The sequence below is a fragment of the Molothrus aeneus genome, chromosome 8 (genome assembly GCF_037042795.1).
Source record: "Molothrus aeneus isolate 106 chromosome 8, BPBGC_Maene_1.0, whole genome shotgun sequence".
NCBI classification, from domain to species: domain Eukaryota; kingdom Metazoa; phylum Chordata; class Aves; order Passeriformes; family Icteridae; genus Molothrus; species Molothrus aeneus.
In genome coordinates, this window is record NC_089653.1 from 32,346,846 (window position 1) to 32,418,934 (window position 72,089).

A 72,089-nucleotide genomic window follows, 5' to 3' on the forward strand; every position below is an offset into this window, starting at 1 on the left:
GTTTGTTCACTGCCTTGGCTTCCAGTGTTTGCCTTGACCTGGCAGAGGGCTGGAGATGAGCCAGGCACCAGGAGACCCCCAGCCCTCCCAGGAGCCAGCCTGGAGAGCAGCCTGTGCCAGCCATGGCAGGTTTCATTACAGCTCACCTGGGAATGAATATTTTCTTTAGGGCTCCTTCAGCTGAACTTGTTTAAGGTGTAAAAGTCTCAACTTTCTTTTAAAAAGAGGTTCATTTCTAGCCTATGTGGCTGGGAAGGCAAGCATGAAAATGAAGTAGGAAGCGGGGAAATGCAAGTTTCAGAAAAAGCACTAATGTTTTATTTTAATTAATCTCATATTTCGTGGGTTTGGAGTTTGCATTTTTCAGTACATGGCATTAGCAGCAGTTCACATGTTTTATACAATATTTTTTCATTTAATTAATCTGTAATTATCTGAAAATATAGAATTTCTTATGTGACCAAATGGTTTTTAGAGATCTTTTGCTTTGTAGACACACCATGGTCCAAGAACCTTGTGTAGAAATGCTCAGTAAAACTGACATTTTCCAGTACTGTACAGAATGAATGTCCTAGAGATGCTTTGGCTGAATCCCATCCTCTGTAGAATGATGCAGAGCTCAGCCCATGTCAGACCAGAGCTGGTGATGAATGAGACAAAGAAAGAGGAGAGCCCTGGCAGGCAGGGACTGAGTCTTTGTCCTCAGCTGTGGTAAATTCACACATGGCCTGAAGGAGTTGCCCTCTCTGATGGGCCACAGCTGACCCAGCTGCACTGATGTGGCATCAGCTGAATCCCCTTGGAAGGTGCCAAAGGCTCCTGAAGTGTCTGACCCACAGCATTCCATCATCCAGTTGCATCTCCCTGCCCCAGGGGAGGTACCTGGGTGTTCCCATTAAAACTGGGTGATATGAAGCCAACAGATGCTCCTGGGGCTTTCTGCCTCCTGCTTCTTTGGGATTTCTCCCACCACCCCATGGATCCAGACTGCAGCTGTGGCTTTGACCAACACTCATCAAAATTACTACAAGTCTCATCACAAGGCTTACAGGTGGTGAGATCTGTCTCTTCTCATCCCTTCCTTCTTCTACATTTTCTCAAGTGATGTTTTTATGCTTTTATATTGCCATATTCCCATGGATAACAGCAACCCCAACAGCTCCAGGCCTGTTTTCCTGTGCAACCCAATTTTCTACAGTAAACTCTCCATGTGTATATTTACAAACACTGATTGTTCAGTGTCATTTCACTCTAATCCACCCCAAGGGCTCCATTAACAGCAGCCTGGGTTATTTTTGTCTTCTGGGGTGGGGTAGCCACCCTGCAGTTGATAAATCCTCTCTACCAGTCTGTGTTAGCCCAACAAGCAGCTCTGCAAGGCCATGAGAAGCAGAGGATTCTGAATAATTTCAAGTATATTTGGGAAGGATGGAAAATAATGCATAGGAATAAATGCAGTGTTTGAGGCACTCTAGAGTACTTTAGCAGCCCAAATCTCTCTTTTCTTAAAAGCTTGTAATATTCTTAAAAATTTTGGAAGATTACATTTTTTTAATGGAATCACAGAATGGTTTGGGTTGTGAGGGAACAGCAAGGCTCATGTTGTTCCAACCCCCTGCCATGGGCAGGCAAACCACCACTAGATCAGGTGTTCAGGACCCCATCCAACCTGGCCTGGGACATTCCAGGGATGGGGCAGTGTATAACTGGACTTTCTGTATGGATAGACTGAAAAAAAACCTCACTACCAGCAGTAATTTTTGTCTATTTCTCTTGTAAAGAAAAAAATGTTTTTTTTCACTAGGGAGGTGGTTGATGAGTACAAAGAGATCAAACCTTCTTTTACATTATTATGGCAAATTAAAATCTTCTCTTTATTATGTAAGAGCTTCATCCTGGCAATTAAAAAGAGCCCCAGAACAGCAAACGTTTCTTTCACTAATTTTATTAAATAAGAAGTTAGAAAAGACCACTTGGGTCATCAACTCCCATCCCATGGAATGCAGGGTTGCCATATCAGTTTAGGAGGTCCCTAAAACCCTATCTGAGGTGACCTATCCCCACACCCTGCACCCCTTATCCCAGAAAGACATTCAGGAGCTCAGCTCAAAGGTGAAATACCCCAGGGAGAAAGGAGGAGTGATGTAGGAAATTCCCAGTTACTTTTATTTCCTGCAAGAGCAACAGTATTGCTGTTTGGAAAAACTCCCAAATGTGTATATAAATGTTCATAAATTTTGAGTAAATGCTTGATTTTTTTTTTTATTTTTTCTTTTTTAATCTACTTTTCATTTTTCCTCTGGACCAGCAATTTGTGATATTCCAGTCTTTACTTATTTATGCATCTGGAAAGGCCTTGTTGATGAAACACCAAGATCCCAAGGCTGTATAAAATTTTGATGAGACATTTTCTTCCAGGGATGAGAAGATTGAACATTTCACCCCAAAAGTGCCTCTTTTACCAGAACTAGGCCACTCCAGCCTCCTGACTCACACAGCCAGGACAGCAGCCCGCGCCTGGAGCTTGGATTTGCTGGTCAGAACAAACTCCTGGTGCGAGGAATGCTCCTCCAGCAGTGGCCAAGCTCCTCCCCAGCCTCCAGCTGGGTCCCAGCAGGTGTGTTGGATGCACTCCTGTTTGCCCAGGACCTGCTGAGCTCTGACCTGCCCTGGGTGGAACAAACTCCGGAGAAAACAGCTGGGACTGGCTGCTCCCGCAAAGCAGGATTAGTGGAGAAGAAAGGAAGTGTCTTTTCACCACAAGAAGCACCCAGAGGAGGCCCAGGGCTTTGGAGAACTTGTGTTGTGCTCTCCACGGGTGACTTTGGCACCGTCCCTCCCTCTCCAGCTGTCCCCCGTTCCCTGCAGTGCACACCTGGGTGTCTGCAGGAGGGATGGATGTCCCTGCTGATGAGAATGTGGTGGCACCATCTCCTGTCCAACACCCAGGCTTCTGCTCTGCTGTGCAAGGGTGAGTCTCGTCTCATTTCATTTCATTTTCACACTGGAGCAAGGGAAGGCAATTCTTTTCCCAAATACATTCAATAAAATACAAAAACAAAATTGTAGATGCTGGGAACTACTGCTGCTGCCCCTTACAGTCACATTCAAATTGACTTTAAACACGTAAAATGATTTCTAAACTGCAATGAACAGCACTGCATGCACATTTTGGGCATCTGTATTTCCTATTGTGACTCACCTAGAGATGCTTTTCTGGAATAATATTCTCAGGGCTTTGCATGTCAATGTGTGCATTTTCCATATCCTTAATGTGGAGTAACTTTGAGAGATTGTAGTTCAGAGAAAAAAAAAAATTTATACTTTAATATTCTTCCTGATGGGTTTTAAAATGCATGTGTTACATGGGCAGCATCCCTGATGGTGGTGGGGGATTGGAACTTGGTGGTTTTTGAGGTCTCTTCCACTTTTTGTGATTCCATGAAAAAACTTTGGCATTCTGCAAGTGTTTGCATCTCCCTGACCTGCAGGCCTGAGCCCTTTGTGTTGCCTCTGCTCATTGAACCTGGGCTGGTGTGGAAATGCTTCAAGGACAGCCAGGAACCAGCCCAGCTTATTCTGGGAAATGGGTTCAATGGCAAAGCAGAAAATCTGCAGCATGTGTGTGGAGATTGGTTGCTCCAGGGAAAATCAGGATAAATATGTTAGGAAAGCCAGGCCTGGATGGAGCTAAATAACAATGTGCATTTTTAACAATGTGCATGTTTCAAAGTATATAAAATATTTTTATAAAAAATAAAATTCAGTATTTTAGTGGTTCTTGGACTTAATGACAACCAGTTTTTGGCTACCCTCACAAAGCTTTGTGAACAGCTCCGTGTACCAAAACAATCTCAGGATATTGTTCAAGCTCCTCATTCTAATCAGTTGCATTCCACACATCCCCTCTTGCCTTGTCCTTTTAAATCAACCAGAAAGCAAACACTGGGCTGGTTCCTTGCAGCAGGGGAATTTCTCCCCATGCCTGGATGGGCAAACTCTCCACTGTCCTTCAGTCTCACCTGGAGCCATGTGTGAGTAGCTTGGATTACCTAGGTTACCTTCTTTATTTTTTTTCCCAGTTTATCTCATAAGACCAGGAACTTTTGGTGCTATTTTAGTCCCAGTTTAGGTGTAAAGCCAAGCCAGCATGGCTGGTTTGCCTCCTGAGGTTTGAGGGGAAGGCAAGGTGAGCCCAGGGCTGTTGTTAGAGGTTTCCTTGAGGTTTTGGGAGGAAATGGGGATGACAAGGTCCTTAAGGTCTTCTGAATCCCAAGGAAGCAGGGGATAACTGAAGATCATAATTTCCTTCAGGTTTTGTCACTACAACCATGAGCTGGATTTATTGTTGTCTGTGGGAAAATCCTTGATGGAGCATTCCTGGAAGTAAAGAAAATACAGGAGACATGAAAAATGAAGAAAACTTGGATCTTAAAAAAAGTAGTCCTTGGAGCAGTAGCAGATTTTTGAACACCCACAGGTGAAGGCCCTTCAGATTTTAAAGATTTGCAGTCTAAAATGTCTGAGATACCTGCCAAGCCAGCAGTGAGCAAACATCTCTTGTGCTGGTTCTCTCTGCAGCTGAAGGACCAAACCTGGCACGTGCCTCAGTTTCCCTAAAATGAATCAGCTCACCCTCACCAGGGCTGCACCTGGAGCCTTTCACCCCTCTGTGCCCTGAGTTCTTCAGCTCCCCACATCAGTTCCTCAACACAAGTGTTCAGATTCCCAATTTGCTGCCTCTGGCAGCTGTTAACTTGAGCAAGCCCTGCCTCCTGCAGTGCTGGCCACCTACAGCTCCTGCCTCCTGAGGTTTTAGCGTGCTCACAACCATTCACTGCTGCTCCTCCAAGTGCTTTGAGCCTCCTGCCTTCAGAAGCTCAGGGCTTTGATTTCTTGCTGAATTGTTCTGTTTCAAAGCTCCTGCTGTGCTGCCTTTGCCCCCCAGCCTGTAATTCCAGAGCAAGAGGTACCTACTGGGGTGTTCATTAGGAAATATTCACTTCTGTACAGAGGAAAGGGAAACTATTGAGAGCAGCCCAATGAAAATGTATAAATTCAGCTCTTCTCAAATGCAGCAGCACAAAAGCTCAGGCATGGTTAGAAGGACAGGACTGCTCTGCAGCACCACCTGCTGAAGTGAAATCTTTTTAAATCCAGTTTTAGGAAGGCACATATTAACCATTGGGATAGGCCAGACTTCCTGCTCATTTGGCTTTGGACTGGGAGCAAATGTTCCAGATTCACCCAGGGCTGTATGACACAGCACTGCCAAGGACTGACTCACATTTGCCAGTTTGGTAGGTGCTATTTAATATTTTTTTTTCAGTCCAAGAAACTTTCTTTCATGGATTAATAGTACTACTGAAGGAAAAATACTCCAGCAGTGCTTGGTTTGGTAATATCACTGTGAGGCACCAGAGCACATAGGAAATGCTGTTAAGGATTCCATGAATGCTGAGCTGGCTGCTGAGTGTGCCAGTGGGAATCAATTGTTCATGGCTCCTTTTCCTGACATATCCTGATAGAGGATAACTGAATATCCCACTGAAATTATAAACTCAGAGGTGTTGGGTTTATGTTTGCCACTCACAGCAAGGAATTGGGATTTTTATTTGGCACCTTCAAAATGCATTGAGGTTTGAGGAAGGGTTAGGGTTAGGCAGTGTGGATCAGAGTGAGTCTAAGTTCCCCCAGTTCTGGTTGGCTCATGCAGGAGAGAGAAGTGGGATTATGATGCCACTGGCTCTGTGTGAGGAGCATTGTCACAGACACCTTTTATGAAAAATCCTTTCCTTAGGATTTTTCCTCCTGAGAAGCTGAGAGGCCTCAGGAACAAAATGTAACCAATGATTATCTGCTGCTGTGGAATGCAACAGGTGCAGCTGGGATTGGGCTCATGTGGTTGTTTCTAATTAATGGCCAATCACAGCCCAGCTGATTCAGACTCTCTGGTCAGTCACACGCCTTTGCTATCATTCCTTTTCTATTCTTAGCCAGCCTGCTGATGAAACCCTTTCTTCTATTCTTTTAGTATAGTTTTAATGTAATATATGTCATAAAATAATAAATCAGCCTTCTGAAACATGGAGTCAAGATTCTCATCTCTTCTCTCGTTCTGGGACCCCTGTGAACACCACCACAGAGTATCAATGCCATCAGGGGGGATTTGATGACCTTAAAGGTTTTTTCCAACACAAACAATTCCATGATTCTATACTGTGAGTAAATTACACTGCTGAGAGTGTTTCAGCCCTTCTGTGTAACTCTCCCAGCTATGTTTTGCATAAGTTATATACAAGTTATCTTGTGTGATCATGTTCCATAGCATGAGAACCAATTTCTCTCCGCCACTTGCTGCAATTCTGGTGAAATCTCTGAGGTTTTTGCCCACGAGACACTCACTAGCAGTCCCTCCTTCCCCCCCTTTTCCCACCTTCCAGGTGTCCTGTGATGCAGGACAAGGAGCTGGCTCTGGTTGTGGCACTGGATTTCCAGCTGCAGCTGAATTTCCAGCTATGCCCTGCCCTCTCGTGGTGTGCTGCTGGCCCAGTCATGCTTATTTCTTGCTGCTTTTACATCACTGGCAAATAAAAAATTGTCTGGTGACCACTCAGGGCTGCAGCTGGAGGGCTGGGATGGCAAAGTGCTGCACCTCACCTGTCTCTGTCAGCAGCAGCGCACCCCAGCACCTGAAATCAGTGAGTTTTTCCCCAGACAGAGCCCAAAATAAAAGGAATGTTGTATTTTTGCCACCTGTTATCCATCCTGCTCTTTTATGGGTCCTCTCATCTAAAGCCTGCACTCAGGGACAGATGATACCTGAGACATCTCTAATGCCAATCCTTTCCTCTTTTTTAGCCAGAAATGCAGCTTTTAGCCTCTCCTTCAGACTCTTAATCCAGCCAAGCACCTCTTGTTCTTTTCAGACCTTCCCCTCCATAATTGTTCTATTCCCTTTCAATGTTTGTTCCTTCCCAAGCTTAAATGGGGCGTTTGAGTCTTGTACAAGGCAGGCAGAGGAAGTGAGGAACCCCCATTTTTATGGATCCCATCCCTGATGCTGAATTTAAACCTCTCAGTGCAATAAACAACAAAAGCAAAGTCTGCAGTGGGCTCAGCTGATGCCTTTCCAGGCAGGCCAACACACTTTCCCAGGTGATAAGATTATTTTCCTTTCCTAAGCCTTTTCAGCTGGTAAAAATAATTCCACCTTTTCATCTTACAGCCACACATCCCTTTCTATTTATTTCTCTGTCTTATTTCTTCTGGGTGTTTTTTTGGCTGCCTTGCTTGGCTTTACTTTTTTTCATGCAATTTTGTTGTCATGAATTTGTTCTCAGCATTCCGGGATCTCACTAGACACAGCTGCAGGATTTCTTTCTAATTTTTTCCCATTTCTCCATTCCTTTCTGTAGCTGTTCTACCACAGCCTTTGCCTCCTTGCCCTGTGGGAGTGCCCAGCTTGTATTGATGGACAGAAGTTTTCATTGCTTTCTATCTCTAATTTCAACAATCTGGAGGAGGAAATAATGTGTGTTGACCCAATTAACCACCCATACAGTGCAGCAGCAGCCCCAAATCTTTGGTCTTTGAGACACCCAATGTGTCCAACAATCAGGATGTGCTGTTTTTAGCTTCTTTAAAAGCTAAAATCCAAGTTATTTGCAAGTCATCTACGGCTTAGGCCTCTGTAGCTTAAAATTAAATGAAGTTTTGGGAGCTGCTCTGAAGTTGTCCATCGACTGCAGTGTTCTGAGTAGCAGCAGAGCCTTTCCCTTTCCTCATTAATAGAGGAAGAAATAATTTTCTAAGTGTGTGGGACATTCCCAGCCTGAGGAAAGAACTGGAAATCTTCCCCATTTCCCTCAAGGAAGGTGCCCTGTGCAGCTGCCCTGCTGTTCAGTGTCACACAGCAACTGCTCCTTCAGAGACTAAACTGCAATTTTCAACCACTTGAGTTGTATTTTTAGCATTTTTTCAGTAGATCTTTCACCCCTGCCAGCCCCGCTGAGGCACCATCACATCAGCTCCTGCTGGCAGTTTTTCACCCAGCAAAGGCAAGTTCAGAGATGATGGGAGTGAGGGAAAGTGACTTTCCTCTGAGCTGGGATGCAGTGATTACTATTTGTGTCTCTTTCAGACCTTATTTTCTGCTAACTGTGCCTTAATACCGACACAGCAGGCCTCTAATTTTAATGGCAGCTTCCAGCCTGGTGGCCCATTAGGCCCCTGCCATGCTGGCAATCATTGTGAGGGTCTCTCCATTGACTGAGGCACTGCAGGGCTTTTTCCACAGGAGCTGTGGCTCAAGAACATCTGTCCCCAGCAGGACAGGGATGAATTCAGCAGAGGGGAGCAGCTCCTGGTGACATCTTCCCCTGGATGAGGTGGGGTCAGTCTCTTTTCCCAGCAAGGGACAGGACAAGGAAAGGCCACAGCTTCCAGCAGGGGAGGTTAAATTGGATTTTAGGGGGAAATTCTACATGGAAAAGGCTGTCCAGCACTGGTGGAGTCCCCATCCCTGGAGGGATTTTAAAGCTGTGTGGATGTGGCACTTGGGGCCATGGGGCAGTGGTGGCCTTGGCAGGGCTGGGGTCTCTGTCTCAATGATCTCACAGGTCTTTCCCATCCTAAATGATTCTGTGATTCCACAGTGCTGAGGCTGTGCCAAGCCAGCTCTTCACACGCTCACCAGCTCCTGAGCTGCACTGGAAATTGTATTCCTGAGCATCTGAAAAGAAGTAGAAATTATTTTTTTTCCTTTTGCACCTGGCTCTTCTTTTTCCCGAGCAGGAAAAACCCGTGTTCATGGCACAAAGCAGTGCTGGGGTTGGCCACGAGATGGTACTGCAAGACAAGAATTCCTGTTGGCAACACACTGCACATGGAATTAAGGTTGGAAAAGACCTCTGAGATCTCAATCCATCCCCCAGCACTGCCAAGGCCACCACTAACCCATGTCCCCACATCCACAGGTCCCCTAAATCCCTCTACAGGTGGTGACTTCACTGCCCTGCACAGCCTCTTCCATGCTTGGCAGCCCGTTCAGTGAAGAAATTTCTCCTAAAACCCAACCTAAACCTCCCCTGGTGCAGATTTAGGCGGTGTCCTCTGATCCTATTGAATGTGCCCTCACCTGTGTGAGGGGCATCAAGCAGGAATGACTCTTTATGACACTCTTGTGCCTTGTCTTTAACAAAAGAACGTTTGGCCTAGCTGGAAAAGGGATTAATTTCTTGGCAGAGAGATACATTCAGAATGGCAACAACTTCACCATTTATCCCCGGTTTTCCAAGCTGAAGCTCAAGGTCTGTGGCTTGGACTCAGCAGATAACAACACATCCTTTTCCATGTCAAGCAGTGCCTGTTTTCCTTTGTTTTTATTGTCCCTCTTCCAGACAGCCAAGGTGCTTGGCCCAAATGCTCAAGGTCTCACAGAAAACACATTTCACATTCCTCTGCAGTAGCAGCGAGAACATTTGGAAACAACCCTTTCCTCAGCGCCTCTGCACTCAGGAAAGCTGCATCTTTGTCTGATTAGTTTTGTTCAGCAGAGATAAGAGCAAAAGCACAGCATGAGACACGGAGTTTCTGAGGTCTTTGCAAGGAGCCACTGCTGTGCTTTGGCACAAGACACCAAAAATGAAAACGTGTTGTCTTGACATTAATTCCAACTTCTTGGCAAATTGCTCTTTTGGGGAGGTGGGTCACCTCAGTGCTACAGTGACTAATAACAATAAAATTGATTTTTTTTTCACTGCTGGAATTGTCAGCAGAAAGGTAAAAGGAACTGGAAGAACTTGGGGGAGCCTTGTCCTGTGACAGATTTGCTGTGAAGCCACTGGCTGGCTGTGGCTGAAGAAGAAGGGCTCTGACACCCAGCACTGCCACATCACATGAGGAAACGCTGGTTTATTTCATTCTGAGTCACCAGATCAATTTTATTTTTACAGCCTGAGCTACAGAGTGATATCCTTACCTCCAAAACAACTTCTTGAACAATACTTGCTGCTGTTTGATTCTCAGTCATGCCACAACCCAACACACTACAATGTGTTAAAATCAGGAGATCCTATTTTGGAGCTCATGAAGGAGATGGAGACATAAAATCAGCCTCAATGAAGACTTTCAGAAGGACCACAGGCACAAATCAGTGTGTGAGCTCAAGTTAATGAAAAGGACAGATGTATTAATTAGCTTCTAGGGCTGGTAAAATAATATCATTAGATCATGGCTGTAGTTGACAACTAAATGGAAATATTTGACTGTGGCAGGCCAGGTTAGGAAACATCTGTATGGAGTTATCCTGACCACACAGTGTTGGTTCCAAATCAAAGCACAGCTGGGTGAACTCTTTGGTGTAAATAAGTTGTTGATTAAATTTTTTACATCTACAAATGGTGGCAACTTATTCTGATTTTCTGTTTCACAGTCCCATGATACCTTTTATTTTTACTTATTAAAGGAGTCCATTCTCAGCTCTCCAACCATTTTTGGTCTCTGAGAATTTTTGAACTAGAACTAATCTGTTCTGGTTGTCTAGAATACTTCATTAAATCACTTATTTTAGGCTTTTCAAACCCCAGATTGAATCCTTTTTTAAACAGCACATTACCAGTTGGCAAAGAACCTAGGAACAGTCTTCTGTTGCAAAACATCTCACATGTCAGCAATCATATCCCCGTGTGAAATGTGCAGGATCCATCAAGTTTTCACATTAATTCTCAGTTTAGAAACACATGAAATGAATTAATATGTCCCCATGGAGGGGGATAGGGAGAAGTTACCTGTAATATTTGTAAATGTACTTGTGAGTCTGTCAATAAAACTGCGTTGTGGTTGAAAGGACACGTGAAGCCGATCAGGGAGGATTCTCTGGGGGTTTGATGGCTGCAGCAGGGCAGGAGCTTCCTCTGACCCACTCAAGACACACTCAGGAGCAAACAGGTTAGCCCACGAGAGGAAATGATCAACAGGTAGCATTTAGATTTGTTTCTTAAAAAATCCCTTACTTAGGTGGGACTTCCACCTGAGGAAGGCTGCAGATTACAGCTGACAGTGACATAACTGGCTGTGTTTGAAATCAAAGACTGAATTGTTGCACATCCATGGAAAAAACTTATCTTTTTTGTCAAATAAAACTTTCAGGTGGTCCAAAGTTTCTCCATAACTTTCAAAATGTTGGGTTTTTTTCATCAAGTCTGCATATATCAGCTTCTTTAACTAAATATAGACCTTTTTCCTGAAGAAGGGAACACATAACCTAATTCCTCAGGTAACACATCATTTCTGTAAGGTACTGAGAATCCTTCTCAGTTTTGATTTTAATAGCAAAATTTCCTATGGCTTTTAAAATGTGTATTCCTTCACAATGGAGAAGAGTAATCCTGCAGAATTTTAGCAGGAATATCCATAAAAGCTCTTCATGGCCAGGAATAGACTTTTATTTAAAAGTGTTTTCCTGGGAAAATGTGTGAGTGACATGAATAAATTATACATATTCATACTTACACGAACAAAATATGGAAGGCAATGAATTTGTTATGCTAAGCACCAAATTGGCCTGTTTAGGTTTCAGCCATCCATTCTCACCTGGATTACAAAATTTTCTTTTACAAGAACTGTGGCTAGGAAAGTCCATTTATCTTGAAGATATAAATGAGACTTGGAAATTTATGTGAATGCACTTCATCTTTCTTTCAGAGTTAATGAAACACGCTCAAGTGTTAGTGTAGACCATTTTTAAACAGACAAAAAGAAACAGAACTTTAGGTTGAATTCAATTAAAAATTTTAATGACTAAATGACATTGATTGCTTGAAAAAAAAAGAGTGAATAACATATATTGAAAATGAGAGATTATAAGTGTAATTGTAGGAAACTGATGCTGACTCTGTGTTGCAGCATCTCAGAGAAGGTTCCACTTCAACACCCCTGTGGAAGAGTGTAAGACATCATTGTCCTGATGCTTGTCCACTCCTTTGCTGGGGTGAGAGAAGCTGCAATAAACTGATTAAAGCAAGATGCTTTCCATTCTCCCAAGGAAAATGTGGTAGAGCTGTTGAGATGTGTGCTGGCTGAAGATGAGACTCTCATCCATCGGCTGCTCTTTGGAATGGGAAAAAAAAAAAACGTAAAATATCCACGCACAAAAATAGAATTTAAAAAAATAAAAACTCCTTTGAGCGCTGTAGTCGTGGCAAGAAATTTACACGTTATGTCCTCTTCCATAAAAAAGCATCATCAAAAAGAACTTGTGCCAGTTTTGTATTAAAAGGCCTATAGAAATCTCTTAAAATTGCCTTGGTGGTTGGCAGCATGGGGCCCAGGCTTCTGTCTTCAGGTCTTCGGGTGTTGGATGCAGGACTCTTGGTAATCAGAGCTTCTTGTTTCTCACTCAGAGGCCCTGTGGAAAAAGAGAACATTATCATAAAATATTTCCCCCAAAATGCCCACCCTAAAGAAATCTAATGACTGAATCAGAAGGTTTGCCATGGGGAGAAAAATGTAATTTTTGTTAGCAGCCACAATGTTTCAGAATATTGAACACAGGCTTAGATCAGTAAAGTAAATCACTACTGGTAAATATGGAAATAATACATGTTCCTCTCCTATTAATTAATCCTCTCTATAAAAAGCAGCATAAATCACTCTTGGAGGAAAATAGCTATTTTCAGAAAAAACTCAAGTGATTGAAAGCAACTTCCCCTCCACTCTGGAGCTGCAGGTATTTTATGCTGCTTTTTCATTTCATGGTGTGAGCTGACTAATACCCCACAAAAACCCCACAAGCTTCCCTCAGCACTCAGGAAAGGCCTGGTTTGTTTATTTTGGAGGCTGGCAGTGGGATCAAAGTGGACACAGGTGCAGTGACACCCCAGTTTGGGAATAAATGTGCATCAGCAAGATAAAAACCTAGGGAGTTTTCCAGCACAAACCACACTCAGGAAGCAGATGCCAAGCTTTTCATCTGTTCAGCCTGCTCCATCCAAACTTTCCCATCATCTAGACCAAGCCTTGGACCAGACAGACGATTTTTCAGCCACATTTTCATTCTCTTGCTACTGTCAAATCAACATTGGGCAACGTTTTGTCTGCCGGCGTTTCTTCCCAGGATTAGCAACAGATGTCTCAATCAGCACAGCAAAAACACAATTTCTCCCTTCTCCTCGGCTACAAACACAACCTTTCATCATGCTCAGATTTAGGTTCTGGGCTGGTAGCACTTCAGTTTGTTAAAATTGTGAGGGATAACTTTGTATCTCCGTAACCCTGTGGCAAACAAGCCCTGAGTGCCTTCAGAAGCAGGGCTGGCTTCTGTGTGGGAAGATAAATCCCTGCATTCTGAGTGGTCTGGATTTTTTTTTTCCCTTTATATACTCTTACTAAGATCTTCTAACACCAGGCATTTGAGAATTAAATTTTGCTTGGCTCCAGGCAATGAGAGTAATGCATTCTTCAAGCCAGATTCCTCTGCTTCTCTTTTTGTCCCTTAATAAAGCAAAACCAACCTAAAAGAAAGAGGATAATAATGATTTTGCACACTTAAACCAGCCAGCAAGCACCTACCCAGATCCAGGAACTGGAACACCATGTGCATGGTGTACCTCATGTTTGATGCATGGTCCTCCAGGCGAAGAACAAGGATCTGATCTTTGTTAAAAACTGTCAGCCAGTCCAGGAGATACACAACATAGAGCCCTACCTGTAACCTCACCTGGAAGTACAAAAAAAACCCAAATTAGTTCACCTTACAACACAAAACAACACTCAACTCCGTCATCTGGGCAAAAAAAAAAAATCCCCCAAAATGTGCTTTTAAGGAATGACAGAAAGAATGAATGTGAATATTTTTAAATCTTCCTCTCATTTTCAGAACAGCTTAAAGAAATCTTTGCAAACAGCTTTTCTGCTGGTGAGAGATGTCATCTTAGCAAGCTGCACTTGCTGCACCAGCCACAGGTGTGTGTGTGTGTAAAAGTGCTGCACAGACACAATTACCTGGAGAAGGATGCTCAGCCACCTCACAGCCAAGCTCTCTGTGCTTGGAGCCTTCATGGAAACACTGAGGGCTCTCAGCCCCAGGATGAACAGTGATTCAAGGGCAGGTGCTGAGTTCTGCCCCTTCTCCAGTCCCCAAGGCTGCTTATTTCAGCTTGATTTCACCTTGGGGAAGTAATTTAGGGGTGGGCTTAGCAGTGCTGCATCAACACTTGGACTCAGTGACCTTACAGGTCCTTTCCAACCTAAATGATTCCATTCCAGGTCACACTGCCACGAGCAGGACAAATATTCTGCCTCGCTGCCAGCTGTTAGATTTGGGTGCATTTTGCTGCATCCTCTGATTGCAGTAATTAGCTTGAGATCTCAGCTGCAGCAGCATTGATGGTGCCTTGTCTGAGTACCCAGAGAGTCAGACCAGAGAGGGGAAAAGGCAGATTTTCAGCCTCTCCTGCCCTTATCTCTATGTTTTTTCCCTCCTCAATTTTACATAACAAGTTGAAACATAAAAAGAGTAGCCTTGGTGTTCTTAAAAAGTCCAGCCTCCAACTGTGCTTATAAATATTTTTCTAAATCCCTTCAGGCTCAGAGGAGAGGAACATGAATCCCCAGTCTTAAGCATCTTTCATAAAAGAGACTTAACATCTTCAGTTTGCCTTACCACAGAGCCCATCAAGTCAGACAACAGCTCCTTTCACTCCTGACATTGCCCCATGACATACACTGATACCCAAATGCCCCTAAAAATACCTTATTTTGAATTATTGCTGAATTATTATTATCCTGTGCGATTCTGATGTGTGTCTTTGGCTCTTTGTAACATAAGTCTCCACATTTAGCAGATTTCTTTATAGATGTGCTACACCAGAACCTGGAACCTCTCATTTGATGAAGACACCAGGCTAAGATGGGATAATTCAAAATAATTAAAAATAATTCTGGCAGGGCAGTGTGGTGGTGTTTGCAGGAGTCCCAGGACAAGGGAAGAGATGAGAATCTTGACTCCATGTTTCAGAAGGCTGATTTATTATTTTATGATATCTATTATATTAAAAGAAAATTATATACTAAAACTATACTAAAATAATGGAAGAAAGGATTTCATCAGAAGGCTTGAAAGGAATAGAAAGGAATGGAATGATAACAAAGGCTTGTGACTGACCAGAGAGTCTGAGCCAGCTGACTGTGACTGGCCATTAATTAAAAACAACCACATGAGCCCAATCACAGATGCACCTGTTGCATTCCACAGCAGCAGATAATCATTTTCATTTCCTCTGAGGCCTCTCAGCTTCTCAGGAGAAAAAATCCTAAGGAAAGGGTTTTTCATAAAACATCTCCATGACAGGGCAGCACCTCAGCCCTCAGTCAGCGCCTCATTCCACTCAGCACTGGGGCAAACTTGGGGTTTAATGTTTTCTTTTCTCACTCCAGGCTCTTGTAAATAGTTTCTCCATCTTCCTTGTGCACTCCTTCGGGTGCTGGCAGGCTGGGATCACCCTGGTCACTGTGCCTTTCTCTGGGTAACGTTCTCGCCTCTGATTCCAGTGCCAAACATCCCTTTCCTCCCCCTCAGCATCCATCAGCAGCCAGGACGCCCAGGACACCTCTCTGGTTTCAGAAACACATTAACAAGTAGCAAACCCCTTCTTTTCCTGGCACAGCCACAGAATCAGCAACCTAATGAGCTCACCAGGGACAGCGATCCTCACTCCTTCAGTGCACAGCAAACCACGAGCACAACAGATTTAGCAACTTGGCTGAAGAAGAAGCTAAAAAAGGCCACTGAGGAGCACAGCTGGCATGTGGGTTTTATTACAAGCACCTGCTTGTGGCTCTATGGAAGAAAAGAGGCCTCCTCTGCTCGTTTCCAAAAGCATCTTCTTCAAGAGGGCTGCTGAAGACAACAAATGGAGACGGGTTCTGCACCCTGAGGATGAACATAAGAGGAAAATCTTTCCTTCTGGTTCTCTCTCTGCCTTTCTCTGCCACACTGGAAGGAATACATTTGTGCAAGCAGATGGCTGGAAAATTCTGTGATGCTGCCCAGCAGCAACTGGTGTGTGAGGGAGTCCTGGGGGGCTGCAGTCAGGGCTGAGCAGCTCCAGCCTACCTGGTAAGGGAGAGCAGTGTTCTGTTTGCTCTGCTGCTGCAGGGCCCCAGCCCATGGAATGCACTCTTGTACTGTTATTTTATCCAGTGGAAGAGGCAATAACTTCACCCCAGAGGCAAAGGAGGGAACTATTCCCTCAGAATCCTTTACAGCCTGAGCAAATAAAAGAGGATTGAATGGCAAACTGGCCAGATGAGATACTTCCAGTCCATCTATCCCATATTATTCTCTGCCCTCGAGCAAAATCTGAAGTCACTTCTATGCTAAAACTGTGAATTTTGGAATTGTAAGCCTGTAATACTTATCCATTTCCCTGCCAGCAGTTTCTGTGTTTTCTTGTATAATTTTCTGGCATGGACAATTAAAAAAAAAATTTATCTAGTTATTGGTAGCCTTTTCTTACAAAAGAACACATAATTTATTCTGATTTTGAGGCAATTTGGTACTGCAAAGATCTTTGCCAGAGCTACTTTTTTGGAGACATCTGCAAAAAGCTTGCACATTAAATTGTAATCTTCACTAAATGTGCTCTCCGTGTACTTGCACAATAGGAAAGCTGTGTTATCCCTGTTGGCATTCAGCAGGGAACAGGCTGAGGAGACAGCTGGGCCCCCACACCATCTTTTGCATGTCTACATATATATTTATACCCTCCACTTTACAAATGAAGAGGGAGAAAGGTTTGATTTCTCTCTGCTTCCTTGCACAGGATTTTGGTGTTTTAACAACCTTTCCACCAGGCTGCCCAGGCACAAAGGGACCTGGGGGCTCTGGTGGACAGACAGCTGGACAGGAGCCAGCAGAGAGCCCTGGGGGCCAAGAAGGCCAAAGGCTCCTGGCCTGGGTCAGGAATGGTGTGGCCAGAGGAGCAGGGAGGTCACTCTGCCCTGCCCTGGGCACTGCTGGGGTCACACCTCGAGTGCTGTGCCCAGCTCTGGCCCCTCAGCTTGGGAAGGACCTTGGGACACTGAGCACATCCAGAGGGGCTGGGAACACAAACCCTGTGAGGAGCCCCTGAGGGAGCTGGGGGTGCTCAGCCTGGAGGAAAGGAGACTCAGGGCTGCCCTCATCGCTCTCACAGCTCCTGAAAGGTGCCTGTGCTCAGCTGGGGCTGGGCTCTTTCTCCAGCAGCACTGACACAACCAGAGCACACAGCCTCAAGGGAAATACAGGTTGGATAGCAGGAAAAAGTTTTTCACAGAAAGGGTGATAAAGTTCTGGAATGGCTGCCCAGGGAGGTGCTGGAGTCCCCATCCCTGGGTGTGTTTGACAAAGCCTGGAGGTGGCACTGGGTGCCAGGGTTGAGTTGAGCTGTTGGGGCTGGGCTGCACTCGATGATCTTGAAGGTCTCTCCCAACCTGGTCACTCTGTGAACTGTGTGAGAAGAGCAAGGAGCCCCAGGTGGCAGGGATACGTACGGGCATGGCGTTGTTGAGGGTGTTGTTGTAGACACAGGCTCGCAGGGAGAAGTCCAGCACACAGCCCTCAAACAGCTGCAGGGACTCCGCCACCTTCTCGTGGAAATCCTCTGCGGATTTGTTGGCGCTGGCGAAGTACAGATAATCAGAGTACAGCCTGTGAGGGGAAAACGTGCCAGTGAGGGGCTGAGGGAACAGAAGAACGTTCATTTACACCACAGATTTGGCAATTCCAATCAGCTGCAAGAATCCTGGGAAAGGGGACGTGTGGGGAACAGCGTCCCACCCACAGCCTGTCACCCCGTGACATTTCTTCATTCATTTCATTTCATTCACAGCAAAACCCTCTCCAGGGGATTTTGAACAGCATCCCCACTTTCAAGGTCTGCATCCCTGGAGACCTGACCCTAGAAATCGTGTGAGCCAATGTTTTCTCCTGAAGGCAAAATTTAGACTTTAAATTCATGTTCTCTGCGAACAGAAATGGTCTCAGCTGATGTTGCTGCCCCTCTACACCTGGTGTTCCATGGCCAGGAACAGTCCTTGTCTCTTAAGATTAAAGCTGATTTTAGAAACTTTAACTTTAGGTGGGTTAGAAAGAGTAGTTCTTACATTACTACCAAGCTGGCTACAGTCATGAGTTAGAAAGAGTCCAGATTTCCCATTCCTTTCACAGGAAGCTTCACCTCCAATCTTATGTTGACTTTCCATCAAAAAACTTCCAATTTACAGCAGTCTACCTGTTGATTTTCTGTAGTTTTTTAAGATGAAGCAGGAGTTTCTCTAAGCTACAAAGCATTATCCCTCATTGCTCACTTTTAGCATAATTACTTAAAATCACTTTAAAAAAGATAATGTAAATTCAAATTCCTTTGGGGGTGATGCAGTGATAAAACCCAAAACCTACAGGCAAGGAAAATATAAATTTTAGCATTAAGCCCTGAAGCCTTGATTAGGCTTTTGCAAGATAAACATGTTTTAAACAGGCAAAGGAAATGCTCAGACATGACACAAATATTAGATCTGCTGAACATGACATTTTAACTTCCATTCATAATTAGGCTTAGAATGACCAGAACCACAACAATTACACAGGATTCTGAAGACAATTTTGTATCACTCAGGGAGTCACTTCCCCAAGTGTGTTTGCAGCACAGATCTGATGCCTCCACAATACCCTTCTCTTGATAAAATTCCAGAAATCCTACATATTTTTCACCCTCTTTCAAAAAACCACAGGTGTTTAAGAAATAAAATCACCAATCTATTTAGGTCTCACTTATTACTGCAGTAACCTTTTGTATTGCACTTAGTTTATTTATCCTTTAACTTCCCTATATTTCCGTGGGTACTTAAAAAAACACCTCATTTGGAAAGTTTAGGCCTAAATCCAGCAAAGCACTTAAGGACAGGAACAGCCCCTCTGCACTCATTATTTATGTCAGTGTTTTGCAAGAATAGAATTTTAATTCCCATGTGAAACAAATGAAGACTCTCTGTTCATTTTAAAAGAAAGAAGAAAGGGAAAAGCTGAAGGACCAGGCCAGCTGAGTTCACCTAAATTAGACACTCAACAGCATCTCCTGCTTGCAGGAAATGTGGATATGAGGACCCAGCCGGTCCCAGGGATGGTGGGACTGAGTGGTGAAAGGCTTCTTCCTGGGAAAAATCAGCCAGCAGGCAGCAGGTACAGCATGAGCCCGGCTGAGGGGTCATTACAAAGGTTTAATATCACTGCTTGGTGCTTCTAACCATCCATCAAAAGAAATGCATCATTCTTCAGACTCGTTGGCATCTTATGAAAAACTACATTCTTGAGGACAAGTGCTCCCTCTGCAGGGCAGTTGAGATTTCCTTTCCATTTTTCTTTTTCTTTATTTCCCCATCTGTTTTTAATTCTGAGGACATCTGCCTTTGCTGATTAGGATTTCAGCTGTTCTAGCTACTTGAATTCCTTCCCTTCCACCTCTGTCCATTCCAATGAAATAATGACACCAGTTGACAACAACCATCTCAAAAAAAAAGATGTTATTCAAATATTCCCAGCTGGGGATACCCAGACTTTGTGCAGGTCAGATCAGAGCCCATCTCAGCCCCCTGCCCTCCTGGCTGCTCCAAGGAACCTGTCCCACCAATGGATGCCTGGGCTGTCCCTTCTGCCTTTGCTCCTGCAGCTCAGATGAGCCATCAGGCATGCAGGGAATAGCAAACAAAGAGGAGCCAATTTGTCATAAACACAGTCAAGGAGATGGAGCTGACTTTTTCTGTGACCCCTGCTAAAGCTGGCAAAGAGCTACACCTCCATTACAGAGGGTGGTTAAGGCAATCAGGGAGTTTGTCACTAATTTACATGAGGAAGCCACTCCAGCCACTCTCTTGCATAAAATTACCATCTGTTAACTCCTGGGGTCAGGAGATGCCGTTGATGTGGAGAGCTGCATTTCCTGACACAGGAGCTGGGAAGCATCTCCCAGCCCTGCTCCCACCACAGCCACGTCCTGCCAGCAGGGCAGCTCCTTGGGGAGCACCACCCCAGCTCTGGAAGCTGCTGGGCAGTGGCTGCAGGCTGCCTGCACACACAGCAAAGGTCTGCTTTTCTGCCAGAGCCACCAGAGCCTGCTCCTCACCATCATCTGCATCCCCACCATCACCAGCATCCGCACCATCACCTGCGTCATCACCATCACCTTCATCCCTCAGCATCACCTGCCTCCTCCATCATCACCTGCATCCCCACCACCACCAGCATCTGCACCATCACCTGCATCATCACCATCATCTTCATCCCTCAGCATCACCTGCCTCCTCCATCATCACCTGCATCCCCACCACCACCAGCATCCGCACCATCACCTGCATCATCACCATCATCTTCATCCCTCAGCATCACCTGCCTCCTCCATCATCACCTGCATCCCCACCACCACCAGCATCTGCACCATCACCATCATCTTCATCCCTCACCATCACCTGCCTCCTCCATCATCACCAGCATCCGCACCATCACCTGCATCATCACCATCATCTTCATCCTTCAGCATCACCTGCCTCCTCCATCATCACCAGCATCTGCACCATCACCTGCATCCCTCACCATCACCTGCATCCCTCACCATCATCTTCATCCCCACCATCACCTGCATCCCCACCATCACCTGCATCCCCCACCATCACCTGCCTCTTCCATCATCACCTGCATCCTCACCGTCACCTGCATCCCCACCATCATCTTCATCCTCACCATCACCTGCATCCCCACCATCACCTTCATCTCCTTCCTTCCTTCCCTGAGTTTTTCTGGTGCTTTGCCCCTGAGCACTGACCCTGCCACAAGTATTCTGAGTATCCCTATGGACCTACAGTGAGAAGGAATTCGTTCATACCCCCTCAGTCTGATCCTTGTGGACTCTGCCTCCATCCCCTCCAGTCTCCCCATCACCCTCATCATGGTTATCCTGCTTCAGAGGACACAGTGGGAAGGAATGAGCCAGAAATCTGGAGGAAGACTAGAGAGAAAAAGTGAAATACAAGTGGAAAGCTGGACAATCCTGACTCTCCACAGACATTTAAAACAGCCCATACCTTGGGAAAAGCCAAGCCCTTTCCCTGCAATCTCAGGAAGATCAAGGATGAACTCCTGTAGCCGTTGGTTGTTCAAGCTACAAACCCCCAGTGAAACTTTACGTGACTGTCTCACCAAGAACTTGAAAGAGTTTTAAAAAATTGTATCATTTGCTGACTCTGGAGCTACTTAATCATTCTTAATCATTATTATTTAATCAGTTTGAACTGCAAACCCCATGAAAACATAGATTTTACTACTTAAATGAAATGAAACATTTCCCAGGACTACTTCTGCTGAGATCTGGAGACACAGTGCCCTCCTAGTCTAAAGAGCCCTGCTGAGAACCAGGGCATATTAGCTCAAGTAATGGCATTTGACTGCATTTCGAAACCTAAAAATTCTTTTTTTCAGAGTAGCTCAGGCACTCATGGCATTCACACTCACATGCTTCTCTTTAAAACATTATCACTGTTACCTGTGCCAAAATACACAGAATAAAACCCCTCTTGTCACAGCCAAGTAGCTCTCAAACACCACGTGAATATTTACTGAATATTGACTTGCATGCAACAGAGTGAGAGCTGAAAATATTATTATAACAAGGAAATTTTCTTGCTCACCTTTCAACAGGGTCCCTCAGCATGATGATAAGTTTTGCATTTGGTTGGAAGGCATGGATAAAATCCTGGATTAGGAAGGGAGGTTCTCCTTCAGTGCTGTTGTCATAGAAGAAAATCCAAGCATTGTTGTCCCACATTGTCGAGGCACTGGCCTCCCCTGGAAATGAAAAGCATCTCTGCTGGTAACTCATTCCATTCTTCATGCTGGAGTGGAAACTGGCTGAATTTTTAAGTGCTATAAGGCAGATCAAAATTGACTCAAAATGAATTCCAGCACACCCTAGTTGTTGTAGACTGCTCTGGCTGAAGCTCCCAGAGCTGCAGCAATCCCACTGCTCTGTGCCTTTGGGAATGCAGGGATGCTTGAGGCAGGTTTTATGCAATTCCACCTGAAATGTTGCTTTCCACAGCCACACTGCTTCCTGCTGGTGGCTAACACATGCAAATAGATTTAATTTGGGCTGGAATGGACTGCTCAGGGGTTTAGCACCTTCTCCAGTGAGGAATTACGGAATCACAGAACGATCTAAGCTAGAAGGGACCTCAAAGATCATCTTGTTCACATCCCTTCCACTAGGCCATGTGGCTCCAAACTTCATCCAACCCACCCCTGAGGAGGTAGGAGTTTGTCCCTGCTGAAGCCTTGCAATGCTCCTTGTAGCACCCACAGGTTGGCCTTAATGCTCCCAGTCTCAGAGAAGCAGCTTGCTAACAAACTGTAAAATTTCCCACAGAAAAATGTGGAAACCACCACCCCTGCTGATCGACAGTGTGGGAAACATAATCAGGAGAATCAGTGAGCATATGAGAAATATTTAAAAAGCAGCTGAGATGCATCATTAAGGTTTGAAAGGTTATTTTTTATATAATTATTCATGTAGAACAAGTCAACTATTTATAAATAGATAAAGGGTTTATAGAATAAATAGCACACTTTGGTAAAATACCAGATTCTGGTATCTTTAGTGGCTGAAGAAGCTCACTTGAAATGCAATGCTACAGGGAGAAATATATTCAGTAAAAATCTCTGCCAGAGTGAGATATATGATGGTTCAGCTGCTAAATAAATGATCTGATATGTTGTTTTGAATTTTGTAACCTTCTCTGTCTTTTTAAGTAATCCTGGCATTTATGTGGCACAGTACTGTTCAATAAAACATGTACAGAAGCTTTTTGGGGACTTACACTCTGACAATCTAATGAAAGCTAACTCTTGCTTATGAGGTTTTTCAAATCAAAGGGAAGGAGATTACAAAAATAATAATGTTGTAGGCTTATGGACTTGTACATTACTTCCCTGGTTTTTAATTCCTTCCTCTGCTGGGAAAGCCCAATAAAGATTTAAAAAGATGGACAAAACACAACATGAGAAAGCTACTGGCTCCAAACTTGGCCTGAACATAATGTGATTCATTAATAAAGTCTGGGACTTGTTAGAAAACACATTAATCTTCTGTCACGTTCATTTTGCCTCTTTTCAGGAGGAAGAGATCAGCTCCATTGGCTGTAGCTGGGTGTCCACAACAGCTCCGCTCTCCCATTCTAAATTAATTAGCCAAAGCACTGCCTAATCACCAGCAGGCTTCCCCTTGTCAATTAAAACTCAATTAGCCCAGCTCCCACGCTGGGTGAGGCAGAAACACAAAGGATTAACCAGAGGCCAGGAGCTGAGACAGCCCTGCCACAGAAAGCCCTGCTGACCACCAGGACGTGGGGAAACACAGAGGGAAGGAGCCCCTGCAGGCAGGGATTTGCTGGGGAGGGCACTCCAGGCATGGGGGTGACCTTGGGAAGTCCCTGCTCCATCCCCTGGCAGGCACAGCCTCCCACAGCTCCCTCAGAAATGTTTTGCCTCAATCATGGCAAGGAAATTAAAATCTGTGAGCCACCTACTCCTCTCTGGACTAGATCTGATCATCCCTCACGGCTCTCTGCTCTGTTCCCTGATCACCTTGGGTGTTCTGCTGGATTTATCCCAATCGGCATGGCCAAACCTGCAAACACCTCCCTACACTGCTGCACTGTGAGCTACAGAAAAACCCCAGTGCATTTACACATAGATGGGAGATTCTCCTAACATCAGAGCCCGCCTTCCACAGACACTGTGAATTCCACCACCCCCAATCTGCAGGCAGGACACAAGGCAGGGACACAAATCCCATAACCATAAGGGTTGGAGAAGACCTCCAAGGTTGTCAAGTCCAACCCAAGATCACAGGCACAAAACCAAATCATGCTAAAGCATTAACAGGGCTCAAACTGCTGCTCCAAGCCAGCAAAACCTGGGCTCAAGAGGCTAAATCTTCCCACAAGATGACTGTAATGAATTTAATGAGGGGAAAAAAAATATATAAAAAAATATAATAATCATTCTGGTCCCTGCTGACTTTTATAATTTTAATTTCCTGAAGCAGGTAAACAAAAATTTTTCTGACAATTTGACAGTGTTTGGTTTTGGTTTAATATAATATAATTATATATTATATATTATATATTATATATTATATATTATATATTATATATTATATATTATATATTATATATTATATATATAAAATATCTATTATTATATATTTTATATAGAATATATATTATTTTCTATATATGCTATAGAACAGTATATATTTTATATATTTTATATGTAATATATATTACATCTATATAATTATAATTATATATAATTATAATATAATACAGGTTTAATACCTGCAAAGAGAACAAGCCATACTAAACATGAGATAAATTAATCACCAACAATTATTTGTGTTTAATTACGCTGGTGCAACTGAATTGGTTTATTTTCTTATGGACCTAAAGATCATATGAATTATTAAATTGCCTAAAGAATGGTGCATAACCTCCTCATTCAGTCATTAATGGATTAACATCATATTGTGTTTTCACAAGTATTTCCTCTGAATTTATCTTATTAATGATTCCACATAAACAAATCCTGTTCAGAACGCCTTGGGCTGGATCAGCCCTGTCCTCTGGGGTTCATCTCTAAAAAGATAATGGGGTTTTTTTTGGAAAATGCAGTTATTACCCACTAGGTTTAATATCCAAAGAAGCCTAACTTTTCAAAATAATATAACATGATAAACTACTGAAATATTTACAGTTTTAATTTGATTTTTCTTTACAGTCATCTGAAATAAGAAAAGGAAGATTATGAGAAAACCTGATGTTCATACAGATTCATTTCAGGCTAGATGGCTTTGTTTTGTTTTTTACCAAGGTCATAAAAGACTGCCTTAATGAGTATAATCATTCAAGACTTTTCCTGTAAACTTAATAAGAAAACCCAGCAGAACCTTAATGAAACAAGAAATGAGACCACAGGAAAAAGAAACACAAAGTGAACCCTACAAAAAGCTGCAACAGGAGGTGGGTAATCAAAGATGCACGTTGCCAATTAGATTAGTGAATTTAATTAGTACAAGCACTTCACCCATCAAAGAACAGGAGATATTATTGTAAGTAGCAGGAAAATCTGCAGATGTCCTTGATGGCAGCATTTTTTAAGAACCCCATCTTGCATGAGTTGCTCAGTGTTGCAATGTTTAATAAAGTGAATGATGGATTCAAAGGGAGGCTGGCAAAGTATTGAAGAAATGTGACTCAGACAGGGCTCTGGTTTAACCAACCTAAGGCATCGTCACCATCTCATCCAGCCAGCAATAGGTTAAAATTTTAGCATATAATGAGACCAAACCCCCAGTAATTCTGAGGGCAGGCAGTAAAATCTTGTCTCTATTTTCTGTAGAATTGTGACTTCAAGCCTACTTGAAAAGTCTCTTTTTGACAGGGAACTGTCACTTGCACAACTACTTTTTGCAAGGAACGTGTCTGCTTTCCCTGTGAAATAAGACTGGTAAAATTCCCATCCCCTCAGTTTTCTGGTTTTAGCAGACAGCAAAAGCAGAATTTAGAAGTTTATGTTCCTCATGGGCACTGTAAACCAGTACACCATGGGCCAGAGTGGATGAGCCCAGTGGATGTCATGGAAAGCAATCCAGGGATCCCTCCCTAGAGCCCCGTGCTCGCCATGGACTTCCACAAAGTACAATAAAACAGCACTTCTAGACCATTCTTAGTGCTAATTAGGTCATTTAACACCAACTAATTATATCTATTTCTTCTGTTGGAGCTTAAGAGCCACCGGGAGCTTTTGCTACCACATCTCCAAGCAGCTCCAGGATTTCTGCAGCACCCAGTGTGTGTCATACCACCAGAGTTACTGATTTATCCCAGACATTGCTCCAGCATTTGGAAGTGAAGCCACAATTCCCAGCACTACAGGCAACCCCCTCATAACTGTGCTTAAAGTGGATGTGGCACTTGGGGACATGAGTTAGTGGTGACTTTGGAAGTGCTGGGGGAATGGATGGGAGTGATGACCTTAGAGGGCTTCTCCAACCTAAATGGTTCTGTGAAAACAAAACGGAAACTGTGTTTGAACGAGTCACCAAGGTCATTCTCATTCTTGGGAAAAAACTCAAAAAACATATTAATTAAATGCTGATGCTCATCAGACATACAGCATTTGCTGAGGAATTTTCTGAAGATAATCACAGCTTCTTAACAAAGAAAGAAGGAAAAGAAAGCCAAGAGCTTCCAGGCAGGGAAGAGCAACACCAGGGGCTCAGTGCTGAGAACCAGCCACAAAATCCCTCTCTGGTGCCTCAGCTCTGAGCATTGCCAGTGTGGATGGAGCTACAGAGAATTTGGGGGCTGTTTTTGCCCTACCAATGATGATGTTGCTCCTCTTGCCATGCTCCTTCACTGCATCACTCTGCAGCACACTCTGGATCTGATGCGCTGCCAGGTCAAACAGGTCCAGGTAATCTTCCACCGGGTAGCGGTCATGAAATCCATCCCTCAGCCGGATGATTCCTGAGGAAAAACAGCCAAAAAGAGAGAACTAAAATCAGCAATTATGACAGCAACAGGGCAAGGCTAACCACTGGTGCAAACCAAGGTGGCTGGCCTCAAGCCAGCCAACATCAGCACGAGATCAGATCGACCAAGTGCAACCCTCAGATAAAAGTGCCAATAATGAAGTGGCTGAGATCTGAGATACTGAATGATTACACCATAAATTCGCAGTGATAGGAAATATTTTAAGTGCTCTGTTTTGTAGTCCCTGCATGAATGAGCTTGGATTTATCTTCTTCTAAATTTAGCTTTTGGAAGGAATATAGAAGATAAGATTCTACTTCCATTTGCACCCATGTAAATTGCAATAATATTGGACTCCCACTAGATTTACTGTTTTGAGATTGAGCACAGGCTCTGATGCCAAATATGCAAATGAACACACACTGGGAAATCATTCATGGGTTTTTTCCTTTCACAGGTATGCAAATAAAGCTCCACGGTAGTATCTTGTTTTTCTCCTCTCCTTCCTTACACTCCAGGGTGAGTTCAGTATCACCTTCCCCCTGCGTTTCTCAGCATCCTCAGCTGCATCCTGTGATTTTTATACTCCTTCTCCTGCTCCTGTTTCCAAATCTAGTCTCACTTCTCCATTTGCTGCACATGCTCCCCACACAGGATTTCTCAGCTCTCCCTTTCTTGTTCCCACAAGGCCAATAATTATCAATTATGTGAGAGGAAAACTCAGCAAGGGAGTTCTTTTGTCCATTGCCTCTGATTTTCCCCTTTAGGAAAGTGGGATTTAATGAGGGTAGGAGAAAGTTCAACAGCATATTTTGACTTGTTCTGAGGGGGGAAAAAAGTGCAAGAGTGGTGCTACAGACAGCCTTGGTTTGTTGCCACCCCACTCCTGGGAACAGAAACAGTGGCAAGGAGCCAGCAGAGAGACAGAGTCTAGCTGAGACAAAGTCCTGTGGAGCATCAACCATCCCAGCAGAAGGGGAAAGGAGTGATTTGTGAAATGGGGCCTCCCCAGAGGGCTGTTTAACCTCAGCTGAAATTAGTCAGTCTCATAAAAATCTACTGAATCAGAGGATGCCATTGAACAAAGAGACTTTGTTGTCCAGCTTAAGTGTTAGAAACCAAACCAAGTTAATAGCCAGGAGCATAGGAGTCATAGCCACTTGCTGGCTGTCTCAGTTTCACTTGTGAGAGTGTTTGTCATATCCTCTGTTTTTCTTTTCTTAATTTTTAAATAGTAACCATTAGGTAATGTACTTTAAAGGCAGAATTAAAGGACTGAGCCACCAGGAATAAACTTGATCTTTCATTCTCAGTGGCAGACAGCTGAGATGATTAGAAGGTCATCCCTACAGATCCCTCTCCCATGAGACCACGAGCTCTGCAATGTTTCTTCATTCTCCAGCTTTACAAAACAACTTCAAAAAAACTGAATTATGCAAAGAATGTTCTCTTCAAGGATCAGCACTTGGTCCCCAGTGGCTGACCACAAGACTGCAAGTGGAAGGCTTGTGGACAGAGATAGGAATTCACCCTTGTTCTCAAGTTAGATGCACTCCAGCCTGATTTTTTACATTCTTCTGCCTGTTTGGTAGGTCAGGTTCAGAGCTTTAGTGAGCCCAGTCTTGCTGAAGTGAGACTGGGTGCATTACCTCCTCCAAAATTCATTCCAGACATTTATGCTGAGGTTAATGTAAGTGGAGGTGTAAAACATTTTAGTTTAAGGTATCAGTTGGGTTCAGCCTTTCCTGCCAGCACTACCATGGAACACAAAATCCTCCACAGTTTTTGTTGACAGTCCCTTGTTTCCATCACTTTATCTGAACATGAGGAAAAGCTGTGGCTGCCCCTGGATCCCTGAGCGTGCCCAAGGCCAGGTTGGTTGGGGCTTGGAGCAACCTGGGATAGTGGAAGGTGTCCCTGCCATGGCAGGGGGTGGAACTGGAGGGGCTTAAAGGTCCCTTCCAACCCAAACTATTCCATAATTCCCATGTTTTGTCTTCAGTCAGCTGCTGACTGATGAAAAAGTCCCTTCTCATGGGTCTTCATGGAGCACCATGATGCTTCTCTTTGCTTGACTTGGTTTCACTCCTCAATTCACACAGGGGCCTACAGTGTTTTTTCAAACAGGACTAAGTTATCTCAAAAGCAAAGCTGCATTTTCATCACATGGCTTTACATCTTAGTTTACAAAAAAAAGTATTTAGAAAATGTCCAAAATATTTCGTTCGGCAACTTTCTTTCTTCAACTTTCCCTTGCAAAGGGAGAAAACTAAAAATTTAACAGCAAAATCCCGTCTCTGTGGCTGAGAGCTCCTCACCAAGAAGCAAGGAACAAAACCCTGTCTGCAGGATCTCAAAGGTTCTTCTGGGATCCAGGGCACAAGGAAACGAGATGGAAATAACAAAACCACATGCAGGAGAAATAAAGAATTTGAAGCATCACTGCCAGTGTCCCAATGCCTCAGAAAGTGTCCTTTCTTGCCTTTAGCCACAGAAATTCATCATTTTCCCATTCCAAGGAAGCTTAGAAAAGCACCAAAAGAAAGCAGTGATCAAAGTTCTCATCTACACTCCAGTGCCAGTTTTTCCTGATCCAAACTCTGTGTCTGCCATAAAGCAACAGCAAATGAGAAACAGAAATTAAGATGTCACCAAAATAAGCAGAATCTTCCTCTTGGAAACAGTAAAATCACTGAAAAGTCTTTGATACCAAAGTCATACAAAGTGAGGGCACACCAGCACTTAACAGCCAGATTCAAGAAGAGGAAAATCCAGTGCCTGGGTGGAATACAGAGGGCACAACACTCATCCACATCTAGAAGGGAGCAGTTAGGAAACTCAAACAGGTCTTCTGCAGCTCATCTAATCTCTAACGACAAGACTGACCTTCCTCAGCATCCAGAGAGAGAGGAGGAGAAAAACACTTCAGATGGATGAATTCTGTGCTCAACCCCAGAGCCCTGAGACACCCTTTGGAGGTGCAATCAGGAGGGATGGATGCCTTTTGCTCCAGCTGGCCACAACCCCAGCTAGTCAAGTCTGCCTTCAGAGATGGAAATAATGATACCATCCAGAAAAAGGATCAAAAATACATGCAGGACCCTCACTGTGAGAGAGTTTCTTCATGCAGTTTCTTCTTTACTGATCAGTGTTGGCAGAGTTGTGGCACTAATGAAGCTCCTGCCACAGTTGTATTTATTGAATCATAAGGACTGAAATTTTAAACAGTGACCCATCACTTATTGATGTAAGAAAGGCTTTACAGAATTTTGCAGTACAAAACTATCACTGCTTCTCTTCAACTCCCCCATGACAACCTAACAGTTTCTCTTCTTGCCTTTATAAATTCATAAGGTCGGTTTTATGCACTGGTTTTGTTTTCCCTTAGATTTTCCAAACTGCTGCAAATAAAACCAAATGAAATGTGCATTTTCTCAAGAGGCTTAACCCAAACCACCACTGAACAACAGCAGGTTGAGCACCCACCACCTGCATTTCTCCAAACCACCAACTCCAGCGGTTCCTAGGCAAGCCAACACGCAGCAAATCTATAAACCTCATCCCAAATACTCACAAGATTTTAAGAGGGACAACTAACCTGGCTAGCAGAGTACATTCTGACTCACCAAAGCGTTTCCTGGTCCACCAGTGGGGCTCCTTGATGGCTGAGAAGCGAACGTCGGGGTGCAGCCGGAGGCGGTCGTACAGGTCCGTGGTGCCACACTTGGGCTGCCCGATGATGTAGAAGTGTGGCAGGCAGCGCAGGCGGTAGTGCTTGTCCTTGTAGTGGTACAGGTGGTTCCAAAAGACCTTCCTGAGGTAATCGAAAATGATCCGGAAGCGCTTGGAGTACAGCGCGTAGGAGTTGGTGGCGTAGGGATCCGCGGTCGTGTTGCCGCGGTACTCCTCGTACCAACAAGGGTTCTTGCTGTTTGGAAGGAATTTGTTAGGAATTACCGAAAACATCTGCAACATAAAGAACAACAATTTCAGTCAAGGCAGCAAGCAATCAACTTTTCTTACTTAGCACTTAGTTTTCTTACTTAGCGCAGTGAGACAGCAGAAATGCTACCTGGACAGAACACTATTTCTGCCTACAAAGCTGACCTCATTCATTGCTTCTGAGGAACCAAACCCTGTGCAACCCACTGGGCTGGGAGACAAGTATTTAGAAATAAATCATTTTATTTTAAGACCAGAAAGGGCCTAAATAATCGCCCCAACTCCTCTACAATCCCAGGAACTGATTTTTAAAGTCAAACACCCAATACCTAAATCAAATTACCTTCCGGTTTTTAACTCTGAAATACAAGGTTTGCAATGATTTTCAGGAAGGTGCCCTGGCAAGCAGTTATTAGAAAGGCTCCTTTCTTATTTATCATTTCAGGTGACAGGTAAATGTAAGTCACAATGATTTTGCATGAGAGAAGGTAAAAGTTCAGTGACGTTGTACAGCTACCAGAAGACTGCCTGATTTTTTGCTTCAGGTGTCAAGACCATTTATAGAACCCATCCATCCTGCCCGTGACTCAGAGGGATGTGATCTACAATATCAACTCCTCAGCTGCTGTGAATCAGGAGACTCTAGGTGATGTAAATCACAGCATGAACATCCAAGCAGTTGCACTTTTTTATATCTAGGCAAAAGATTGATCCACAAGCCTTGAAATAAGGATGTTAAAAGCAGTTTAAGACACGCCTCACTTCATACTTACATGTGGCTCTTGCTTCCTCAGATCTTCTAAATCAGGGCGCTGCCTCGTTATAAACTCTATCTTTGAAGTAATGGTGTCAATAATTAATTTAATGCCTGGATAATCCTTTACATATGAAATATTCATTTTTGAAGGCTGGTAATAGTCTTTCATGTCACTAAGGCTTTCATTGTCCATTAGGCTGGGATTGCTAGCAAAAGCTCCGTAATGGAAAGGAGATGGGATCAGCAGCAGGCCGTGCTTGGCTCCAGTCAGTATGTAGGACACCATCACCAGAGTCATTATGATCAACCCAAACATCAAACTGCAGAGCTTCCCCTTCCTCAGGCAGAAAAACCCATTCCAGCTCTCACAGTGATCAGTCCTCACTTCCAGAACCGCCAGCCACTTCATCTGCTTGCTGTCGGTGTACAAAGGGATTTTATTTTCTCCTCTGCACACAGGACACTTCTGGTTATTGTGGTCAGGTCCACGGCATCTGAAACACTGTCTGTGCAAGTCATTTGGTAATAAATGTATGCAGCAATTAATACAATGCCTCATATTACTACTGTTAAACTCCTACGTTAATGAGCCAAACGCAGCCATAAAAATGTTTCTGAAGCATATGAGTCATCTTTCTGCAAGTCTGAAATTATTTCATTCCTGGAGTGGTTCTACAGCTACTCAGCAATGCAAAAGGACAGGTTCAAAACAGAATAAAAAGTGACATGTGTCACAGAAAGAAAAAGAAGCCCCAACCACCAGAACTACACGAAAATAGATGTACTCTGGATGTGGCTCCCAGGAATTTGGCTCAGTAAGAGGAATGTGGCGAAGTAAGGATCAGCTACAAAACTGGCTCAAGTTTTTCCCATTGAACAAAATGAGAAGGGAAAAAAATTCTTGCGTAGTGTGAAAATATGCAAAAAATAAAAATAACTCATTTTCCTCTGCTTTATGCTGGAATAGGCAAATATGGGTAGAAATTTCCAGGTTCCCTTAAAACAAGCAGGTTCCAAACCGTACTGCTGCTGCTGCTGGAAGCTTCATCTTCCCAGAGGTGGCTCCAAAGAGATGCATTGTCCAACCTAGAGAAACAAACCCAGATATTTATACACACCCAGGCATCATATCCACACCATCCACAGCCATAGCAAAGCACAACCGACCACCAGTCATTTCAGATTTCTATTTGAAAGATGCCTGCCATTTGCCAGGCCTGTTCATTACAGCACTCAGGACGTTAAACCAGGGAACATTTGGCTCCAGGTTCACAGCGAGCTGCCTCTGATTTTCCATCACCCATCTGCTCACATCAGTGACTGGTTGCTACTACAGGTAACACTACACGACTCACTAACCCACCCAACAGATCTTAATCTGCTTTTGAAATATGGGAGCATTTCTGGACAGTATCCAGTGACACAGGTTTAAATAATTACACTTTATCTGCTCCTGAGGACCTTAAATGAACAGTCCTGAAGTGGGGTAGGACTTTTGAGGCAGGGATAAAGTAACAATCTCCTTTCAAACATGGGAGATAAAAAGCCAAACAAAAAAAAAAAAAAATCAAAAGCCATGAGTAAAACATTCAGCAAAGTGAAGGGATTAAAAAACAGACACAAGGAAAAGGCTAATGACAGCATCTCAGGTTTCTGGACCAAATGATGGGTTCTCTATTACTCACCAAATCAGAGAAGTATAATCATTACTATTATGAGTCCCACAATTTGACTGTTTTGCCTTTAGCTCTATCAACACCTATTTTTAATGCTTAAGCAACACTGCTATAATTCTAGATAATAACTCCTGGTTCATTCCTACAAAAGTGTCCTGATCAAATGGGGCAGTCACTTCAGATCCCACATTTATCATCATCCTTCTGGCTGCATTTTTGTATGAGACAAAGTGCTTTTGTAAAAAGTTATTTGTATTCTGATGTTTCTCCCACTGAACACGGTCACATATTGGAGGATTTCTGCAATCAGAGCAAGTAGGCTGTGTCTCAAGGACTCAAGAATAATTAGATAAATATTGAACAAAAGTATTTGCAAAATGCTTTCCTTCCAACCCAAAAAAGTTCATTTCCTTAATGAGTTTATTCTCTAAACCAGATGAGGCAGACAGAAATCACAGCATAATCATTATTGACTATATTCAAACCAAAGGGAAAGAAATCAGTGCAAGACTTCTCAAAGAGACCAGTCTTAAAAACTCTCCAAAGGAGCAAAGCTGTGATGACCTTGACAGAAGTTTGAACAATGAGAGATATTAAATCAGATTCACATGGGTAATTTTAAACCTAGAAAGTTTATGCTTTCTTATGTGTAAAATATCCCCCCACTAAACATTCAAAGGAAAAAGAGGAACTATGGAAAGGAGCCAAGCTTGGAAAGACCTTGGTGGTTGACCAAACACCACCAATGGTGGTGAGAAGGACAAGAAAGGGAAGTCCTGACAAGAAGAGAGAAGTTTCCACTTCCCAAGTAAATATTTCAGGCAGAAATAAGACCCTGATCAAACATTTTCAGAGGGGAAGCAAAGGGGGACAGAGACAGAGGCAGTGTCAGGGCAGATTCAGGCAGCATCCACATCCAACAGAGGAAGTCATGAAAACAGAGATAGCTCAAAAAAAAATACTGTAAAAAAGGGGGATGGAGGTGAAGGCCTTCATCACAAAAGATAAAAAAGGAAGGTGAAAAAAACCCCTCTGAAAAAAGAAGCACAAAGAAGAGGCTACAGGTTAAAGCAGTACCTAGAAAAGATCTTGTAACCCAAACCTACCCTACAGCATCTCTTCAATTACATTTATCATGGTTTACACATTTGTTTTTATGAAATTCTTTTACCCTGAACCCCTCTTCTTTGATATCCACCTCAGTACCCTCTCTGCTCTCCAACTCCTTGCTGTTTATTTCCACAGACCAATTCCTATGCACTGGCTATTTAAAATAAAGAAAAAAATCCAATTTATCTTCCAGTCCTCTTCTAACAGGCATCTGCATCCTGCTCAGTGACACTGACTGTACAGAATTATCTGAGATAGCCTTATGGGATCAATTCCAGGTTTGTGTATTTGACATCAATTCTCAAATTTTAAAAAGGAGCAATCAGAAATACATTAATGAATGCAGACCACAGGACCTTAGAAAAACCACATAACCTTCTCTGTCCTATGTCCATTTGTGTGTTAAAAAATGGACTGGAATTTATTGAACCCTCCCCAGCTGCAGACACTTCCCATGAAAATCTGCCACAAATATTACAAAGCCAAGAAAAACCATGTTAACTATATCTTTGGCAGGTGAAGAAAATTGTTTATCAGGAAGCTGATAAAAGGGGGAAAAAACAGAAATATGTTTAGGCTATAGTAAAGCTGAGATATTAATCACACCAGCCATGAGGGGAGATTTAAAGTTCCACCAGCAACCATAACTCTGCCAGCTTATGCACAAGCACTGCATCAGGCTGCTTAATTAGCTGATCAGTTTGATGACCTATCACAGGACAATGACAGATCACTTAACTAACAGAATAAACACGTTGATCTATTTTTTTTTAATAACTGCTAGTTGCCAACACACCATTTTACATGATTTTGCACTGTCAACGTTCATGAAATAAAAAAATTGAGTTGTAATAAACACATAAAAGGATCTAATTCCCCAGTGCCACTCCCTTCTCTTTGCCAAGCAGTTTTTGATGGAAGTTCCTTCCCTAAGATTTTACCATGGCATGAAGGATGCTCGCCAGAAGGGCAGGATCTTCCCCCAGCCCTCACTTCCCTCATTCACCCCATGAAATCCAGACATCTACAGTGCCCTGTTTTTGTTCCTCCCATCCAACATTCCCAGCAGCCACAGCCACCAGCACACGTCACCTCTTTGTATTCCACTCCTGAGAGCAGAAGGATGTGGATTGCAGGCAGAGGGAAGGTTATGAGGCTTGAGCTGGTAATAAACCATGTGTGTCTCCTTATATTTTAGCTGCAAAGCTGCTGGCTGTTCACTGGCAGAAAATTACTCTCTTTACACAACAAGCAGTGTCTTTGTATATTGAATAATGTAGCATGTAATTTCCCCTTGTTGAAGGGAAGGGTGAATTATTTATGATCACGTCTATACTGCATTTGTCTGCTGTACATTAATGTGTGCCAGCCCTAACCACAGAGCAGAAATCAACAGCAACCTTTGCAGGCTCCTTGGCCAAAAGCAGCCCTCCTCATAAAAATCAGGATCTCTGGGAATAGCCTGAGGAGGAAACATGGATATACAAGATGACACACAGCGGAATGGGGGGGAAAAAGGAAAAGCTCTCCTAGATTTCAATATATTCCCACTGAAGCCAGGGGGGACTTGCTCCAAACTGGAGCAGGCTCAAGCTAACAAAGGTATTTATATGCAACAGAACTTAATGGCAAACAGGTGAGACCTTTTAATGGCAGTTTCCCTGAACAATTCCTGCATTCCATGAGAGGAGGGGCTGTTGGAGGCTCAGGATGCAGGAGAGGAGGGTGGCAAGTAACACTGGCAGGAACCACAAAAACAAACCACAAAGCACTGAAAATACAGCATCCGCCAGCCCCTACTCATCTCATCCATAGGGTAAAAAGAGACATTCCCCTCAAAAAAAAGGTGCAAAATTTTTCGTCATCCACACGGGTTTTGTTAACTGGATAGAAAGTATCTGAAATTCTGTATTCTTCCTATTGAATGAACATTTCGTGAAATTCCTCCCATTTCTCTTTAAGGATTGTAAGGGAAGACTGCAACCAAAATGGCTACAGAATCTCAGAATCATGGAATTACTGAGGTTGGAAAAGTTCTCCAAGACTATCAAGGCCAAGCATTAATTGAGCATTGCCAAGGCCACCATGTTCCCAAGTGCCACATCCACACAGCTCTTAAATCCCTCCAGTGATGGTGACTTCAGCATTGCCCTGGGCTTTTGATGAAGAAATTTTCCCTAATATCCAAACTAAACCTCCCCTGCTGCAACTTGAGGCCATTTCCTCTTGTCCTAATGCTTGTCCCTGGGGAGAAGAGACCAACAGACTATAAAAAGCAATTACTTTCATATGCTCAGTCACGTAGCTAAAATTCTGCTCCTCTGTGAATAAGATAAAACAAATTGAACAGATTTTACACATATATATACACCCATGTGGATGACCTGTTTTCCAGGTCACCAGTTCCTTAATATTTAATATGCTTTCCTTTCTTTAATAACTCTTTAAAATCAACATAAATCAAACTTTTGCTGGTGCTCTTCAGGTCACATTTTCCTGTAGCCTCGTTACTTCTAATCACAGTCAGTTTCTCCTCCCACCACACGAAAAGGTGGCTGTTAACCTGTTATAAACACCTGTTATAAACACATTTCAGGTACACCAGGAGGACATTTCTCATCCTGGGGTATAAATGTTCCCCTGAATTTATATCAGTGGAGCTCCAGCACTTTGTCTCCTCCCTTCACACAATAGAATTGAAGATTTCAGGTAAATCAGTCCTGATGGGCAGCTCACAACCTAAAATACGGATGTCTAAGGAAAGCGAGAAAATAATCCACCAGCTCTCAGATTAGATGCGATGAAGCCTACTTAGAAAGCTACAGATGCTATAAAATTAAGGATTAAACACTTTTATCCAAAAAAAACCAAACAAAAGATTAGGCAAAAGATAACACTGCTGAGTCATCTGGCCAGGACCATCACGTTGCTCCTAATTTAATATATCTAATGCCATTCTTAGAGTAACAGCTATGTCATTCTATCCATAGTATCCTGATTGTTTCCACTAATCTGGATAAATATTCCTTCTGCCTAAGTGCCTTCCCAGCCAGATCAGGAAGGTTTGTTTAAATCAAGTTCTCAGTTTGCACTGCTGATGTTTTTCGCAATCTCAGAGCAAAGCTGATCCCACGCCCCACAGAACACTCCAGAAATGAACTTCCCATGTGGAAATGTCTCCCCCTGAGAAGCTCCTGTGAAGGACAAGGCTGTCATTAGTCACAGAGATGCAGCTCTGAAAGGCTGCCCACAGTCCTACCACCATCAACTTTCCATGACTCACATCAAGAGGAATGGAAACATCAAAGGGCAAAGTGAGGCTGGTGGAGTGAAATCCTCGTAACATTTTCATACGGAAAGAAGAAGTCCAACAATGTTCAGTAGCGATGCAGCACAACCATGTAATTCCTTTTCCATTCCTCCATCACTCAGTGCAACACTGTCCATGTGCAACAGCAATTCTTCAGCCCAAGCAGGATAAATTTATGACCTCTGGACACAAAAAAACCTGCAAAACCTTACATGACGGATTTTTTTAGCTATCAAGCTTACTGGAAATGGTTAGAATTGAAGCAGACTACAGGCAGCACACAATCTGAAGTATTTGTACAAGGGTAGGGGAGTATTTGTACAGCAGGAGGAAGTTCATCCTGTGAGTGGGCAGGTTGTACCATTTCAATAAAAAATAGCCCAGTAGAAGGAATAAAATCTAAGCTAAATTTAAAAAGAAAGAACATTATGTAAGGAAAAGAGAGAAATTATCGTAGATTTTCTCTCTCGTGCTTCTTGGACACATTTGGCTCCTCAAGTTTTCATTTTTGGAAATAAACTTTGCCTGAACTCACATCTATTTACCTCAGAGAAATCAGAAAGATGCCAGAAAGATGATATGTCAATAAAAAGAGGATCATGAATCACTGAGCTCTGCAAACTTCTGGCAAACAAAAAAGGGAAAAATCCCAAAACAAAACAACAAAAACAAGCAAAAAGCAATTGCAGTGATTTAGAAAAGCCACAGGACTCATTACAAAGCTCAGAAACCTCCTGCAGACTGAAGTTATGTAAAGCTCCTTTATTTACTTAAATCCCCTAATTTTTAAAGAATCATCAATAAAGACAACTCCCAAGATGCTGTATAAACCCATGGAACCAATTTCAAGGCACTCAATTGGAAAACAGGTGCATCCTAAAAGCAAGAAAAGGTGGCCACAGCCCATGGTTACACACTCAACCTGTTGAACAATTGCTGAACACTTGTTCAAGTCTAAAATTTTTATTTAAAGAAAGCATTTCATGGCCTTTTAAAGCCAAAGAAAACCTCCTGAATCACCACTGAATCAGCAATCTCGCCTAAAAAACAACAGCGGTTTCTTCCACAACCCAGCTGGTTCCTTTCTCAGAATCTAATCCAAACACAATCTGCTCCTTCCTCATCCATACACTTCCAAATAAAATGTGAGAATGGAACAAATTCCTTGCTCCTCATGCAAAAAAGAAAAAATCAGCAAACTCCCCTAAAATCAGCATAACAGTAGTCATTTCAATCACATAAGGCTGACTTCTATTATTTGGGCTGCAACGCTCAGGAAATAGTTACTGAGCTCGAATCACCACTCAGCTAGGGCATAAACACTGCCTGAATAAACAGATTGTTGGATTCAAGGAAAAAAGAGTGGGGATTGGGAAAGGGAGCTCTCTGACCTGGATCCGTGACAGCAGGGTCGTGCCCTCCCCCAGAAATGCATTATTGCACCTAAACTCTTGTGCAAGTTCCTGGAAATTGCCAAGGTCCAGCTCCTTGCACTCCTAAAATGCCACAGCCACGTGTTCTGATGTGCTGTTGTTTGGTCTGCCTCGAGAATGTGAAAATAACAAAACTCAGTGTTACCCACTTTTAAATTAAAGCCTTTTTCAGCAGGAAAAAAAACCAACCCACCAATTATATTTAATGACTTCAGTGTTCCTTCTTTCTATTCTATCTGATTTAAATCAGTCTAAATCAAAAAAATCTTACTTTTTGGGCTACTTACAGGATAAAAACTGCAGGCAGGAAAATAAAATAGAACCAAAAATCAGCAATTTCTCCAGAAATACAGGTCCAAAACCCCTGGAAGGAAAAAAAGCAGCACCAGCAACAACCTAACCTGTGGCAGCACACGCCTGGAGCTGCTGTGTCAGGGCACAGCTCCCATCAATGTGTTTAAATCCTCCCTCTGTACAAACAGGGAGCAGAGTGCTGTTTTCATACATTTCTGAGGATGTTTGGAGCAGAATTTTGCCTGCAGTGCACACTGGCTTCTCAACTCCTGATCAAAACTTGCTGCCTACGATGTGCAACAGCTCCAGCAATTCATCTTTTCCCTTCCCTTAGTTCCTATTCATCTCACATAGTGCCTTGCTACAGAATCACTGACAGGTTTATATTGAATATGAAAGAGATGCACACTGTAGAAAAAAACTGTGTCTTTACATAAATTACTCCAGTGCATTTCTTCTCACAAAAAAAGCCACTTTAATCCACTTTCAGAAATCATTCTGCATGGTCAAAGTTTAGTATCTTTATTTTCAATCCTCAGAATAACTGTGAGCATCCTCCCAACAGACCCCACATGGTCCTGGGGGTCCCTCCATGGAAACAAGGATAAACCAATGCACCCGTCCTGTGGGGCTCACAGATTCCATTCCCAAAAATCTGGAACCAGATTAGAAAGTTCTGACATTCAGAACACAACCAGAAATTGCATCTATTTAACAAAGCCCAGCCAGTCCCTCATTAAAATGATCGATTCACCAAGAGCCAGAATAAAGGATTGATGCCACTGGGAGTTAATTTTTACCACTTCCTAAGATAAAATGCACCTACTTAAATGTCCAGGGAGACACCAACACCAAAATTAGATAAAGACAGATGCAGAAGGTCAAACAATTCATGCAATGATTTCATATCCGTGAGAACTGTTCAGTCTAAATTTGCCCTATGTACTTTCTTTTGTTTTATGGGAAAAGAAATAAGCTAAGAGCTCCCTGGGAAGGCACAGGGATCACCTGAAATCCAACTTCAGGTGCAGAAAGTGAATGTGACAAGGCTGGTCTTGCCATAAATGTTTGTATTGCATTTTTAATAAGACCAGGCAGCCGCTGAAGTTTCATTTCCAACACAGGACATCACGATAATTTACAATAATAGAAATTCTTACCTGCCTGCTCTTTCAAGGAATACATCCCACTCTCATCCCACAAATCAGCCACATTCCTGTTCTGAGTGTGAGTGCAAGAGGGAAGCACAGAGCACGAAGGCTGAATCTGTTATGAAGCTCTTTCACTGCAGTTATTTTTATCAAACAAACTGAAGAGGTTTGGGGGTTGGCAAGAGGGAAAAAAATATCATCTCTAAATACAGCTCTCATACGCCCTGCAGTCAGGCTGTAATCAGAAATAAATAAGTGTTTATCTTCAGAAAACGCCCAAGGCAAAGAATTGGTCTGGTATTGACAGAGCTGATGTCTCAGACCCAGCTGTTCTGTAGTTACCTATCTCTTCCCATCCACTGTGAATCCTGTTTAACTTCAGGCTCCCAAGGCTGCTTCATTGACTCTCTGGAAAGATTGTGCTGCAATTTATTCAAACAGCTCTTCTGGAGCAGCTTACTCCACAGAGACACGAGGGTTTCCCTCCATGCAGAGCTCAGTCAGGTGAGCACAGCACAGTGATTCCATCACTCTACCTGAACACCAGAAAAAATGTTGTGGATTCCCCATCCCTGCAAGTGCTCAGGGCCAGGTTGGACAGGGCTTGGAGCAACCTGGGATAATGGAATCACTTCACTGCAAAAGAAAAGAAACCTTCAGAGTCAATGTGCCAGCTGACTGTCACCCAAGGGAGAGGAGGAGAGCTGGTGCAGCACAGTTGGGTTTGCAGGAGGGGATCTGTCAGTGCTGAAGGGATATTTTAAGCCCAGCTCTTTGTCTCTTTGCATTGGTTACTGGTCCAGAACCAGCACGTTGGGGAAAAATGTTCTGAGAGTATTTCCAATGTCCTGCCAAGCGTTTTCAGCCTTGACATGCTGCAAAATAGTGGGCATAACTCACAGTTATGAGCTACTCTGATTACCATCTTGTTCCTTTTACACATTTGATTTTCCTTGATTTTAGCAGCTGCTCCCTCAGGTTGATTTAAAGTGAGGAACATATTCCATCCACCATCTGATCTCTAATACTTTCTGCCACTTTGCAAGGGGTATGCAGCACAAATTGCTAAATCCTGTGGGTTGTGAGAGATCAGCTGCTAATTTAAGGCTCCTTTTGAGGGATGAATAACATTGTATGGAATAAATAGAATTTGCATCACTTAATGCCTTCGGGTTCCTGTTTATCTCATGCTCTGGTAAAATGGTTTTGCATGCAATAATGCAACCAAGTGGTATCTACTGGAATTCATCTGATACACCTTCACACTTCATATATAAGCAGTTTTTCTGAAAGGGGACCCATTCTATGTGAGGCTTAACTTTGCTTTAAACACAATAGACTTATGGCAATTCTAGAGCAACGTAAATGCTCGCAGCTGCTCATTTGATTTTTTAGTGGCTGAGAAGGGATTTTCCTCCACCCCCAAGCTGAATTTTCTCCATAAACTTTACTATCTTAACAGAGTCATCTGAATTCTTTTTGTTGTGACTCATATACGGTGCCTTCTCTGTGAGACATGCATTGAAATGGATGGAAAAACATATCTCATCTGTACATAAGTACCATGTAAGTGCTTTTGCATGAATAGGGCATTTCATCTTTCATCTAGTGCTGAGTGGGTGAAAGGAAACATACACAGCTGCATCCTGAAAAGACAAACTCAGCATTAGAGTCTGTCATTAAAGTTTCTTGTAAATTCAAACAAAAATTACTCAACTCAAACTATTCATTGATGCCAAATCACAACTGGGGCTTTGTTTCAGCACTTTAAAAAAACCCAACTCTGTTCCAAGCTTAGTAGTAACTTTTCTAAATGTTCAACAACTTTAATTCTTTAAGCAATGACACATCAGATAAACCTCAGTCCATTAACCAAGAAACCACTTTGTTCATTACAAAGTGCAGCAGACTCAGAGCCCTAAGTGGAAAACCCAAGAAAGCTCTAAGTGTTCTCAAGAAATTTCTAATTAGCTATTTAGCTATCTCTAAAATATCACCAGATAAAATTTTTACAGGTAACTGCTGGCTACACCTAATTAAGCAAAACCTTTTATATATATATATATATATATATATATATATATATATATATATTTCATTACACTGCTCCCAGCTCCCTAGAAAAGTGTTTATTCTGCAGAAGTCAGGCAACATTTACTTCCAAAGTCTCCTATCACTATTCCTAAGTGTTTCAGTAAAGGCTTGGGCTCCCTCACTCACCCCTATGTAATCTGTGCTTTTTAACTACACAAAAGTGCAATACATTTTTATTAAACAGTTTATAAGATCCCATCATTCTGAAGACATTTCTGCAGCTCTGCACCCCAAGCAGAGCACACTCCAGATGTGGAAGCTAAAGCCATTTGATAATGGTTTAAACTCTCCTGTGGTTGTCCTCTCCTGTCTTCACACGATCACATCTAAAGAACAACATTTCTACCACAAGCTTCAAAGGAGTTCAAATATCAAATATTCAAAGTTCAAATACCTTAACTCACTGATTTCCACAAGTGGAGGAGAGAGGATGTGCTGCACTCTGCCACCAGCCTCTCAGAAATATCACAGCTCTTGGTGCTGTTCTCTCAACAGGGCAAAATCCAGCCCACGAATCTTGCAGAGGCACAAAGCCCCCACTTTACAACAGTCATAAAAAAAGGGAAAAAATTCCACGCTAAATATGAAACCCAGTGAGTACATATTGTAATATCCAGGACAATAATAAGAAAATCTGTTCCTCAGCCACTGGACCATTGACTCCCTTGACTGGACTCTCTCTTCCTGCAGGTCTCTCCCGTGTTTGGCTTCAGTGTGCTTGTTTTCCACTTGGAAAGAACACAACCACAAATACCTTTTTCATGCCTTACACTGCACTTAGCTGGCCTCCAGATTGTAAGCAAACAAGATAAAAATCTGAGAATGTGCTTTACTCAATCTCCATGAAAAGAAACCGAGGGGAAAAAGAAATTAGAAAAGCAAACCAAAACCCCAACTCTGCATAATGATGAATGCACCAAGGGAAATTTGGCATGCACTCCCTCACACCATGCCTCTTCTGCAACATTTTCTGCAATATAAATACAACATTTAGCTTAGCAAACTAGATGGTCTTTATTTGTGGGCAGAGGAAACCCAAGGCAAATGCTCCAAGAGACTTTTTTTTTTCAATGGATATGTTAATTACTTAAATTCTGTTATTGGGAAACTGTCCCAAACTAACCTTCCACTCTCCCTCTGCTTCAACTGCAGAGGGGTCAAAATTCACTTTTTAAGGTTTTGAAGTGAGAAATTGAGAAAACAAAGCCCACCTTTGATGGAGCTCCGAGATAGCACAAGTGCCTTATTCAAATCCTTCATGATCCCTACCTGAGCACCTTTGGAGAGCTTCACAGGGATGCCTGGGACCAGGACGCTCCAAGATCTGCTCTGTGGGGCAGAGCATCTCCTGAGACAGCCCAGAGTTCTAAGGGAAAGGGAGCACAACTGCTCCCAAATTCCCTGCTCCAGCCAGAAATCTCCCACCACCATGGAAAACCCGCGTGTCCCTGGAGGCAGCAGAGCACAAAAGTGACCAGTGGGAGGTAAAATGAGGTTTTATTTCTAAACTGCAGTGCTTGTTGATGTATTTGGTTCCAGACAAATAGAGGAGGATGTGGAGTCGCTACAGGACATTGCAGCTGAAATGGCACCAGTGCCTGAAATAAACCCTTTGCTGAGGCAAATCGCACAAGGAATCTGAAGTGACACAAATTCCATCAACTGCAGTTGGCAGCCAGATTTTCAAGAACAGATGCATGACTGTTAATGATAACCCAAAAAGCTGTTTCTAGTGCAGAAAGACTGAAACTGTTAACATTATAAAACTGCAAAGAGCTAGAAGTATCTCCAGAGTACACCCCACAAAATACTTTGCAGGAACTTACAAACTCCAACTTAAGCAGAATTAACATATCTAACAAAAAAAATCTCCAGCAAAAATGCCTCCCAAGTTTTGAAACACATTTCCATCTGTTCAATTTCTCTGTTGCTGATGTTGTTTACCTTCAGTCAAAGATATGAATCTTTGATTTCATGAGATTAATGTACTAACTCGGTTTAGGCTGTTAATGCATTCAAAGCTCTCAACTATACAGGAGACTAAGATGGCATCAAGAGCATACAGATACATTTAGAAGGGATGTTTTTAATGTGAAATAAATTAGAAATTCCTTAATCTATTTCTGTAGCAAGGACTACAGTTACATAAAAGCTTCCTGGGGTGTCTTAGGCTGGAAGAGATGGCTTTTAAACCCATTTATTCCTTCTAAGCACTGCTGTAGAGCCTAAATAATAACACTAAGGAAAACCCCTCAAGCCTTGTCAGGTAAGTGAGGACTCAAGCTTTGATGAATGCAATGCTCATGTCTCAAAAGTGACACCTGGCCACGATGAAACAATGATAAATAAAATATTCATATTATATGCAGGTATCTGTAGAGAAAAAGGCTGTATTGGTCAGCAGAAGAGCTCAGCCCAACTGATGCATCAAGCTGGAAGAGGAAACACTTCTGTTGGTGCCTCAGATCCAGAGAAATGTGAAAAACAGCTCTATCCTCAGCTGTCCTATCACTAATGCTGCCGAGTTACTTTTTAGTGGGCACCAAAAGGAGCTGCGTGGTTTTGGGAATAAGGCATTGCAGAAGCTGCCCCTGTGCTCAGCTTCCTTAACGCTTTCCACCCTCAAAAATGGTGTTTAAAAAGCACAGCAGGTGCCACAACAAGCTGTATCAATCATTGTCTCCTGCAAAGATCACTCCACGCCCATAGCTAAAGGCAGCAACGTGCAACAAAATGCCAAGAAATGCCACATATTCCATCAGATCTTTGGGAATGTGACTCAGCAGCTGGGCTGGAGCAGTTCTGGGCACTGCAGCCCCTCCACCCTGCTTTCTGTCCTCTACGGGAGATGTCCAAAGAGCAAGGCTGCCCACACCCCAGCAGCTCTGGCCCGCTCTGGCTCCAACAGCAACAGCTCCAGGGTGAACTCAGCAGCCTGATCAGAGAATTGTTAAGGCTGGAAAAGACCCTTAAGATCACTGAGCCCAACCATCAACCTCAAGCTGCCACCTTTGATGCCTCAGGTTTTAGCCTTTCTATTTTTCCCATTCTGTGCTGCTTTAGTGTGTGGGTCTGGGCTCACATCAGGGGATGCTGAGCTCTGTGCACAGAGCAGGGAGACAAAACAATTCCTGCTCCAGCTGGGCACCAAGGACAAATGATCCAAATCTCAGCCCAGGAGCACAAACCCCGTGGGCTGGAGAGAGAAAAACAAGCAGGGTGGGACTGCAGGGGCTAAAGCTGGAATGGGACAATGAACTGCAAGATGCAAATGGAGCAGAACTGATCCCAGGGACAGAGCCCGTGCCCGCTCGTGCATTTTGGGGCCATTTTGGTTCATCCTAGGTGCATTTTGTGATCATTTTGTTCATCTCAGGTGCATTTTGTGACCATTTTGGTCCATCTTGGGTGCAGCCCTGGCTGGGCTCTTGTGCTGCCCAAGGTGGATCCATGGAGTCCTTTTAATAAATCCCTGCTTTATCCTTTAGCTCTGTCCAGCCTCTGTTCTAGGTCAGCCTTCTCAAGGCATCAGCAGTAGTCACACAGCACCAAGGATGGCAAAATCTGTTCATTAATAACTTGTCCTGGGCCTTCTCAAGGTATCACCTTCACCACTGAGCCACGATCTCCACTCCAGCACTGCCACCCAGCTGGGAGGGCCCTCCTGAGCCTGGAGCTACATTGGTTGTTTTGGTCGGGTTTTTTTGCCTCATGAACTGCTGTGGTGGCCCTGCCATGAAAACCTCCAGGCTCTGGCCAAAGAATTGCTCCAGGAGCTCATCTCTGTCCTGCTGTCAAGGGGGAGGTGGCAGCTGGAGTGTGGTGATCCCCTGGTGCATCCCCACCATGCCTGAGGAGAGCAGAGCTCCAGACCAGAGTCCTCAAGGGAAGGCAGCCAGGGATGGGCTCTCTGACCCTCCTGAACAAAAATGAAAGGTTGGACAGGCCTTGGAGCAGCCTGGGGTGGTAGAAGTGCTGGAATGAGACGAGCTTTAAAGTCCCTTCCAACCCAAACCATGCTGTGACTTTAGAGTTTTTCCATGTGAATAACAAAGTCCTGCAACTTTTCCAGCAGTTATTTCACCAGTATGTGCAAAATTAGGCATTCTAGAGCACCATCCTAGGTGCAGGAGAGAAATAAGTCTCACCACTAATCATTTGATTTAATTTGACGTTTTCCTGCATATTTAAATCCTGGAAAATGCCTTCAGCATCCAAACCATTTATAATCAAAGTAAGTGACTGCAGAAGTTCAGAATAATCTATAAACTCAAAAAATTCCACAGTTCTCCTCATTAGGTGAAAAAATAAATCACATGCTGATAACACACCTCAGTTTCTTTGTTGCATGGCTCATTGGTTTAAATTACACTTTGAGAAGAACAGCAAATCAGAATGAAACCTTACAGTTATTTGGGCTTCTTTTTTTGCACATGAAAACTTGCATTTGATGTTATTCTTACTGTTCCTCCTTTAGGTTACTTATATAGGGCCAACAAAACTGATCTGGAACAGACAAAATGTTTTATCCAAACATGGACAATGAAATACAACATGTATTATTTTATCAGTGTTTTGACAGAGATGCTTTTGCCCAAGGTGAAAATTAATTAAATGAGAAAATGCAGCTGTAACCATTCATGCCATACACAGGAACCACAGAGTGCACTCAAATGTAGCTTGGGGTTAGGTTATGGTCCAGAAAGGGTGTGAAACTCTCAGCATCAGACCTCAGAGTGCTTTTCAAAGGTGCTGCTCCACCTCTGGGGGACAAAATGACAGAGTTCTGACATGTGTCACCTGTAATATCATGATAGAAGTACAAGAAAAACCTAGATCTCCTAACTCACCATCCAGAATCCCATTACCTGGGAATTGAGGGATTTTGAATCAAATTCAGATACGTGTTTCACAAGACAGAAAGCCACCAGCAATCCAATTTCTAAATAAACCACCTAAGGCAGACAGCATGAACTCTGACTTTCCCTCAGTAACCACATTAAACAGAATGAATTTCAGCCTTTCATAAGCTCACCATACAGAGAAAGTGAATTTTCCCAGCTTCCCAAGCTGCAGTCATGCTCCCCATCCCAGAGCTGTGCCAGAATCTCCCTGCACAGCAGTGGCAGGGAGCATTTTTGGGTCCAAAGCTGGCAGATGGCACTTTCAGGAGCAATGGTGTAAGACCTGCAGTAGGAAATGAAACCCTCCCTGTCATCAACAACTCCCAGTTAAGAACTGGAGCCCTCATTAATGTAATTGGTTTCATACGAGGTGCTAAAATACAAATTTGCTGCATTTAGAAGCCAACACTGTTTCTATTAGTTAAGGAGTGTTTTGCTCACCTCTATTTTTGCTCAAGCACAGAGGGAAAAGGGAGGGGAAAATGTGTCATGTACTCTGCCTCCAGCTAGGGAATGCCATGCTAGAGTACATTTTTCACCTCAGATGAAAAATGAAGGCAGGTAGCCTTTCAGCACAGCTGCTCCTGAGGACTGAAATGGAAAATTATTTGGAGAGGAACTCTCACATCATTCACTCAGAGCTGTGGATTTACAGCCTCCAACCTGCATGAGATCCACAGAGTGAGTAGGACTCCATCCCAAGCTGAAATCTGAGGGAGGAGACATATTTAAAATTTAAAATGTAAAAAAATTACACATTTAAAATGTAAAAACAAACTACAGTACTACCACTAGGTGGGGGAAAAAAAAATCACTAATAATTATCCTTCAGGAAAACGCTCAATTTTCAGCCTCTCTGCTTCAAGTCCAGCAAATTAAATTTCCTCTTTTGAATGGTGCTGCCTTTGAGTACAGGCCAAAGAATGAAAGAGCAGGAGGGTTATGTTAGCAGGGAGCAGAAAGGGTGTGTGCACCTCTCAATTTGGCATCTCTGGTGAGGGGAGGGAAAACCCACAGTGGAACAGGACACACCCAGGACTGGTGAGGAATTGTTGCCTCTTCCAGCCCCCGACACTGGCCATGCCCATCCAAGCCAGGAAATCCAGCTTTGCCTGGGGTACCAAGTGTTTTTCCTCTTTAGAGACAACCCCACCCCACTTTGCTCCTCTTCTCCTTGAAGCCTTTAAACCCTGAGAAAGAGCTGCTCCACTCCAGAAGCAGATGCTGGTCTCTGATTTCAGAATCATTCCTTTCCTTCCCTCCACAATGACTTCCACCTTCTGTATGACTTTAAAACTCCCCCCCATTGCTTTTAACTTGGCTGAAGATGAATATCTGTGTGAGCCATTGGCTGAGGTGTCTTTAATGATAGAACAGTTCATAAAAATAAAACCATCCTATCTGTAAAATGTGCATTCCCACTTCTGAAAATGGAGTAAGCCTATTAATTATTTTCTTAAAGACTGGCTCTCAAAATGGCACTGCTGACATTTAAGGCTCATAAAAAATGCAAGTCTGTCTGATCTGTGAGAAATGAGTTTATATGCTCTATTTTAAGATGAAAATATTTATCAAGAAAGACAGTTGCCAGTTAGGAACACAAACAGAAACAAAGCCACTTAAAGTAAGTTGTCCTTTTTTGTTTTAATCTTTTCCATGCCAAGGACATGCTTCTCCCCAGAAGAGTGGTGCACAAAATAAGTGACATCTGGTGGCTTTATGCTGTAATAGAATAAGGCACCGCATTTCAATGCTGTTAACCAAATCAGTTTTTAAATTTACTGCTTCTTAGCAAAGCTTTTCAGATGTTTTATTTATTTATTTTCATGCAGATACTTCTGAGGCCCCTGGGCATCACAATCCCTCTTGCAGGGTGACAACTGCTGTTATCCAATTAAAGTGGGACTGTCTTATTCACATCAGGAAAAACACAACTCCACAAAAGAATCTGGAAGGTTCAGGAAAACAGCACTAAGATTTAGCTGGGCAGCATCAGTAAGAGTCACATAGAACCAGGCTGTAAGAAAAGGCTGTGCAGAATCTTGTGAAGGAAATCTTTCACCTGCTCCAATTATTCACATGCTCAAAGTAATTACTATCAACTTGGGTCTCTCTGAATTGTCTTTCACTGCATTTTAATTAAACCCCAAAGAAACAGCTGCATTTTTCATTCTGAGTTCAGCAGCATCCTGGTAGCTACAACTTTTACAAATTTGAAACAGCTTTTCCCCTTTTCATGCTTTATTGATCCTCAGCAATGGCCACATCTAATCCAGCCAAGGCTCCTGCACCTAAACCTGCACTCCAGACATAAAGCAATTACAACTCCCCTTCAAACTCCTCCAGCCAGAAATACACTTCTCTTTTAGAAAGCCATAAGCCTCTCCTGGATAATTAATAGAAGTACTGTCAGCCAGCCTCAATTAAAATTACAAAACTGCTGGCACTGCAATATCAAGGCTTGCAACACTAATTTCTGCAGTAATAAGTATTTATGGGGGCAAAAAATATATCTGTAAGCACTATGTAACAGAAATGAGATGAAAGATAAACAGACTCTAAATATTTATCAGCAGAGGAAGTCCAAAAATATAGCAGTAAAAATGGAGCGGATGGCAGCTAAATCCAGACCATGGAGGGTTCCTCGAAGGATGTGCAAGGAGGAACTTCAGATTTTCAGCTTGACATGGCTAAATCTAATTAATTCCTTCCTCCTATTCAATTGCTGCACAGAAACCCCTAGATGCCAAAAGGACAAAGCTAAAAATGTCCCCAAAGCCATGCCTGAAGGCTGCACTTCTACCCTGCAGCAGTGCAATAAATAAGAGTTGGACTTTGGGGCTTTTCCATCACTTTTAAGGCCTAAATATCCTTAAGAGGAATGTCCACCTGCATGCTTGGCTTCCCTCAGCACTGAAAGGGGGCTCCACATCTGCAGGATCTCCATAAAAAGGGGCCTCTGGGACAGCACAGCTACTGATGGATTATTTCAAAGGGAAATATTATTTCCTGCTCACATTCCCTCATCCCCACCAGACATTATCTTCACCTCGAGACCTCCTGGCTGAGCTAAATAACATATGCACAGAAAAGCACAGCTGAATGGCTTTAGCTCCAGCCACTCATCAAGAAGAAAACTTTTAGAGATCCCATTTCAATTTATTTTTTGAAATGCTGGCATGCTGAAGTCAGCAGGAAGACATTTCAGTGACTTTAATGAAGGCAGAGGTTCATCCAGAGAATTGCTGTTTGGAATGAACACAGGGTTTATGTTATCTCATTTGAAACTATCCAAGTTTTCTGTTAAATGCAACTTAATGATATTTGCTATCATTTGCTAGAATTTGCTATCTATTTGCTAGAATTATTTGCTGTCACAATACAGAAAGGAGGGTATTAAAGTTGTGCACTGCAAAATGTTTAGTGATGATGGATGGGATACTCTTGTTTCACTAACAGGCATGTTTTTAATGCATAAATATTAATTGTCATCAAGTGCCTGTTCATTTTGCAGTTTTGGAAAGCTTTAGCTTGTAGGAATTGTAATAGTCCAAAAAAGATACTGTTGGCATTTACATATTTATCAGCATTTTCAGGGCACATTTTTAGGGCTTTTCTCTTTTTCATTCATTATCCAATGTACCAGCACAGCAAGACAAAAAAAAAAAATGGAAAACTGGAGAGATTACTACACTCACTTAATGGGTATCATTACAGGAAAACACTATCAAAACTCAGCAGAGGCTTTTTATGCATTCCCCTGTATTACAGCAGAATGAGTTATTGCAACATTCCAGCTCTGCTGCTAAACCAGGAGAATGCTCAATCTGTACAGCTGAAGCAGGAATGAGCAGCAGGTGAGTGGGCCCATCTGAGAGAGTTACTGACTCCAGGCAGAAGCTGCTCCCTGACAAGCTCTGGAGGGTCACCCAGATCTCCCAGCCCCGCCACACTCCTTGGTGAGCACAGGGCTCTGAACCCCTCCAAAACAAATGGGAAACTGTTCCCACTCCCACATTTTGGTCCCCCTCACACCAGTGAAACCCAAAAGGTGAATTACTCCTGATCCAGCCTAATGCCAGAAAAATCCACGTGGGATTTCCATGGATACCAATTTAGATTGCATTTACTCTGCTGTATATTTTCATTTTGCTGATCTCCTCAGAAACACTCAAAAACCTACTCTGAAGGGTTAAAAACTTCCCTATTCAAAATCACCTGATGTCAGACTGTGACAGTGTTTGCAGGGGTCTTAGGATGAGGGAAGAGACGAGGATCTGACTCCACGTTTCAGACGGCTGATTTATTACTTTATGATATATATTATATTAAAACTATACTAAAAGAATAGAAGAAAGGATTTCATCAGAAGGCTGGCTAAGAATAGAGAAGGAATTATAACAAAGGCTTGTGACTGACCGAGACAGTCTGAGCCAGCTGACTGTGATTGGCCATTAATTAGAAACAACCCCATGAGCCAATCCCAGATGCACCTGTTGCATTCCACAGCAGCAGATAACCATTGGTTACATTTTGTTCCTGAGGCCTCTCAGCTTCTCGGGAGAAAAAATCCTAAGAAAAGGATTTTTCAGAAAATGTGTCTGTGACATCAGACAAATTTTTATTTCCTTTTTCCTCAGCGAGAGGATCAGCTCAGATTCCACCCTTCCCTCCTGCTCACCTCTCACATCTCATTTCTTGTTTTAAAGATGGTATAAATAGCCTTGCAAAGTAATTCTAATACTAAGTGTCAAGTGCAATAGCGGTTTCATTCTGATTTATCCTTATCTGATCCTCAGGCAAGTTAATCCTGAAGCTGAGAAACTGTTTTCAGAGCTTTATAATTGATGAAACTTTTCATCTAAATTATTTACTCTGTGAACGGCTCCGATGAGTCGCTCAGGGCATGAAGCTGTAGTACTCCATGCTGGAGTGCTCAAGAACATGTTTTTGTCTTCTTAAATTAACAGCCTATCACTGCATCTCGGGCTGCAGTTTCTATTGGCAGTCTTTAACACACAGCAGGGTTTTTATCTGAATTTTTATCGCCTGCAATGGATGCAGTTACAACCCAGATGTCTCGGAGCTCTAGGGAGAAACAAAGCAGGCAGAGGATCCCTGATCCTGAAGGTGTGAATCTCACAGTGTGAACCAGCATTCCTCCCCTGGAATCACCTGGGCACGGGCTCCACACCTGATGGACACGTTCAAAACCTGCTCCTCTTTGGGTGCAGCAGCAGCAGCCAAAATCCTTTCCAGAGACAGCCCCAGGAAATATCCTCAGGCTTCAGCAATCCCAAGGATGAGCTGCACAGCAGCAGCCCTAAAAATGCACTAGGAAGGGGTGGAAGGCAAGAGCAGGAGCCCAATCACCAGCCTAACACACTGAAATACATCTACAAAATGATGAACTTAAAAGTTTGAGATTCATTATCCACTTAACATTACCAGTATCTGTTTAAGATTATCTAGCATCTCCAGAGCTGAGCAAAAAAGACAAATTACAACTAAAAAGCAGCCAAAATCAAAGAGGCTGGGAGGGAATATTAGATAAGGTGTTTGATGGGCTTGCAAGGAAGTGTTGGTTTTAAGAGCTGCTAAAGGAATTTCAGGAGATGAAGCTCCCCTGTGAGGAGCTGGGCCTGCAGGCAAACCCATCTCATTATGTGATACATTCTCCTAATAAACTATTAAACCATCCTTCTCCACTTCCTCCTATCTCCAGCTTTACACAAACAAACCTCCTGGCTGCCCCAGTCAAAGTCCTTTTTCTTTGGATTAATAAGTTCTGGCACTCAGACCATTATATCCCAATTTAGGCACAGCAAGGTTGACACTGGGCTCATATTTCCTCCAAATTATGGGTAAAACCCTGCAGAATCCTGATTTCTGCTACTTTTTTCCCCTGAGGTCTCTCCTATTTGTTGGTATCTCATTACTCATTTGGTGCCAGTTCTAAAGCACTTTAATTAAGTGGTTTTTCTCCACACTGTTCCAAGACCTGAAACTGGGCAAACCATCCAATATCACATCCACGTGCTGCCCATCCTCAGAGCACTCTTTCAACACTGTGAGGCTTCTTCCATCTCCTGAGTATACATGCTGCACATAAATCTCTATATTTTTTTGCCTTTGTATCTTGTAGAGTTTTTCATTTTTCAAAGCAGTCTTATCTTGTTTCCTCTGTATGACTTTGAACTTTGCATTTTATCTTCACTCTTGTCTGACCTCAGAGTTCTTCCAGTTCAAGCTCACCTGTAACTCAATGACTTATTTGAAAGAAATTACCTTCTCTCTATTCCATGCAATCCTGAGAAGTTACAAGTCTAACTTCAACTTGTATCTAAGCCAAACACCAATAAATGCAAAAACCAAAGTAAAATAAAACAATACGAAAGCCTTTTTCACTCTCATCAGTTTTTCTAATTTTATGGTTAGATAGCAGGGTACATTCACCCACACTGAAAATCAAGATTTTTCTATGGGAAAAAAATATCTCCTCGTGGAACTTATTTTTTCCTACTGGAAGGCGTGAAGCAAATGGAAAATGTCATTTTGAGTATTTTGCTATTTAGGTACAGATCTGCACCTTTTACAGTGAGGAACAACCCACCTTAGATACAGATTTGGCCCAAAACCCCATTTCTTTATAAAACACTCTGCTTACTTGGTGAGTAAATGATGGCATAGTAAGTTTTAGAACAATAAGTGTGTATCTGGTGCTGCTTGGTCTATAAACAAAATAAAAGCCTGGCTTGCTCCCTTACTCCATCCCATCAGTTCTCCATGGGATTGGGCTCATTTCCAAGGAAACCTGTGGCACAGGAGGCAGCCACGTGCCCCCCACCATCCCCAAGGCTGCAGGAGCTGTGGCTGCTTTCAGCAAACCAACAGGGGAAGGCTCACACCACCAGGAGCTCCAAAAATGTGCCCAGAGTTGAGATGGGCCACCTCATTTTTGGGCAAGGACAGGAGGAAAGCAGCAGCCAGGTGCTGAGGTTTGGGAAATGAGTGTTTCAGGCAGCTCAGGCTGTTGTGGGAGCTGGGGGAAGGTGATTTGGGAATGTGGGAATGAGAAGAGGCAGCAGGTTGGGGCTGGAGGGCTGGTGCAGGAGAGGTCAGAGTGATCAGAGGGATGGAGCATCAGTCCTGTGAGGAACGGCTGGGACTGGGCTGTAGCCATATTTTCTGAAAAATCCTTTCCTTAGGATTTTTTCTCCTGAGAAGCTGAGAGGCCTCAGAAGTGAAATGTAACCAATGATTATCTGCTGCTGTGGAATGCAACAGGTGCATCTGGGATTGGGCTCATGTGGTTGTTTCTAATTCATGCCCAATCACAGTCAGCTGGCTCAGACTCTGTCCGAGACACAAGCCTTTGTTATAATTCTTTCTTTTTCTATTCTTAGCTATCCTTCTGATGAAACCTTTTCTTCTATTCTTTTAGTATAGTTTTAATATAATATATATCATAAAATAATAAATCAGCCTTCTGAAACATGGAGTGAGATCCTCATCTCTTCCCTCATCCTGAGACCCCTGTGAACACGGTCACAGTGGGGTGTTCAGCCTGGGGAAGAGAAGGTTCCAGGAGACTTTCGAGAACCTGAAGGGGCTCCAGGAGAGCTGGAGAGAGACTTTGGAAAAGGGATGGAGTGACAGGAGAAGAGGAATGGCTTCAAAGTGACAGGAGGCAGGGTTGGATGGGATACTGGGAAGGAATTGTTCCCTGTGAGGGTGGGCAGGCCCTGGCACAGGTGCCCAGAGCAGATCCACTGCCCCTGGATCCCTGGCAGTGCCCAAGGCCAGGCTGGATGGGTTTGAGGCAACCTGGGACAGTGGAAGATGTCAGGGCTGGAACTGGATGAGCTTCCCTTTCCCTTCCCACACAAACCAGTCTGAGATTGTGACCTCTGTGTGCTGCCACCAGAGGGGACAGAGGCAGTGGGACAGTGTGCCAAGGGTCCCTCACTCCTGTCCACCTCCACCACCTCACCAGGCCTCTCATCCTCCCCTCAGCTGCCTTGTCACTGCCACTAGGACAACATTTTTCCTTCTGTTTCCTCTTGCAAGGCATCACCTGCCTCTGTCCCCTCAGAGGATGCTCCTTAAATCTAAAGCTTACAATCCACGTTCAACAACTGCTGGAAAGCAGGTGTAACATAAATTAATAAATATTCCATGGAAAAGCTACATTAACTGCTTGCCCCTAAAGTGCTGTTTAGTGGCATGTCAGGCACAGCTGTGTAATCAAAGGATTACAGAGCTCCCATTGCAAGGCTCTCCACCTCCTCGGGAGCTTCCCTGGCTCCCTCTCCTGTAAAAACCCAGCCCAGGCACCAGGACAGAATTGTAATCATGTCTTTGAGCCTGGGAAACACAACCCAGCAGGCTGTGGGGACAAACACAACATGTTTTCTGTCAGATACACAGGCAGCCATACAAATTTTTAAGAGAATGGCTCAGCAAAGCTATAGATCATCTGGAATTTTAGTGAAATTGCAGTGTAAGTAGAGAGATGGGTGCAACCCAGGCTGCTTCTAAACAAGAACTTGCAGGAGGTTACAGATCCCTTCCCCTGTATGGCTGTGCTCAGACTCCAGATCTGACACCTCACTTGGTCAGCAAGCAAAACAGGGCACTTCACTAAAAAACATCAATAAATAAGAAATGCTAATTTGTGTGGGAAAGCAGTGAAAAAAATGCTGTCTTACTGGAAATCTACCATGGCTCTCCACAGCACTTTGGATTCTTCTAGCTGAGCAACATAAGGAGTACAGTGGGAATTTAGAATTACCTCTCTCTGTGGGAGGTGTGGAGGAAACCAGGTGGGTTAAATGGGAGTCTAAAACCAGCAATTAACAAGCCCAGATCAGATCAAGGTCCATCTCCTGCAAACCCTCTGGGATGTCTGAAATAGTGCTCCACCCAGGGCAGCACTGAGTGATTTAAGAGCTCATCCCATTGGAATTTCTGACTGTGGGATATACATTAACTGTAGGGGTAATTAGGAGGGAGAGGGGCATATCAGTATCTGTTGGTGTCATGGCTTTTCTTCACCTAAGTGATGCATCTGTGCTGGAAGAGAAGCACAGCTGTGTGTTCCAAGTTCCTAAATCCATGTGTCATTGAGGTGAGATCAGCCCTCTGCTGTCAGCTCACCTCAGGACAAATTCTATCAGCACCCAGTGGTGACACAGCCCCGAGCTACAATAGTGAGATTTTGCTCTGTGCACATATGAGGAAGAAATCAGTGCAGGAAAAGTAGTTTATAAAAGGAAGGATCCCCCTTCCTAGTCAGCAGAGGAATTCCACAAGAAATCCTTAGCAGAGTTTGCTGCCACCCCACTTGATCTTCAACACAAACCAGTGCTTTGAGAGGTGCTTTAGTACCAGCCCATCCTTAAAACTGAGATCACCTGGGCAGCCAACAAAAGCTTTGAGCACTGAAACTCCCCCTTCTCACAGAGCTCCTGCCACAGGTTGCTTGAAATAATGTTAAAATAGAACATAAGCAGTACCTTATTTGCATCTCTGTGATTATGCCTACATAAAATCCCTGTTCATACTGCTGGTGGATTACACACCTTCATCCTTCCCATCCAACCACATGAAATAATTCAAATATGAGAGTCTGCTTCACCATTCTCATTTATATGGTTTCCAGATAGCTGCTTTTAGTTTAGCAATGAAGATAAAAATCCATTACTGCCTTCCATTGCATTAGTGGAATTATGTGTTTTGCAATGTAAATCTCCACTGTTTGATCATCTTCCTGTTACAAACCACCAAATAAAACACTCTGAATTTGAGATTAGTCCTCCTGTGACAAAATCTGAACCATAAAACTATTTTCCTATTGATTTCAGAACTGCACAGTGGCTGCAACTCACAGACACAGGATCTAAGTGCTATTAAAAAAAAAAGGAAAGAAAGAAGGTAGTTTCACTACTTAATCTTCATACAAGTAGTCTTTCTGCATTCAAATTGATTTTCTTTCTTTTGGCACGTGAAGAGCCAGATGAATCCTTTGACTCAATGCCCAAGAGTGAAATGGCACCAGCAGCAGCAGAGAAGCTCTCAGGGCATGAGATGTGTGACAACATTTTAATCACTGACAAAAAGAGGCTTCAAGGCAGCTACTCTGTAAGTGCTTGCTGGTTTTAAGTGAGAGTCACTATTTGTGAGTGACTGTATATAAAAAAGCATCTCTATGTCTATAAATAGCACAGATACAAATATATATGTATGGTTCACGTCCACTTGGGGATGTTTTATTGGTGGAAATTTCCCTCTCTGCCAAAGATCAAGCAGTCCCCAGTCAGTATCAAGTGCAGTGCTGTTCAATCAGGTGTTTGTTTATCCAAACGAGCACATACCATTTGCAGTTAAACCTTAAAAATATTTATTTTTCATGAACAGTTCCAGCAAACTTTGAGATTTAATCTGTGATGTGCCCAGCTGGCCACTCTACTCTTTCAAGTCTCAAAACACAAAGGAACATGTTTGTTCTACAGGAGATGATGATGATGATGATGGGTTTTTGGTCTGGCTAACAGTTCAAGAAGTGAAACCATTCTGATGTCGTATGCAAGTCAGTGTGAAGGGGACTTTAGGCCATAGAATGATGTAAGAAATAAAATGAAAAAAATTTAAAATTCCAAATCTGAGAGTTTGGTAGGTGTTTGGATGCACCATCCAAGCAATGCTCTCACATATCCCATTAACCTACAAATCTGTCTGTGCCTAAGACACTGAGATCCCTGCAGAGTACGGCTGTAGTATTACAATGAAGCAGCAGAGGAAAATTAAAAAAAAAAAAAAAGAAGAAGAAGGGGAAGAAAAAGAGAAGCCCATATATGAGACCGCCAAAGTTCAGCTGGTGAATTGTTGCTTAACAGACTCTGACCACAATAACCCGTCACTGAACCTTGCCTGCATTCTCAGCAGCTATCAAGCTATTTTTAACAGCCAGCAGCTTGCATTTCAGAAATCCCCCTCTTCACCCAAAAATACTCGCCTGCACGCCCGGCTCGCTCCTCGGAGGGATGCGCTCCGGGATGGAAAGGCTCTTTCAGGAGAGCCCCCGGACAAGTGTCCGCTGTCCCCGAGCCCCGAGCCGGCTGCGGGCAGTGGCAGCATCGCGCCCTGTGCCCTGTGCCCGCGGGTCCCGGGAGCCCGGCCCCGCTCCTGCCGCCTTTCCCCGCTCCTGCCGCCGCTCCGGGATGCCCTGGCAGCGCCGCGGGTGCCGCAGCCCGCGGGGAGCGGGGACAGCCCCGCGTCCCCCGAGCCGTGCCGAGCCTGGCGCTGCCCAACTTCCCGCAAAGTCCCGCTGCCTGCAAACTTGGGGAGCCGCGGCCTGGGGGCCCCCGCCATCCCATTCATCCCATCCCATCCCATCCCATCCCATCCCATCCCACCCCATTCCATCCCATCCCCGCGCTCCTACCTCCGCCGCCTCGGCTCTGCTCTGCCCCGCGCCCGCCGCCTCCGCCGGCTCTGCCCTGGGGGAGGGGGGCGGAGGACGAGGAGGAGGAGAGGAGGAGGAGGAGGAGGAGGAGGAGGAAGGGGGAGGGAGCAGCCCCGCCGCTCCCCGGCCGCGCTGCGCAGCCCGGGAGGCGGAGTGCAGCGCTCGGCTCTGCCCCGCGGCTCCCCGGGGCGTGGGGGTTCCCCCGGGCATGGGGGAGCGGGGATGTGCTGCGAGCAGAGCGGGGGATGCTCCGCGGAACCCCCCGGGATGGGGGAGCGTGGATGGGATCCGAGCAGAGCGGGGGATGCTCCGCGGAACCCCCCAGGATGGGCTCCGAGCAGAGCGGGGGATGCTCCGCGGAACCCCCCAGGATGGGGAGCGGGGATGGGATCCGAGCAGAGCGGGGGATGCTCCGCGGAACCCCCCGGGATGGGGAGCGGGGATGGGATCCGAGCAGAGCGGGGGATGCGCCGCGGAACCCTCTGGGGCGGGATGCGGGGCATCCCCCGGGCATCCCCCGCGGCATCCCGGGCCATGGGCCGAGGGAATGCAGGAGGAGATGGGCCCCTCCTGAGCCGTCCGACGGGATTTCGGGCTGTCCCGAATGGCAGTGAGCAGGCAAAGGTCAGCCCGAAGAGACTCAGGGCACGGCTGGGGATCAGAGCTATCCTGCTGCACACCTGGCAGGCTGCAGAGAGCATCCTCTGCCCTGCTCCGGGCTTGGAATGGCAACAGCACCAGCGTGGCTAAGGAGCCAAAATCTTCTACTCAGCTGAATGGAAAGTTTGCTCTCAAACAAGAGATCCTACCAAAAAAAAAAAATGTTTATTCATATATGTGTAAAGTGAATATACCTAAAAACTGTTAAACTGTCAGAGGTCAAGCTGAGATTAAATTTTAAGAAGGAATTGTTCCCTGTGAGCATGGGCAGGCCCTGAGGGTGCCCAGAGCAGCTGTGGCTGCCCCTGGATCCCTGGCAGTGCCCAAGGCCGGGTTTGGTTTGGAGCAACGTGGGATAGTGGGAGATGTCCCTGCCCATGGCAGGAGGGTTGCAACAAGATGGTCTTAAAGGTCCCTCCCACCCCAGACTGTTCTGTGGTTCTATGATGATAAATCTGTGGTTTAATGTATAGTCTGGTGATGAAACCTGTGACGCACACACATCCTTTCTGAGATGCAGCACACACCATTTCCCTCAAAGGCTTAATGCAACACTTGCAAAGCCAATGTTATCAAAAGGAAAACTCTTCATATTTCCCTCCTTACACTGTTAAGCTTAAATCCACGTGTTTAATGCTCAGCAATATTATTTCTAAGAGCTTGAAGTGATGAAGCACGAGCTGAATGTGAAAAAACAGTGAATTCTCTATTTTAGTACTTTCTTTTGTGATCAAGCCCATCTCTGGTTTTAACTTTCAGAAGCATCTAAAACTCAGCTCTGTGGGAATCTGTTTTGCAGTGAAACCATATATACCTTAATAGTAAAATGCAAAGCAGCTTATAAATTACACAGCTCTGATTGGGAGCCAAACAAATTAACGATTTCAAGCAGGTGATTGTGCACCTGTAAGACCACATAAAAACTTTTAAAAGCTTTTAAAAGCCACACATGCACACATTTCCTACAGCACCACGTGAGGATCTCTGTTCAGATCACATCTGAATCTCACCTGGTTTTTAGGGGAAAAAACTACTCAGAATAAAGACCCTGACGAGGTGACACCTGTGATTTATAAAATACTCACACATATTCAGCATTTCTGTTCTGAGTTAAATATGCTGCCCTCCAAGGCCTTTTTTTGGCCTCGTGGGATGCTCTGAATAGCAATTATCCTTAGCCAGATTTCTGTGTAATTACACTCTCTTCCTTTTTCTGTATTTTTAAATAACAAAAAAATCAAGAAGCTGTCATGAAAACAAGATCTTCATTCCCTGGGGAAGTCTCTGTTTGCATTATTCCCCACCAAGCAGCAGCTGGAGTAGAAATCTTGGTGGTGTTTTCCACACGTGGTGGCTCAAACTTCCATAGAGGCACTCCATAAAGGCTGAGTCTGCCCATCTCACAGACACTTACAGACTCTTCAGTGTTATCTGGAGAGATGGGGAGGAAAACACAAACTTTAATGGCATGATCAATCCCTCTCCAGGAACAGTGCTACCAGGAAAAATCACAGAATCACAGAATGCTTTGGGTTAAAGGGACTTTAAAGCCATGGGCAGGGACATTGTCCCAGGTTTTTCCAAACCCATCCAACCCATCCTTAAACACTTCCAGGGATGAGACAGCCACAGCTTCTCTGGGCACCCTGTGCCAGGGCCTCACCACCCACGCAGGGAAGAATTTTATTTCTAATATCCCATCTAACCCTGCCCTTTGTCAGTTTGAATCCATTACCCCTTGTCCTGTCACTACACGCTCTTGTAATGATTGCCAGAGGAAGGAAAATCAGAATAAACAGCCTGAAAATCTAAAAGCTGAGACTGACCTTTAATTCTCATGATTCAGAGTTCAAAGAGGGAGGAAATGAAGAAGTTTCAATATAGAAATTATAGTAGAGCTATCTCTGACTAGATTGGTTTTCATATAAAGAAAGGTCCTGACCTCCACCTCTGTAAATCTGATTTCTGCTGGTTGCCATGCTTACTCTGCAACATATGAAGAATCATCCCACTTTTAAAGCAAGTTTGTACATATTTCTTAGCTCTGAGCAGGCTTATGTGGTGAAAAAGATGGACGAGTCCTTTAGCAGTGTTGAAAAGCAGGCCTTCAATTAGTGGTGCAAACTTGTGAATTAAAAAGGTGATTTTTTTAACCATGTGAGTCCTTTCTCCTTGCTGCTGGCTGTGGCTTGGGGCAGAAATCTGGTGGCCAGGTCCAATGGCTGTGTTTGCCAGTAGCAGAGCTGTGCATTTATAGCCAGATTAAACTCTGGGATAAATAAATCAGATTGTGTCCTCAGAGCACCGCTGTAATGGGATGCTAATCCCAGGAAAAGGGCTGCTTTTCCTCCACGTGCCTCTCCCAGCATCAGCATCTCTGGGTTATTCTCACAGAGAGGGCTTAGACGTGCAGATGTTTCTGCTTTGTGCTTCCCCTCTCCCAAACTCATAAAGCAGAGGAAGGAGTTCATTGCCCGCAAGGACCGAGGAGGATTCTGCTTCCCACTCCAGCTGCTTTTGGGGAGCCCTTTTCCCATGACCTCCGTCCCCAGGCAGTGCTTCCCAAAGCCCTTCTCCAGGGATGCTGCTGCAGGGTGCCAGCACAAAGTGATATCCTTACATCAAATCCTAATTCCACCAGAAACAGACACGGGCAGTGACAGGAAAAGACCCAAACTTCCCCAAAACATCTCAGTCCCCTTTGTGCCACGAGGTGCTGGGAGCAAAGGGACCTGCCACATTCCCCGAGGGACACCTCAGGACTCCTCTTTCTCAGGAAAAGCAAACAACTTCCTGGGTAAAAAAAAAAAAAAAAACAAAAAAAAAAAAAAAAAAAAAAAAAAAAAACAACAAAAAACCCTGTAAATCCAGCCGGGAGTTTCCGTGCAGTGAGCCTGGAAAACCACCAGGTGCTATGGATGTTGTATTTAACAGCTCGAGGGCTCAGCGCTGAGCAGAGCTGCAGCTCAGCCTAATTCCAGCCCAATTCCATCCCGATGGATGCAGGCTGGGCTTAGGATGTGCAGCCCCAGCACTCCAGCACCCCCAGAGATTGTTTCAGCTCTTCTCCCAACTCCGAGGCTGGGAGTTGGTGCTGTGGGAAAATTGCAGGGAGATTTGCTATTCTTAGTTGTCTGCTCTGCCATTAAAATATTGGTGTAATTCTCACTGGAATTAATGGAATGTGTGTATTTTAAAGAAATGCATTATTACTCTCATTTTGCCCCCGGTATCCTGGCAACAGGCACATTCACATCACTAATTTCAAATCTTGTACATCCTTCAGCTCTGAGTAAAGGGTATATCAACCTTCAGATACTCTGAATGCCTTTTCTTGCTGTTTTCTCAACTTGGGCTGGGAATTATTCCTCTTGGCATGCACATCCTTGGAATGCCTCTGGGAATTCATGCTCAGCCTTTAATTGAAGACAATGCCTTTGTCCCTGGAACAGGCAAAAATTAAAACTGAAACTTGATTAGGTAAATGTGGCAGAATCTGGTTTCCCACAAATGGTCTGTTAGATTTTAATGATTTTTAGATTTCAGTTGCCTTTTGCCTGATGCCATCCTTTCATCCTGAGCTGTGTGTCCTTCAGCACCCTCACGAGCTCCCTTTTATTGGTGATCTTTATGCCCTCCTAGTACTTGTTGAAGGGTATCATTCCCCTCTTAGTCATCATTTAGCCAAGTGATACATATTAAGTTCCTTTAATCTTCGCTCATAACTCAGTCTCTTCCGACCTTTAATCATTTTTATTACTCTTCTTATGAATTTCTTCCAATTTGTCTGCATCTCTCTGGCGATGAGGCACCCAGGATTTACTGCCTTGTTTTAGATATGCTCTCCCTGCAGCAATGCAGAAGATGCTACCTCCTGCTACTTTCATCCACCACTGATTTAACAATATGCTGGAGTTGTGAGGTAGCTGGGAATCAATTAAAATAGAATTTAAATGGCTCAGTGCTCAGAGTTACTATAATTCTTTTGTGGCACCGCGTGCAACGAGAAACCTTGGAGCCTGTGAATACCTGCTGCTTCTGGAAGCACGTGCTTGTGATTCCCAGGGCGGGCAAAGCTTTGAAACCTGCTGCATGCACAGCTCTGTGAGCCTCTGAAGGGATGGGAAGTTTTGATCCAGAAGACAGCTGGAGATGGGTTCAGGTTTTGGCATTCACATTCTCTGAAAAATCCCTTCAGGATTTTTCTCCTGAGAAGATGAGAAGCCTTAAAGAAAAAGGAAAACAACTATTATCTGATTTGCTTCTCCTGTGTTGTGCTCATGTGCAATGTGTTTGGAGATTGTTTACCCACAGGTGGCTGTTTCATTGGTTTCATGTGAATTGTTTTGACTCATTGGCCAATCAGTGCCAAGCTGTGTCAGGACTCAGTCAACTGTGACTGGAAAGAGTCACCAGTTTTCATTATTAGTTTTTTAGCATTCAGTAGTATCCTTTCTGTATTCTTTAGTATAGTTTAGTTGAGTATTCTTTGATATACTATAGTATCATAAAAAATAAATTAGCCTTCTGAGAACATGGAGTCAGATTTATCATTCCTTCCCCCCACAAATACCATCCAGATTGGCACCAGGAACAGCTCACGTGTGACAGCTCCACACTGCTCCTCCTGCAGCTCCCAGAGAGGCGACAGCACCCAAGGGCTCATCACAGCACTGGCAAAACTGAGGGAGGCAGCTGCCCAGAGCTTCACCTTAGGTTGCTTCAAGCTCTGTTTAAATAGTTTTCTTCAGTAACATTTTTTAAAAAAGACTCTTTAGAAATCCGCACTGCTTTTGAGCTTTGATTAATGAAGAGCTTGACATAGCTGAGCAGCAGATTAAATGATGAAAGATGCTCTAAGACTTCTCAGATCTGCTAAAATGATCAGGTGGCTTCTGTGTCCCCACCACGTCTGGCTTTGATTTAAGGCACACACTGGAGTCCAGAGGATCTCTGCTCCTGGTTCCTCTTTTCCCAACTGAGCAAGCCCGTGGTTTCACATTGCTCTGCTGGATAAGGAGGGAAGGCTGTCACTCCTGGAGCTGTTTAGTTCCTGTTACAGAACATTTTTCCTTTTATGACTCATACACAAGCTGTGGCTCTCCAGGTGCATTTTGTGTTCTCACATTTGGTCCCTGAGCCTCTGGTAGGGAATTTAAGTTCACTGGGCCTTTACATTCACACTCCAACACCCTGAGTTTTCACTTTCATGTCATTTATTACTCCTCCTCCAGCCTCTGAATTCAAAATGAACCGTTTAAAATTTGATCAGGGATGTGTTCTAATGAGTGCTTGGATTATATGTGTGCCTTGTTTCCTTAAGTGATTTTTACCCTTCTGTCTACCTCCAGAAAAAAACAGATTAACTGCATTTTATAGACTCTTTTCCCTACATACCCCAGTCTTTTCCCCTTTCCCATCTGTTGCTCTTCATTCATGAAGTTCCTTGCAAAGCCCAGCCTTCAAGAGTGGCTCAAGTATTAATAAAACAGCTTGTGGCATGAAGCACATTTACATACAAGTCGTGTGAGTGCACATATGAATCGTTCCCTAAAAATTATTTACATTCTGGACAAACATCTCATAGTGCTGAGGGGGAAAATGTTTCTTTTAGCCATAATTTATAAATATTTCAAGTACCGAGGCTGGTTTGTTAATGCTGAGTTTGTGGGGTCTACTTGTACAGACATGGCCTGTGCCATCCTGATTTTTCCTTCAGGAGCAGAGGATGGGCCCTGCCCCTGTACAACTGCAAAGAGATTAATTTCCAAGCCTGCTTTTGCTGTATTAGCCTTCATTTTACATACACAAATAAAGTAATTTAACTTGTTAGATGTTCTATGAAAAGTACCAAGATAGACCAACTGTCTTTACCTTCAAAGTTATGAAAACCATTATTAAAAAGATCTATCACGTAACCTCCTTGTGCTGACATAATGATAAATGTTTCCTGTGAGTGTTATTCTACCTTCTAATTTCAGAAAAATTAATATACCTTTTTTCTGCCTCTTTTTTTTTTCCTTTTTTGCTAGCTCAGGCCTTGTTACAAAGCCATTTTAATTTGCAATCATTCTTCCAGTGCACCTGCAATGATAGAGCTGATAAACACTTTCTTAGATGATAATTTTTAATGACTACCAGGATTGCAGACTGAGTTCTGGCTTCAGGAAGAATGCCAGACATGGCAGAAAACTGAGAGACAGAAGAAATAGCATGGGAGGGATGCACTTCATGCAATAATTATCTTGAGCAATTTGGTCTAGTGGAAGGTGTTGGGGGTTGGATGAGATGAACTTTAAGATCCCTTCCAACTCAAAACATTCTGTGCTTCTGTGATTATCTATTCTTACTGCATTTTATTTTTTCTGGTAACTTCCTACTCACACAGTTAAAACACTGCCGTGCTCAAATCCATCAAAAATCTCTCAGTTTTTCCCTTTTCCCAGTACCTAAAAGCTGAAACACAAGAGCAGGGTTCCTGCACAGTGCTGCTATCTTGCTGAATCAGGCAGTTTGGGGCAAAGCCAACTCCTGTGACTCCTGTGGTCTCGCATGAGGAATTGCTTCTGTTGGAGAAGCGTTGACCATTTAATATACACTACTCATGACTCACCATATATTCCCAGAGCACTTGGAGGTATTTCCATGCTGTCTCTGTATTTTTACAACCTAAACATATTCCCCTGGAGATTTACGCAGCTTTACATTCTTTTCTCTCATAGACATTTGCAGGAGTTTTATGAGGGAGCAGAGAGGGAGCCTAACCAGCTCGCTTAATTTAGCACAGTCCTGTCCTTTCCAGTTCACCCACCTTCAAAATGGGAATAATAATAAGCACTTAAGGGAGAATATTCACATGTCTAGCTTGAGACCTTTAATGTTCATCTCTCCAGAGGCTCAGCAGAGAGAAACAGCTTCTAATTCAGATGCTTTGAATGGGCTTCTAATGGAGCTTGCTCCTCTTCTGGCAGTCAGGGAGACCAAGTTCTCAGCACCCCTCCATCAGGCATTAGGTGACATGCCAGAAGCCAGACACTGTGAACATCCTATTTCATGGCTCATCCTGCAACCACTTCCACGCTCAGCTTCCCACTGGTGGAGCAATATCTGAATAACTCAGTGGATTTCCACATCTGCAGAGTGGAGTGGGCTGTGGGATGAACACCATGCAGAGCCCCAGTGATCGCTGACAAAATGAGCATTTCAACAGCACTTTGTGTGTGTTAAACCCAGCGGAAGCACTATGAATTATCAATATGGCCAGTCATTAGTATTCATTAGGGCTCAGAGCAAACTACTGAGACTCAAATCCTCCCTTTGTGGTCTCTGGGTTGCAAACGTTGACATTGAGCAAGCCACTTCTCTTGTCCTCGTTTTTCCTTGTCATTAGGACCTCTGCATCATCCCTGAGTGTGATGTGAACCTTAATAAGGCTTGAGAAGGGCTTTGAGAACTTGTGCTGAAGAGGGAAATATTAATGTCAAGCATTGCTGTAGCAGCAGATGAGAGGGAGCGAGAGGCTGATCCCGATCCAAAGGGCTCGGAGCGGTGCCATGGAGCACTTCAATGCCTTGTGGATCCTGCCCAGGAGCACTGGGGACAGAGAAGCACACCAGGCCAGTCCTGCTCTCAGCCAGAGCCAAGAAGCACCACCAGGGAGTTGGGATTTGGAAAACCCATCCCTCTCTTGCTTTTCTTCGGGTTGCACAGGCAAGCTGCCCGTTGGTATGCACAAATGGACATTTAGGCTTCTAAACACCCCGCTCCTGGACACAGAAATGCAGTTTGAGACTGTGTTTAGCATGGAAAGGCTGGCACAGAAATCAATCTTTATTTCAGAAAACCTTCTCTTCAGTGTTTAGCCTTGGTGTTGATTATATGAATTAGATCCCTATTACAAATGAGCCTCATGTCCCAGAAACTAATGTGTTGTGCTCAAGAAGCAAGACTTTCTGCATTTCATCATCATTCTGTTCCTTAATGATTCCTCTTTCCTGGCAATGATGAGAAATGTTTATTTCCCTGGAGTATTTCTGGATGGTGAAATTATGGTGTTATTTGTGGGCAGTGGATGCCGCATTAACCCGCCAGGGCTGCATTGCCATCTTCAATCATTCTGTTTGGAGAGCTGGCCACCTTCCTTCACACCTCTGCTTTCCACAACACCCTTTGGCCACTTTCAATCTATTCAATCCACTTTTATGCTGGAGACAGTGGCTGCCAGCTCCTGCCTGCTCGGAGGCACAGGAGCAAGACAAAGTGACAAAGTGACAGTGAGATAAACACTACTGAGAGGCCTTAGTCTGCATTTTGAGGACTGCTGTAAATCAGAGTGATGGAGAGAGACAGATTAGTGGTGCCAGCCTAGAGAGGTGAATGTGCCTTCTGGGATCTACATATTCCTGTAAAATGCATCTACTTTTCATTTATAGCTAGTGATAGGAACACTGTCATGATGTTGTGGAAAAGAAGGATATGTTGACAGCAAGGTCGGGCTCTTGCACACTTCCTCAGGCTCTGCAGGAGTCATTGGTGGAGTTAATGAAGGTTCCTACAGTGCTACAGCCACATTTTCTTATTTCCATCTCCAGTTAGAAGCAGAGCAATATGTTATTCTACATGATCATATTAAAGGAATTCTTGATTTCATGTCCTGTAACTTCTGTCACCAGGTGTTGGCTGACACTCTCCATCCTGCTGTAAAATCCAGCTGCCTTCCCCAAACTGAAAACCCAAACACAAACACCTGAGATGAGATGAGATGAGATGTTTCCATACCCAAACATACATTTGATGTTTGAGGCAACTTCAGCTAAAGCAAAATCTTGGTGAATTTGACCCCCCCATCAAAAGATTGCACTTAAGAAAGTTACATCAATGCAAAGTCAGGCCTGAAATCTGCCATCTGCTAAAGCAGGGAACCCTAAAGTTAAATTCACCATTGGAGCCAATGCTTGCTTGCTCTGTAGTTACCATCTGCAGTTTTTTACACTGCTGTTTATTCTGTTAAATTTATGCCTTAGTGTGTAAAAATGTCCCCAAACCATGAAAGCAAATGAGCAGTGTGACAGGGCTCATCCCAGTGAAGACAAGAACTTTGACATTATCAGATTTTTCAGACTTGAAAATCTCAAGGCTTAATCTCATGTAAACCCTTGGTTTTACAGTTCACAATCTCTGCTTAGTACTGGAAATCTTGCAATACTTATTCCCTCTGAGTTCACTCCCAGCACACTGGAATTTCCTCTATGTTGTACTAACAGAGAGCTCTTTGCTCAGAATTGATTCTTTTCTCTGCTGCAGAACACACAACCACTGATATCAGCAGCTCCTGTTGGAGTTTTTAGGCCAACACAGGTGAAAAAAATTCTTCAAAAAAGCTTTGGTGCTCAGCTGCATGTGCTCCCAATCTCAAATTCAGCCTGCATATGAACAAAGGAGAATGTTTGGGAAATGTACAAGCAGGCAAAAATCACCATATTTGATGATTTGCTCGCAGGTGACTTTTTCTTTCATGCAAAGGGATGCAATTTAAAATTCTCTGTGGTTGATTCATTCAGCTTTTTGGTTGAGAAGATGCAGAACTGCCTAGAATGGCAGTGTAGCCCCATTGCTTTTTTTTTTTTTCCCCCCCTCTCTTCTGGTTCAGAAAAGAAATGTCAGTCTGACCCATCTGCTGGAATCTGAGCAGAGCCCCAGAAGACCCACACACAGGCTGGAAGACAAGTGCCCATATGGTGTCTGCATTCATTCATTGCAGAGCTGGTAGGCAGCAGAAATACCTCAGGGAAGAATTGGGGATGAGAAGATATTTTTAATAAACCAGACTGCAGTGATCTATAATGGGAAATTATCACCGAGCCTTTTCCACAAATATCTAAATTTCTGTCTCTCCTACTTTCCCTTCCAGCACTGGCATAGGAAAACCAGAAAAGAAAGGTTTCTTGTACTGTAAAACACTCAAATATTTCCCACTTACCGGGGCTCTACTGTATCAAGGTTACTGTTAATGTTATTAATATTAATTTTCATTTACACCACTGCAAAGCCATTAATGTGATAACAAAGTTATTATCTTTATAGCAATAAGTATTTATTAAAAGCATGTACAGTGAAAATTGGTAATAAGATGAAGCAATGCAAAGTAGAATGCAATGAATCCCTTAGGAAGAATAATAAAGATTTCTGGCTCTTTTTATTCCTCCCAACAACTTCAGAGTATTAAAAAAAAAAAAAGCAAGATAACAAGGCAAGCTCGAAGTCACTTATCAGGATTTGCAAGGGCTCTGAGTGTTTATCCTCCGTGAAAGCTGGAAGGATCCATTTCTGGAAAATTATTGTTGCCTGCCCTTTCAGCAAGAAACTGTCTTGCTGTTTTTGTTTAATTAAATTGCTGCTGTCAATTACTGCCTGCAAATAACACAGAATATTGCCCAGTGAACTTGGGAAAGCTCTCAGCAGCCACCGGGGTGTTGTGAGCTCCCTCTGCATTCCCTGCACATCTTTTGGGGGTGGGAGGTGATAAAATTCCCCATTTCTGTCCATTCCTTCAAGGAAAAGAAAATAACCCATCATTGCTGTGGCCCCTCTGATTGAAACTTGCTGTAAGTCCTCCACCATCTCTGGAGGGAAGTGCTTGGTCAAACAAGTGGGGTCAAAGCTGGGTTCTGGTGAAGGAAGGGGAGGAATGGAGGTGGTCAAGACAGGAATCTTCCCTTGCAAGCCAGCGTGCACTCACTGTCTCTCCATAATGTGTAGATAATGGGACTGAGGTGAATTAAAAAGGCTGAAAATATTCCCTGGAGAAAACCAGGTCCCCAGTGAGGACAAGAAACTGAATTTGTGTCATACAATAAAATCAGTGCTTCCATCCCAAGCTGAAATATTTGCTTTAGTCCCCAGGGCTCCATGTTAGCTGAGCCTTTCCTGTTGTCCTGGCCAGGGCGTGCAGTGGGATGCTCCACTCCGACTTCCACTCACCCTCTGCACCTCTGCCCAGCCAAATCAGGCACTCCTCTCCCTCCTGCCGCATCCCTCATGTTCCAATTCCACAATCAAGCTTTATTCTTGCTCCTTTTCTCTTTTTCTGCCAGGAGAAGTTGTGGTTGGATTGATGCTCCGCCGCTGACCCTGGCTGCCGGGCTGGCAGCTCCATGGAGGGAGAGCATTCCCAAAGCCCAGGAGCACAGAGCCAGCCCTTCCTCCGTACTCTGTGTTCCCTGCAGCTCTGCTGGACACTTCCTCAGGCAACAAGGAATCTCACCACTGGCTGCAGCTGAGGCTGGCAAGTGCTGCTGCCCAAAAAAATGACAATCTATTTTTTCCTTTTCAAGTGGTTGCCAGCTGAGCGAAGGCTGCTGGTGCTTTCTGCTTTGGGGAGCTGAAAAGGTGACCTCTGATTAACTTTCTGGGCCAATGACCTCTTACATTCACTGCAGCCAAGGAGCACAGCTCAGTTTTTAACTGCTCCAAAAGTCCTCTCCCTTGTCCAAAGTCTCCCTCTTTTTGTCCCAGCGCTGGGCCAAAAAAGTGACAGGACAAGTGTTGCTGACATGTATGGTCTTAATTGAATTGGGTGTAATTCTGACCAAAGTATCCAAATTCCAAGAAGATACAACCAGAAAAGTTCCACCACTAAATTTGGGGGTTTCTCTTGGAGTGCAACTTTTCCATAGGGAACTCTTTTCAGTGGAGTTGAAGGCATTGTGTTCTTTCCAATGACCATCCACAAAAAAGATTGTTCCCCCTCAGATTTAATTGTTGGGGATAGTTGACTGTGGGGAGGACTTTCCATGCTGTACATTCAATATAATCTGTACCTGACTCCAAACTTTCAAGTTGCACAGAGATAAGAAACACCACAAGAGTAGAGTGTAATGTTAATTAGGCTCGGTTTCTCTCCTGTCTGGTTGGCCCAGCACAGTTCACTGATTTTATTTGTGGATAGATTGGAGATATGTTCACATATTTATGACTCTCCTGCCATGGGCAGGGACACCTTCCACTATCCCAGGGTGCTCCAAGCCCTGTCCAGCCTGGCCTTGGACACTTCCAGGGATCCAGGGGCAGCCACAGCTTTTGTGGGCACCCTGTGCCAGAGCCTTACACCCTCACAGGGAAAAATTTCCTCCTATGAACCAGGTAAAACAGAGGTGAAAAATCATACCTAAAGTGATTCATTTGTTGTATGTCCCAGATGTCTTCACTTTTTCCTTTCTGTTTGAATTCTCTTCCCTCAGTGTTACAGCTCTAGCTTTGATCCATCCCAGCAGAATCAACAATCTTTTGTAAAATGTTCTTTTCAGTCCAAGTCCTTTCTGTGATAACAACAAAAACAGTACAAAAAGAAGATTTGGATTATGTTTATATGTGACTAGACTATTGATCTCACAGCCCCGGAAATGAAAAATATGATGAAATGTGATTTTTAAATCTGACCAGGAGGAGGGGATCAGGATGAAGCCAAGCACAAGTCATTGAGGAGTGTGATTCTGCAAGAAATCCACCTCAGAAAATCAACTTGCAGTGTTTGTACGACACAAATTCAGTTTCTTGTACTCACTGGGGACCTGGTTTTCTCCAGGGAATATTTTCAGTCTTTTTAATTCACCTCACTCCCATTACCTACACATTATGGAGAGACAGTGAGATCTCTCCAATCTCAATTCT

The 72,089-nt window shown here is 43.7% G+C and overlaps 1 protein-coding gene across 1 annotated transcript; it reads right to left on the reverse strand.

The window, feature by feature from the left end:
* Window positions 1-11,776: 11,776 nt before the first annotated feature.
* Window positions 11,777-58,785, reverse strand: CHST15 (carbohydrate sulfotransferase 15). Its single transcript, XM_066554596.1, has 8 exons — window positions 58,740-58,785; window positions 31,338-32,407; window positions 30,249-30,588; window positions 26,470-26,616; window positions 21,721-21,877; window positions 17,536-17,692; window positions 13,573-13,720; window positions 11,777-12,409 (listed from the first exon to the last, which is right to left on the reverse strand). The coding sequence occupies exons 2-8, from the start codon at window positions 31,878-31,880 to the stop codon at window positions 12,219-12,221; spliced, it is 1,683 nt and encodes a 560-aa protein (XP_066410693.1). The 5' UTR covers window positions 31,881-32,407; window positions 58,740-58,785; the 3' UTR covers window positions 11,777-12,218.
* Between the last annotated feature and the right edge of the window lie 13,304 nt (window positions 58,786-72,089).

Excerpts from the sequence above, each read along its gene's own strand:
- CHST15 (XM_066554596.1), bottom strand. The coding sequence starts at position 31,880 with ATGAGGCATTGTATTAATTGCTGCATACATTTATTACCAAATGACTTG. Across the intron at positions 26,617-30,248 it reads GTGGACCAGGAAACGCTTTG|GAATCATCCGGCTGAGGGAT; the intron begins GTGAGTCAGAAT and ends GTTTTTCCTCAG. Across the intron at positions 21,878-26,469 it reads GAGGAGCAACATCATCATTG|GGGAGGCCAGTGCCTCGACA; the intron begins GTAGGGCAAAAA and ends TTTCATTTCCAG.